This window comes from Photinus pyralis, unplaced genomic scaffold (genome assembly GCF_008802855.1).
Source record: "Photinus pyralis isolate 1611_PpyrPB1 unplaced genomic scaffold, Ppyr1.3 Ppyr1.4_LG4, whole genome shotgun sequence".
Taxonomy (NCBI): Eukaryota; Metazoa; Arthropoda; class Insecta; order Coleoptera; family Lampyridae; genus Photinus; species Photinus pyralis.
This window is the reverse complement of record NW_022170511.1, coordinates 34509268-34570215: the sequence shown is the minus strand read 5'-3', so window position 1 is coordinate 34570215 and position 60948 is coordinate 34509268. Positions and strand designations below refer to the sequence as shown.

General features: G+C 36.2%; 9 protein-coding genes across 15 annotated transcripts in view; 6 read left to right on the top strand and 3 right to left on the bottom strand.

Annotated features, from left to right (window-relative positions):
* The first annotated feature begins 5413 nt into the window (after positions 1-5413).
* On the top strand, positions 5414-7954 carry LOC116168356. 3 transcript variants are annotated; one of them, XM_031484143.1, is made up of 5 exons: positions 5414-5606; positions 5657-5748; positions 5809-5934; positions 6039-6131; positions 7663-7954. In XM_031484143.1, the coding sequence occupies exons 2-5, from the start codon at positions 5740-5742 to the stop codon at positions 7879-7881; spliced, it is 447 nt and encodes a 148-aa protein (XP_031340003.1). In that variant the 5' UTR covers positions 5414-5606; positions 5657-5739; the 3' UTR covers positions 7882-7954. The 3 variants fall into 3 exon arrangements, with proteins under 3 accessions (XP_031340003.1, XP_031340002.1, XP_031340004.1); XM_031484144.1 differs by adding an exon at positions 7516-7592 and having other exon boundaries at positions 5416-5748; positions 7663-7800; XM_031484142.1 differs by having other exon boundaries at positions 5414-5748.
* Positions 7897-11310, bottom strand: LOC116168355. 2 transcript variants are annotated; one of them, XM_031484140.1, is made up of 6 exons: positions 11192-11310; positions 10791-10900; positions 10667-10742; positions 8245-8596; positions 8134-8197; positions 7897-8082 (listed from the first exon to the last, which is right to left on the bottom strand). In XM_031484140.1, the coding sequence occupies exons 2-6, from the start codon at positions 10845-10847 to the stop codon at positions 7981-7983; spliced, it is 651 nt and encodes a 216-aa protein (XP_031340000.1). In that variant the 5' UTR covers positions 10848-10900; positions 11192-11310; the 3' UTR covers positions 7897-7980. The 2 variants fall into 2 exon arrangements, with proteins under 2 accessions (XP_031340000.1, XP_031339999.1); XM_031484139.1 differs by having other exon boundaries at positions 11153-11236.
* Positions 11311-12376: 1066 nt separating this feature from the next.
* On the top strand, positions 12377-22464 carry LOC116169101. The gene is made up of 8 exons (XM_031485129.1): positions 12377-12435; positions 19102-19216; positions 19260-20104; positions 20152-20234; positions 20278-20433; positions 20478-20844; positions 21054-21302; positions 22297-22464. Exons 6-8 carry the CDS (start codon positions 20764-20766, stop codon positions 22381-22383), a joined length of 417 nt encoding a protein of 138 aa, XP_031340989.1. The 5' UTR covers positions 12377-12435; positions 19102-19216; positions 19260-20104; positions 20152-20234; positions 20278-20433; positions 20478-20763; the 3' UTR covers positions 22384-22464.
* A 3892-nt stretch (positions 22465-26356) lies between these two features.
* LOC116167952 (polyprenol reductase) lies at positions 26357-27951 on the top strand. Its single transcript, XM_031483577.1, has 4 exons — positions 26357-26902; positions 26947-27144; positions 27196-27491; positions 27563-27951. Exons 1-4 carry the CDS (start codon positions 26572-26574, stop codon positions 27653-27655), a joined length of 918 nt encoding a protein of 305 aa, XP_031339437.1. The 5' UTR covers positions 26357-26571; the 3' UTR covers positions 27656-27951.
* Positions 27632-28781, bottom strand: LOC116167951 (glycerol-3-phosphate phosphatase). Its single transcript, XM_031483576.1, has 2 exons — positions 28249-28781; positions 27632-28199 (listed from the first exon to the last, which is right to left on the bottom strand). Exons 1-2 carry the CDS (start codon positions 28642-28644, stop codon positions 27672-27674), a joined length of 924 nt encoding a protein of 307 aa, XP_031339436.1. The 5' UTR covers positions 28645-28781; the 3' UTR covers positions 27632-27671.
* A 279-nt stretch (positions 28782-29060) lies between these two features.
* Positions 29061-35286, top strand: LOC116167950 (gamma-tubulin complex component 2-like). Of its 2 annotated transcripts, XM_031483574.1 has the most exons (12): positions 29061-29267; positions 29316-29492; positions 29539-30166; positions 30214-30342; positions 30387-30563; positions 30611-30785; positions 33340-33741; positions 33787-34136; positions 34185-34328; positions 34545-34616; positions 34770-34951; positions 35135-35286. In XM_031483574.1, exons 1-12 carry the CDS (start codon positions 29215-29217, stop codon positions 35211-35213), a joined length of 2568 nt encoding a protein of 855 aa, XP_031339434.1. In that variant the 5' UTR covers positions 29061-29214; the 3' UTR covers positions 35214-35286. The 2 variants fall into 2 exon arrangements, with proteins under 2 accessions (XP_031339434.1, XP_031339435.1); XM_031483575.1 differs by lacking the exon at positions 34545-34616.
* Positions 35287-37162: 1876 nt separating this feature from the next.
* Positions 37163-43665, bottom strand: LOC116168308 (transient receptor potential cation channel protein painless). The gene is made up of 2 exons (XM_031484054.1): positions 43541-43665; positions 37163-40599 (listed from the first exon to the last, which is right to left on the bottom strand). The coding sequence occupies exon 2, from the start codon at positions 40594-40596 to the stop codon at positions 37822-37824; it is 2775 nt and encodes a 924-aa protein (XP_031339914.1). The 5' UTR covers positions 40597-40599; positions 43541-43665; the 3' UTR covers positions 37163-37821.
* Positions 43666-46161: 2496 nt separating this feature from the next.
* LOC116168594 (nucleoporin NUP2) lies at positions 46162-52177 on the top strand. Of its 2 annotated transcripts, XR_004144793.1 has the most exons (21): positions 46162-46463; positions 46509-46637; positions 46689-46865; positions 46919-47017; positions 47069-47161; positions 47270-47362; positions 47414-47521; positions 47570-47662; positions 49741-49833; positions 49920-50015; positions 50071-50163; positions 50213-50305; positions 50356-50448; positions 50501-50608; positions 50659-50751; positions 50798-50905; positions 50957-51049; positions 51180-51272; positions 51369-51613; positions 51659-51848; positions 51897-52177. XR_004144793.1 is itself a non-coding variant. In XM_031484516.1 (20 exons), the coding sequence occupies exons 1-20, from the start codon at positions 46355-46357 to the stop codon at positions 51963-51965; spliced, it is 2178 nt and encodes a 725-aa protein (XP_031340376.1). In that variant the 5' UTR covers positions 46162-46354; the 3' UTR covers positions 51966-52177. The 2 variants fall into 2 exon arrangements, 1 of the variants encoding a protein (XP_031340376.1); XM_031484516.1 differs by lacking the exon at positions 51659-51848.
* Positions 52178-59309: 7132 nt separating this feature from the next.
* Positions 59310-60948, top strand: part of LOC116168942 — a 16981-nt gene continuing 15342 nt past the window's right edge. The window contains exon 1 of one of the 2 annotated variants that reach the window (XM_031484954.1): positions 59310-59447. In XM_031484954.1, coding sequence (XP_031340814.1) covers positions 59428-59447 — 20 coding nt within the window. In that variant the 5' untranslated portion in view covers positions 59310-59427. Of the gene's footprint in view, positions 59448-59790; positions 60227-60948 lie in introns of those variants that run through there. The other variant, XM_031484956.1, reaches the window with a different exon arrangement.

The window sequence follows — 60948 nt, the reverse complement described above, 5'->3', positions numbered from 1 at the left end:
TTGAGAAGCCTGATCGAAAAAGTACGAATTGATTTGGATTCTACGCACCGAAATTAATAAGAAAAAGTGTTTTCCCGAGAAATTTTGGTGTAGTCGATTTTTGGTAAAAAAGGAAGGTTACACTGCCTTTTTTTGAGCCCCGAAAAAAATGGTCTCAGATCGACCCGGAAAATTTTTCTTATAGAATGTGACCTGTAGAATCCATAATTTCAAACAGTTCCAAGATTGGGCTACTAGTTCAAAAGTTACAGCCCTTTGAATTTTTTTTCGAAATTTCCTGGGGCCACAAATTTCAGCAAGTTTCAAATAAAACTGACAAGGTGTACAAAACTTTTCGCATCAACCTTTACTCTTATTTGTTCCTCTAGCTCTTACAACTTGATGAATTACAAAGGGAATGGCATTCGAGCGGCAGTTGAAAACTTAATAATTCAGAATGCTGGACCAAATTAGTATTATCTCAATCCTAGTAACGTCACCCTTCCATTGAAAACAGCACGTCGCGTCGTCCCACTTTTTTCGTCAGTAGGTAAGTAATACCGCACTTGCACCATGTCGTTCACCTACCCTTTTGCAGAGTTAAAAGTCGTCTGGATGCGCAATGGACCGCTATGCCCATGAGCTAAAGGTAACCGATGCATTGGTCAGAGTTACCAATAATTTCCCAAGACCTCACTGCTGGCCAGCATTCAAGTTGCCGTTGTAAGTTATTTCGTCAGGAACACTTATAGATAATCTCAAGAACTTTCATTTTTGACAAAACCAAGAAGGTCCTTATTACGAAGATCCGTTTTGCCCACACTGACAAAAGCACCGAAAATGGAAAAGATTTGCAGGCGAAAGAAGTTTCAATCACAGTTACAAGCATAACACTTTTAACCAAATTTGGTTGTCGGTTGCAAATACAATCAAAGAGTACCTACCACACCAGAATCACACAAGGATTTTTTTTGTGCCAAAGCAGTTAAAACCTGCACTGTAAAAAAGAAAAAAAGGCATATCTTTTTGGACAACAAAATTAGGTCTTGTGTGATAAATAGAGTATGGAAAGTTTCTTAAAATTCTTAGTACACGTTTAGTTTTCACTTTTTCAATACGATAACGATAAGAACGACAAAGGTGAGCGTATGACCTGCACAACGCATGTTACAAAATCAAGTTTTGAATCAGTGATTCATTTAAGTTTATTCGTTTACTTAGTTGATTACTGACCGGTGTAGTGATAAGTGCTCTATTTGCAATATTTTAGGTATGTATTTATACTTTACAACCTATTTTTTCTAATTTGTGTTTTGTTTCAGAAGTGTGAACACGAATAGTTTTTCCAGGAAGGTTCATTTTATGGTGAGTACTTTTAAGTACATTCTTTTGCATCTTAAAATTGGCGGTGATAAAGCTAGTCTATGACATACATGTATTTATTGTAAAATTAGGTAAAGCGATTTTGCAATGTTTCAAATGCAACAAAACTGCATCATTGCATAAAGTTTCTAAAACTCTACAAACTCAATTAGCAAGGACTTTAAAACACACAACCTACCTAATATTCTTGTAGTCCAGTTGACTAATGAAAACCCCATATTTTCATATGGTCTGGACTGAAATTTAATTCACCCCATTAGTCCAGGCAATATATAATTTTAGGATGCAAAATTCATGGTAGTTCTGGACATAGGCTTGTTTTATGTTTTCTGTGTCTATGAATCCGAATTCTCAACTTCCCACAAAAAATTCCCCCCGCAACCCCCCAAATTTTGAAAAAAAGAAAAATATCGTTTTTTTAAAAATACCGTTATTTTGTGTATTTCAGAGATAAACTTCGGAAAGTAGGCAACATTTGCGACAAAAAGATCATATGATATTTTGACGTGGGGCGAATGAGTAGGGCGTTCGCGCCTTGGTGCCGCACGCACGTCAGGACGATAACGCACACTGTCTCATCCTTAATACAGAAAATTGAAATGGCATCAATTCATCCATCGGTGATTATTGTCGGCGAAAATATAGATTTATTAGTTCTAGTAACTGTACTTGCTCAATCCGCCAATATTTACTTCATGAAGCCCCACAAAGGCAAAGTTTCAAAACAGATCTACTCGCCCTTTGGTCTTGAAGAAAACACAGTCGCTACAAATATACTATTTTTACACGCTTTCAGCGACTGTGACTCTACATATGTGATTTTTGGCCACGGTCCAGCTTTTCTAGAGTCCGAAAATACAAAAGATTTGTCAGATTAGTCGTTTCTAAACTTCCTTTTTGGTCTTCCGTCAACGATGGACCAATCAATCTACTTTAAAAACGGGACTGAAACAAATTAAATCTTTTTCGCGAATTAACCTAATTTTCAGCAGCGACATAGATAAACCTGGGCCATGAGCTGCGGTTAAATGGTAAAGAGTAATTTAAAATTTTTTTTTAATAATTTAATTTATGTTTAGTAATAAAAGTTTATATTTTTAAAATATATGTGGATGTGTTCTTAATTCTGAACTTGTCTGAAAATAGGTGGGGAAAGTTGGAGGTTGAGGGTTTTTCAGATGCTGAAAAAAAAGAGAGATTAAAGGAGGGAGGTGGGTAAAACGAAAGGTAAAGCGGGTGGAGGGTGAGCGAACACGAACGCCGTGGGTTGTTAAGCGAAGTGGGCCTGAATCGCCAATGAGCATACTTCAACGCACGCCAGCGCCCCCTACGAGCGTAGTACGTAAACTGTTTTAGGTCGTTTTTAGTTGCATACTATATTACATTTCAAATTTGTAGGTATTTATTTCGTGAAACAACAAAAAAAAACGATTTCTATTTTCTTAACATATTTTTTTCTTATTCTCAAGATTTTGGGAGGGTTGCGGAGGGAATTTTTGGTGGGAAATTAAAAATTTGGATTCAGCATCCCAAAAAACATAAAGTACCTAAGCCTCTTTCCAGAACTACCATTAATTTTGCAAGCTAAGGTCCTCATATGTTCTTTATTGCCTGGACTAGTATTACATAACTCCCTTTCTTTCGTACATTATTTCTTTGAAAAGAGTGAAAATGGACGTTGCTTTCGTTAAATAGGTACATTTTTTGGATGTGGAAGAAAGGTTAATGATAAAGTAAGTTATTGTAATACATTTTCATTAAAAACTTTCTCGGTAATTACTCAAAATGGGGAAGCCCCGACAGAGCATAGTATTGTTTTGCTCCCAAATCATCTCAAATCGCCTTTTAGGTAGATTTCTTCTACCTATTGTAACGGCACCAGATATATAGAGTGCTACATATAAGTATGTAAAAATTTAGGTGGTAGAGGTGATCAAAACAAACACTTTTTCCAAATAAACCGAAGGTCCAACGTGTTTCGTTTGGGAGCCACCTCCAAAAGTGGTGCAATTTGCATATTTTCTTCTTTAATTTTTTTCTTAACAACCATAAGAGACTGGTGGCACGTATTTGAATAGGTTTTCGGGTATGCCCTTTCCGATTTTGCAAAAATTTTTCAAAATTCCTGTAATGAAAGGCAGGACACCTAAATGGAGGTACGAAAAAAAATGTTGATTTCAACAAAAATTGGTACCTGGGGGTTTTTCAACATGAAAATTAATTTAAAGTTGTTCAGAATTTAAAATGCTATGATAGGTCCGTATTTATTTTCAAAATAGTAGATACTAATAGTAGAAGAAAACGAAGATATAAATTAGTAACAATTTGAAGAAATTAACAATAGCCATGATTTTATAACAAACTAACTATCAGTTTTGACTTTTCGTAAAATCGCATAATAATAAATAATAAATCAATAAATAAATAAAAGCTCTCTTTAAAATTTGTCTGAGTTGCATATTTATTCCCAATATAATAGCGTCGATATGTTAACGTTACAATTTGTCCTCGTCCAATTTACCAAAAAAACTATTCGTTTTACATCAATATGGATTCACCACGTTTCCCCAACTTATGATAAAATATGTGCTTAGTACTCGAACTGTATGGGACCAGAATTGGAATTTTATAACCGCAACGATTAGTACTATGATAAATAGTAAAATGAATATAACATTCGTTGAATAATTAGTACTTAATTATATCTTATGTGGACTTTCACGTTGCTGTATCTATAGTAGAAATCGCGATATATGCACTTCTTTATAAACATGTTGATTTCTAATTAACCATGAAAATTCTATCTCATATGTATCACGATTATAACGTAGGTGAAAATTTCTTTGTACATATTTAATTAGTTATTCTTTAATTTTAAGTTAATTTCGTATGCCGTAAATATTAAATAAGGGGCGATCAAAAAAGGATTGACGTCGAGTCGCCTTTGGATGCTCATGTTAAATATGATTTGCCATGTAAACAAAAATTCCAAAGGTGACTCCACAGCAACTCTTTTTTGATCGCATAACTCCACACACATTTTTGATGTAGTACATCGATTCTTAGCGATTTGGAATTCTCATTCTCTTTATATTCGATAATCAGTAATTCAATCGATTAACAGAGGAAAATGTAATTGAAAGGTTATATATGATGGGTTCACCTTTGAGTGATCTTACTCAAACGATGGCGTTTTCTTGTTATGTTTCTACTTAACTATGAACGAAACCGTGCAAAGCTTTAAAAAAAAATTTTGTATGTAACTACCATAAAAAAATACATTTAGTTCAGCGTTTCTCTAGCTGTTTCATTGCATCAAAAAACAGTGGGCCTTGTAGATCTTGAAATTGTCTTGCAGCACCGCAGTTTTTATCCGTCATGAATTTGGTCGTTTTGCTTTAAGGTCATGCGTTTACGTCCAATTGTGCTTTCACACGATTACCTAATCCTGGTTCCTCTTGACACGTATCTGACGTATCCAGTAAGGAAAATGCCCTCACAGTCCCAAAATATGGTCGCCCAGAAAAGGCCTGGTTTTTGCCTTTTTCTGACCACTGCATTGATTTCTGTGTTATGGGAGGATCCCAATAAAACACCCTCACTTCGTTGCCTGACAATGACAATCCACAAAAAATACCACTCGTGATCCGCATTGCGTCCAAATATTCTCGAACTGCCTTGGAGTAAACAGTCGACCATCGACCAGGACCAGGTACCTATTTTTTTACGCCCAAATCTTCGTGCATAATCTTAACTGGTTTTGTGAGGGTGTTTAGTGTTTAGTAAGAATTACGAAAATGCCTTGGCGAAAGGTTCTTTTTTACAGTTTTCGTTTTTTTTATCTTCATCAAGCCGCATCGTTAAATACCTGTTTTGGTGTAACACTCATGCATTATGGATCAAACTGTCTGGGTTTTTTCAAGCTCACGTTTGTGAATGCGCATACAATTATCAAAAATCAATAACGCAAACAATGAATACATCAAAAACAAAACCGGATTCTTCGAAAACTCGACGTCAAACACTAGCATTGTTTACAAAACTTAAATTGCATAAACGTGCTAATTTGCGTGCGATAAATCCAAATTGGCGACGATTATGTAACGTTCCTTAATCTCCCACACTTTGCAAAAATTCTAAAAACCCACACCGAGAGCGCGAAATAGTTCAAAGAAGGAGATGTGAAAGTGCTCGTAGGAGAAAGCCTTATCATAACAGACTTACTTGGTGTTTGGCCTTACTGGGTCAGTAACATGAATTACATCAGTTCCAACCTTTGTTGCTGTTTATATAGTTAGGTACCGGGACGTCTTCCGATCATTAGCTTAGCGATTCGTATAAGATCAAACGGTTTTATTTGAGTGCATTGTGACCATCATGAGTAAGGTACGTTACGTTTGATTTATTACTCGTCCTATTAATAACATTTCGGTTCTTTTGTTTAAGGTGATAGTGTACGTATTAGATAAATTCGTCTGGATTTTATTGGTTGCTGTTATAACAACCCAAGCCCTTCAAATCGCCGGTGTCGTCGAGGGACCGAAGACGTTGGGTGAAATTACATATGAAAAGGTATCGGAGAAAGTAAAACTTGCACTTTCTTTCGTTCCGCTAATATTTTGTATAATTGGAGGTGAAAGTGGTAGTAATTGCTCTCTTTTTGATTTTATGTGCAGGATAACGAATTGGAATTCAAAGTGACCGCCGGAAATCCAAGGGGAAAACGGCAGTCAGATGAGAGATTCGCGCTCTTTGACAATATATTTAACGTAAGTCCTTTCGATTGTTCTATATAGAGGTGGAGTTTTGTTTGCTTTTTTATGCGAAGATTTGAATTATATGATCAGGTTAAATACGTTTCAGTATGGGTGACCCATTTCAAAAATTATCGATAACTCTGTTTGAGTACAACATAAACATTCGAAAGGGTGTAATCCATTTTTATAGAGAAAATGTGAACGATATATCCGTAGCAAAATATATCAAATTAAATAATAATGATGCTTTTTATTGATGAGGAATAATTGGTTCCTATACCATAAGCAATAGGTTCAGGGTTAGGTAAGCTATTAGGTTCTTCTCCCTGCACCCCTAGACATGTAAAATATATTGCCAAGCAATTAGTAAAATTCGTTTTTGGTTGCAAACAAGCACACGTCTAATTAGCAATTGCTTACCAACAAAAAAAGAAAGAACCTCTAGTTAATAATTTTTTATTTTCCATTTAAAGGCACTTCGGGCAGACCGTCAAGTCTCAAATCGCTCTCATTCTCTAAACCAGAGTCAACGACGAAAACATTTTTCGTTATTTTTGTATTGCAAAGTTGCATTTGAGGACTTTTTTTATTTATGATGACAATTAACTGATATACAACTAACTAAAAGATTTATTGCTACTTTAACATGCGCGGCTTTTAAGATTATTTGACAATGTATAGTTTTTTTATTATTTTATTGACAAATACTCATAAAACGCACTTTGTCTCTTTCCGAAAATGTATCGTGATAATAGGGAAAAAATTTCATCTCACGGTGCGTGAGTTTTATTCACCTCAGGAACCAAAGGTTCCTTTTTTTGGTTTTTCGTTTACATTTGAAAATTAGTTCAGTGCTTGATTAATGATGCATGGGGTCAGGTCTTTAATAACTCCCTTAAAATCCAAAAACCTCCATAAATGTCTTCTAATTACCTTTGACCACATACTGTTCCACAATAAATCACAAAAAGACCCATGGCCCTAACAATTTGATATAGAAATACTATAGGCGAATATATTCTGATCTACGGTATAAAATAATAGAAATAATGACCCTTTAATTCCTCTTTAGAAAGTAACATTTTTGTGCCAAAAATATTTTGCAACAATTTTTACGTAAGAATTTGATCACAAAAATGTTACGGCCGTTTTTTATTGTATATTCAATCAATAGTAAGAAAATTGAATTCTTTGCTTTTTACTAGCTTTACTCTATTTAAAAAAAACTGGTCACAGATACCCGAAAACCGTTCCGAGGCTTATGACGCACTGTATACTCAAATAAAAAATAAAATATGATATTGGTTGGATTGGAAAGAGTGCATTGATCATAAAATTCAAATCTTTACAAACGAACAGTCTCTAAAAAATAACTGAACACTTTAATTTTAAATAGAGACGTTTCGAACGGGAATATATCATCATCAAACGCTTACGACCTAAAGTACTAACAGCCAAAATATGAACGGATAGGTCAGTACTGATTTTTTAACATTTACCAATTTTTGCAAGTTGTTTGTTATACTGACAATTTTTATTGTAGATACCGATCGCAACATTAAACTCTGTAAACGAGTTGTTACAAGCTACGAGAAGGTTAAGATTAAGTAATCGCAACGCGGCCGCCGCTGCCGCATCGAGTTACAATTCGGGTAATGCAAATGCGAGCAGAGTTCCCAGGAAAACTAAAAAAAGAAATTACTATGATGGGCCGCGTGTACAAGAAGATGGATCGAGCGCCCGTGTGCTCTTAAACATTTAATGAAGAGTAAATGAGTCACGTTTCTCTTCTTTTCGTATAATTTAACAATAAAATATTTTCATTTTTATAAAAAGGTCTTTTAGTGGTAACAAATATGTTCTAGTAGACGGCAATTCCTTTCGAGGCTCCAACGTGGAATCCAGCACCACCGCTTAAACCGTTGAGAAATCCGTTGACGGCGCCCAAAGTTTGAATAGGGATCTGTGGGTGGAAAATGTTAAGTACATTTTATCATTAGTGTTGAGATACTACATTAAAAATTCCATCAAAAAGTCCTCCGCCGTGGGCGTGGGCACTAAAACCTGCACCACCATTACTGAAACAAATACCTTGATTTCTGCACAAAATTTTGCTAAAACTCACTGGACGTATCCCACTTCTTTTGTAACCTTAACCGCAGGGACCACAACGTGCTCACGGCTGACTTCCTTTTCGATAATCTTCGGCTCTATTGGAACTTTGACCGTTTTCTCCACGTACGACGGTACCCTGATCGTTTTTTCGACGTATGTCGGCACTCTGATCGTTTTCTCGGCGTACTGAGGAACGTAAGTGCGTTCGATTACGGTTTTTTGCGCTTTAAATTCGGGCTCTGGTGGCACTTCGACGTCGATAACCTTTTCAGAGATAACCTTGTGCTTTTCCACGGCGATGCCGCCGCCTCCACCTCCGAGAGTCGCCGAACCTTCAACACTTATTCCACCTGAAGCTCCAACTAAAAAATATTTTTATGTTAAATATTTTCTACAGGTGTCAAAGACTTAATTATCTTAGATCGATGGGACTAATAACTAATTGAATGAATATTCTCAACGAAAAATTGCAGTGTTTCTATAATTATTAAGACTTAATAATTGAGCACTACGGCGTAAGGAGAGAGTGCAACAAACTATTGAAGTGCTATTTGGAGCAAAGGAGGCAGTTTGTTCATTTCGATGGTAAAAACTCTTCCCTCAAGGGAGTGTTCTTGACCCATTATTGTTCATATGAATAATATGGATCAAGTGGTTTACACTTTTAGGTGGGGATCCTCCCTTTCTCAGAATTGTCAGAATAATCTTCACCGCTTTGAAATTGAAATATTTTTTAAGAAAATTAATTTACAGGGTGAACATTTTGTCTGAAGCACTGGATATATCTCCCAAACAACATTGTTTTCAAAGAAACTTTTTATGTGTATGTGTAAAGTTGATTTCTCCGAAACATTTACTTATAAATATTTAATGATTTTTGATACAATAAATTCCTGACGTATCTAACAAAAGAATAAGGTGTTTTAAAACTAGTTTAATTATGCAATTAACTAACACAAGGATTCTGATTCTCCTGAATTTAATTATGTAACATAATATGTTTGTTATGTTGCTATATACAAAAAAAAGTACTCTTTAAGAATATATAACGAAAACGGTAATTTCCATTAAAAAAAATGCCCACTTTGACCATGCAGAAGTACGCCACTGACCAAACATTTAAAGTATGCGTAGTAGCAAACTTTGTACAATTTTGGATATCATAAAAAGTTCCTAGAAAAAATCTTGTTTTGAATTATCTAGTGTTCCAGACAAAATGCTCCCCTCCATATTTGTAAACTTAAAGAATGTATTTTTATGTAGAGTGCATTTCACCGAATTGACCGATCGCCATTAGTAAATTTAGGTTCGAGCGAGAAGAAAACAGAATAATAAGGCGCGTTTACGCATTGATTTCGAAAATGTATGCCCATATACAGTGCTATTCATTAAGAAGTAGACATTGGGATTTATGCGTATTGTTTTTCCCTGTGTCCACTTTTAAATGACAAAATCTCTTCTGAAGGGTGCCTAATTTTATGCAACCAAAATAACTTCTTCAAACAAATAAAGATCTGTCTGTCACATTAATTAATCTGAATATTGTTGCTTTGGTTCCGTATTTTTATTTTCGTTCGTGTGCGATGAAAGAGAAGTTGGTATTGTCAATTAGTATAGTGACTGTAACGGTTTAAGGAGCGTAAAAGATTTATTTTCTGTTAAGTCAAAACAGCAATATTCAAACTAATTAATATGACAGCCAGATGTTTATTTGTTTTAAAAAGTTATGTTAGATGCATAAAATTAGGCGCTCTTCAGAAGATATTTTGTCTTTTAAAAGTAGACATAGGGAAAAACAACACACGTAAATCCCTATGTCTACTTCTTAATGACCCTGTATAGCCCGTCGTTCGAACGATAAAAGTAGCAACAATAAGTGTAAATAACTGGATGATAATAATAATTTGCATAAATTCTAATGACAGTATTGAATAAATGATTAGTTACTTTATGCACGGTAATTATATTTTATTTGTTATTACTTTTTGCTTCTGCACCGGCACTACTATACAAACTATATATCCCCATGGAAGAAATTTATTACTTATTAGTTATTATGAATGTTTAGTCTAGAAATTTTTAATTTTTCATTTGTTTAAATAAAATTACTTTATATTTAGAAAAAAAATTTATGATAAAGTAAAAAAAAATCAAGAAAATCTCAATGAAACTTGGATTCATATGATTTATTGCAGTATTTAGAACAACTTATTGGATGGCAAAATAGCTGTTGCAAAGGGTTGTTGTAAATTAAAACCTTGTTTAGCTACTGAAGGTCCTTAACGAAAGAAACCGCACATTGGGCAAAAAAACACAGTAAAAAATGTTTTTTGGACGTCGAAGGTCGAGAAATCAATTTTCAGGATCACGACTCATTAGTTAGGTCATTAACTATTTAATTAGATGATTGATATTAGGTAGGCGGTACTTACGATTTGTGTGTGATGCTGCTTCGCCGTCACTTGCTACGTAGAAGTTCTTGTGGATGCGATGATGGCCGTGGGGAGCCTAAAAATTGTATATAATTTCGCCCTATTAGTAAGGGTTTCATCTTACACAAATTATGTAACTCGCGCAGAAGAAAAGATTCAGAATGGAAAGTAAGCGGGACATCTCGACGTCTTTCTTTCGCTACCAAATTGACACGTTTAGCTATGAGTCCAAAACTAATAACAAGAAGATAAAAACTTGTTAGCAATGAATCAAGTAACACTCTGACGTAACTTTTGTCTTAGAGCTTAATAAATTAATCGCATTTATTCCATGTGCGTATTTAGTGGTTGTAGGAATTATAAATTTGCATTGCAAATGTTGAAAGGTACATCCTTCTTGTACAATATGAGGCGCCTGTGGTATAGGTGCAATAAAAGTGAATGGCTATTAAAATATAATGAACGAAGAAAAAGAAAATTACTTACAAAAACACTTTGCACCACACTTGACTAATTAATGCTTACCAATTTTCCACGGGCGTTATATATAAGCTTGCCAAACCAACCTTAAGAAAAATGGCTGGGTAAATCCTCAAGGTAACTTGTATCTGTAAGTAGTCGGTCATCAATTAAAGAATACCTATCATTAAACAACAAATTAACGAGTTTTTCGCCCGCATATTAAGGGGGAACCTAATCAAAACTGGTCCAAATTCCAAAACAGGAAGTGCGCATTGACGCAAATCAAAGCAGCGGTTAATCGAGAGAGAAAAATCGATTTATGTGTTTTGCTTCATGAAAAAAGCTCAAGGTAAAGTTCATGGTTAAGAGTTTGCACGTACTATTTGGTCCCTGCCTTAGAGCGTTTAAGAGAAATTCACTGAATCACCATGGTGTAGTACCTTTCCTTTGGAAATACCACACAATCCCATTCATTAAACGAATTTTTTCTAATTACCCCAGGCGAAAGTTGGGTTTACTGTTGAGTCACTTGTCACGGGGAGTTTTTACAAAATCCTCCTTTAGTTTCACAAAACCTCTTTGCTCCATTCGCTAAGAGATTGCCACCGAACTTAAGACTTATATGTTTGCCCAGTAAAAAGTAATTTCATCGAAATTCCACACGACTGCTGCGGTTAATGAAGGGTAAAGTTGCAAAAATTGTAATACGATCCAAATCGTGTGGTGCACCACTAGAACCATGATATTTCATATAATTTATTTATTTCAAAAATAATAAGCGTTAGGTATATACCTATTTTGAGTGTGGTTTATTTGACGTGAAACACATCAATTGGAAAGCAAACAAGGGAAATTGAAAAATAGCCCGCAACATCATTTTCCAATTACAACTTTTGGTATAGTACAGGCATTATGCATATGGAGACAAATTTTGTGGCTTTAAAAGCTACTACCGCGTATTGCATTCATTTTTCCTTGCTTTTGGCGCAATGATTTTTTTGTGACACTTTGCAAGGGATACTAAGGTTTGAGGCATATTAATGTCCCTTCACAGGAAAAAGTAATTGATACAGACATTTTAATTCTTTCAAAAACAAAATTGTAATATAGATACTCAAAAACCGTTACCGAGCATTCGTCTTTAGAAGGTATGACTAAGTACCTAATAACCTTGCGATTATCGTATTACAGTTGACCTCAACCGTTATCTATTGTAATATTAATATATTTCCAATTCAGTCTCTTACTAACAAGCGTAGGGTGCACATGTACAACTTCGTTCTTGTGCTCTGAGAGAGCGTCGACAGGTGAGATTTTTAATTATCCCTAAATAACTGGTAGTTCTATACTTAATGTAACCCTATATCCCTAATTTAATATCGCGCCCCTAGTTTTTAATTTTTTGAATTGAATATGACATACCACTACATTTTATATGGTATGATGGGACAAATGGAAGCTTTTTAGTGCATTTCCACAAAAAAAAATGCGCTATTGTGGCCACTTTGTCCGTCCGTCCGTCCGTCCGCTCGTTTTGCGACGCTACTACTATAGTTCTTTATCTTAAGAGCTATTGTTCTACTTTTTTCGCTATTTGGTTCGTTATGGTGTCGAGACTTGTACCAAGGAAGGAATTTTTTCTGTACCGCTTACAAAAAAAGTTATTGTAAAAAAAAAACAAAAAACCGTTTTTTATATGTTCCATAATTTTACACTTTTGCCGTTTATTAACGATCCTAGAGATCGTTTATAATTTTGCATTGCTATCTGTCGTCTGCCTGTTGGTCTGTCCGTCTGTTCCTTTGTCTGTCTGTCAATCTATCTGTCCGTGTGAACGATAACTTTGTTTAGAAATGTTCGATCGCTTTTACATCTCCGTTAGTTATGAACTGAATTGCATGAAATTCAATATGGGCATAGCTTTAGCCATATAATACGCATTGCCAAAAGTTGAATCGAATCGATTCAAAATTCACAGTGCCCTTTTCGCATCTCGACCATTTATAAACCGAATTGCAAACTTTTTACTTATAAAAGTATTTGAATGAAATTTGATACATAGGCACTTGGAATAAAGGAAAATCAAACGCCAATTTCAAAATTTGGTTTTGCGCATGCGCAGTGGCAACTTTTTTATTTATAGAAGAATTTAAACGAAATTTGATACATAGGCACTTGGGATAAAGGAAAATCAAACGCCAATTTCAAAATTTGGTTTTGCGCATGCGCAATGCCAACTGTTTTATTTATGGAAGAATTTAAATGAAATTTGATACATAAGCACATGGAATAAAGGAAAATCAAACGCCAGTTTCAAAATTTGGTTTTGCGCATGCGCAGTGGCAACATTTTTATTTATGGAAGAATTTAAATGAAATGTGATACATAGGCACTTGGAATAAAGGAAAATCTAGCGCCAGTTTCAAAATTTTATTTTGCGCATGCGCAGTGCCAACTTTTTTTTTTATCTATGGAAGCATTTAAGTGAAATTTGATACTTAGGCGCTTGGAACAAAGGAAAATCTAACATTAGTTTTAAAATTTAGGTTTGCGCATGCGCAGTTCCAACTTCCTTATTTAGAAAAGCATTGAAATGAAATTCTTCTCATAAACTGAAATTGAAGTAGCACGTCAACAATGGATTGCCCATGTGCAACGCTATCTTTCATATTTGTGGCCGGATTTTTACGATTTTAATAGAAGTTGCATCTTACAAATGGGAAATGAATGCAAGTGGAAATGCGCTTTATGTAAATCGTTTACGATTACTTTTTAACTTGTTAGTTTTGTGGCTAGAAAGATAAAATCTATATGACCGTGATGATACTCGTGGGGCCGACAAGAAATCCAAATTCCAACTTTTTAGGGACAAATTTTTTGCATTGTTTTCGTCAATATTTCCTATTTTCATCGTCACATTATCCAAATTCAAATAAAATATAATAAAATAATAATATAATATTGTCCAAAAATTTGGATTGTTTCTCTAAAGAACCAACTTGAAATCTTGAGGAAAACAATTCAAAGGATTTAGAAACTTTGTCCATAAAATGTTGGAATTGGTTAGTCTGATTCTTCAATATAAATTTGACACATGTTGCTTTGTATTTGGTAACTGTTTGAGTTTTTAATATCCAAGAACATTGATAAAATATTAAAAAGCAATCCTCAAGGAGAAAATTCAAATATGCCTGAACCTACACCAGTAACGAGAATGAACGGGCAGGGTGGCAGGTATTTTTATAGGGTGTCGTACCATATGCGTATAAGTGCCAAAAGTGTACAAACATTAATTAGTGCTATTGTGATACAAGGTGGGGTGGGTTAAATAGTTAAATACCAGGTATTGAACGCAGTAAAATTAAGCTTCAAACGTCATTAAACCTTTGTTAACCAAAAAGTGTCATTACCGAAAGAAAATTGCAAATTCAGTTCAAAATTTCAAAAAGTTCGATAAGAATATTTTGCCCACTTCAATTTTAAATTAAATTTTGCAAATTTACATGCATCGAACGCGAAGGTCGGTATAGGTTTAGGTACGAACTGATGGTAATTGATAGTAAACAAAGCCGGATTTACATCTCGCGGGGCCACCAAGCACGAGGTAGGGATGGGGCTCCTATCTTCTACAGGGCAGTTCACAAAAGCTTTAGTAAACGTTATGTCCAGAGTCCAAAATAACATAGGTATACATACAATAGATCATACTACATACTAACATACGTATACTAACCCATTTTAGCATTTTAACTGACGTAAATCCGGGCCTGATAATACAGTACCTATCCGCCACCCTTTGTAAATATGTTTGGTAATTTGCAAGCTCGTTATGAAGCCCGTTTATTCCGCAATGACGTACATGTTGAAAGTTTAAATTATGTAAATCACTTTGAAGTACCAGAACCGGACATTAGGCCGCCCCCGAAAGGGCGCGAGACAAAAGGGCGCGTGGACATAAGGGCGCGTGGACATAAGGGCGCGGGACATTAGTATTAAACTTGCGTTTTATTTAAATAGAACACTGCATATTTTATTAGGGATTTGTAAAGTACCTGAAAAGTACTAATTTTTTTATGTAACATATTATGCCCTTAACTTTAACGATTTCGCTGTTGTAACCTTTTTGCTCAAAATTTGACCGTTTTTCGAATTTTTTTTGAGAGAAACTAGATCGCGCCGGGGCCTAAGTTTTGAATTGAGGCAATGATAATTGTAGTTTATAATTGCCTTCATTTCTCCGATTTCCCACAATAAAAATTACAAATAGGCACATGAATAGACGAATTTGACAATCTACAAAAAATGTGTTTACAACTTTGCTCTGCAAGGAAGAAAATATTTCGATATAAAGAAATTAGCATTGAAATCTCTATGGTGCGTTTCGTTTCTACACCCTGTATAGCCAAGGTTGTGTTAACGAAACCTAAAAATATTACACCTATACTCAGGTTAATTATACTTCAATATAATTAAATATATTACAGGTAATATCATCACATAGAAAAAGTTATAAAGTTCAACATATGTTAATTACGGAACGTTTATTATTATCATTTGACGGTCATAATTATTAACAACAACGAATACAATATATTTTATTAGAGGAACTTTAGTGAGGCCTGATAATGGAATATTAGTTTACTCCGAAATCAATGGCCATAGAAAAAAATTGATAAAATTGATTGAATTGAAAAAAATACGCTATTATATTCGTTATGGCTTGCCGGCCGGCTGTCCGGCTAAGATCTCAGCAATTACAATAGCTAGAGAGTTCAAATTTTCACTAACAGCTTTCTGCTATAGTGTAGATGTGCAGGCTCTAGTCGATTTTGAGTTCGATTACTTGTGAGATCGATAATTTAAGAAAATAATTTCGATATGATTTTCGGAGGTGCTATAATTTTACCGTTAGATAGCGCTACCAGTTTAAAACTTAATTATTTACTTTGTGATTTGTTTTACAAAATGAAGACGTACCCTCAATTGAAATTAAATAAAATTAATTATTTAACGCAGCCAAAATTACTCGTGAGATCGATAATTTTAAACTTCGCTAATAAAATACTGACCTGCATGACCAAAAATGCGCTTTAATCATGCATATGCTGATTTACAACTTGTTTTTTCTTGAGTTCAAAAAACATATGCACATTTACCTTTTTTTGGTAAGCTATTGGGTACATACGGTAAGCAACACACAACGCAACCTCAATAACGGCTACTTTGGTCGGCATTGCGATCGCAAAATGAGAAAGCAGAATTATATTTCTGTTTATAATCAATATTTACCGGGAGCGTTTATATTTTGAAAAATTTGAAACAATTTTGCATATTTTCTTAATGTGTGTCAAAAGTTTTCTGTAGGTAATTTCATTTCTCAAATTGATAGACAAAAATAATTGAGAATAATCATATATGGGCCCGCGGGCCTCAGGTAGTTTACATGGTGTAATAAAATGCAAATTATTATTCCATTGCTCATTATCGTGCAATTAGGTGTGATTATTTTTAGTATAAGAAATACAAAAGAGGTGGAAGTGGGTAATTAAAACCAAACCCTGCCAATAACATTTCAAATAATATGTAAATTTTTGTGTTTCTATTTTGACCCAAATAGTCCAGTCAAATTAGCTACAAAAGTAGCCTGAACTGGATGTTGTCACTTCACTAAACGAAGCCAAGTATATATTGGCATATTGGTTTGCTATCAAATACGAATTTTGAAATAGATCGGATGAATTTCATTTATTAATAACAAGTTAATTTTCGAGATTACTTTTTTATATTTTTCCATAAAAAAACTAACGTTTGAAAATGAATATTCCGGACCAACTGTGTCTTGTAGAAATTTCGATTCTAAGCAAATTCACTTCTATTCATTTTAGCAATATAGTTAACCAGGTATTCGAAGTAAATGCGCAAAAAAAACATTTTCCCATTTTTGTTTTGTTTTTTGTTTATAACAATATGTTACGGGAGTTTCCGACCCCGGGGACTATGATTTTCGAATTCAGAGGATTTTTTTTTACGTAGGATACACTTTGTTTCCTTGAGTGAAGTGACAACATCCAACCGAAACCGTAATGGTATAGGGTAGTTTTAGATACCTATTCGAATTCCATTGGAATTACAAAAATTGATAAAAACGTTTGCGTTGAATGGAGGTCTGTTATCACTCCCGACCCGGTCATTCCTGGGAGACCAATTACAGCAAATTAATATTTCAATTTAGCTACCGTTTGAACAGCATTACGCACAAGTAAAACTGGTCTCTACTGACCATCCACTCTATGCCTCAGTAGGTACACCATCTACTCCATTAGAACAATTTATTATTCAATGATTAAGAACTAGCATCACAAAAAATAATTATGGGTTTACTTGGATCATAATGAGTGAGGACTTGATTATGGCTGAACCATACATTGTTTGACTCGAACACTTTTCTACACTCATCTTTAAAGTCAAAATTAACATTTTTCTCTAAAAGTCTGTATAGCGGATAGGAATAAATTTTCCATAATAGTTGAGCAGATCCAAATAAGCTCTTAATTGGTTTACATTTTGCGGTACAGGAGCTTTTGCGATAGCTTGCAGTTTTTCATCTGTTGGATGTATACCAATACTATCAATCCTGTGTCCAAGATAAGTTGCAGAAGAAAAACATTTACATTTTTCCAAATTTACTTTATAATGTTATAGTTAATTACTTACTTTTTCGAAGACTAATTTAACAAAAACTTTACTTCGTTCAACTGATGTTTCCACTACCAGGTTGTCATCCAAATATCAATGAAATCCAGTATCCATTATGTATTGAAATGCTGGTGCTGATGAAATTTCATATGTTAATCTTCTAAATTTAAAAAACCCTATATGAGTGTTGATTGTTAAAAACTGGATGCACTTTCAGTTGCTAATACGCTCCTGATAAATCTAACAAAGTAAAATCCTTTCCTTCTGTCAAACTAGCAAAACTAATTTAAGTATTATCAGGTTTCTGCAATTGGTACCTACACGTTTACATCGCATTGAATATTAATTTTTTATTCAATGATAACAGTGAGGCGATAATCTGAACAAATTCTAACATCCCAATTTTTTTTCGGTACCACCACTATCGGAGACGTCCATTCTGGTTTCTAAACTCCCACTGACAGCATTTGTTCAATTTTTCGCGTGAGCTTTTTTAAAAACCGGTACTACGTTTTCCTTTAAAAGAAATTTATCGTCAAACCTCTTTATAGAGCTACCCAAATTTGAATCAAATACCACGTCTACACTGGGTTCAATTACAAACGTGTATTAATAATATAAAGACTAATTTTATAACGTACAATGAATAATGACAATGTAATATTTTTTATGTCTTACTAACCTATCATAGCACATTTTATATCTGTGATACGCGGGCATAAAGTACCACTTTATGCCCTAGGGCATTAAGTATCACCATAGTAACTCATTTATACTTAATGACAAAACAAACAAATATTTGCAGGTCATTGAAAATTAGAAACGTCAATTATTAATTGTCAATACCTACTAAATCCCAAGATTGGCCTTATTTCGTATAGTTTCTGGAACTTCTTGCTCATTCACGATGAATTGAATTATTTAAGTTTTGACGTTTGGATGGTTTCAATCACATTAACAAATTCGAACCACCCATACTCGATCAACCATAATGAATTATTTTGTTAACGAATTTTGACGAAGAAAACTATTTGTAAAACATAAAATTGTGTATGTACCACGGGCATAAACTGATGTTTATACTCTCGGGCGACTAAAAAGCTCTCTCGAGCTTTTTAACTCGTCGCCCTCGAGAATATAAACATCACTATTATGCCCTAAATACATAAATAACTATATTATAACGCATACTATTTATTCGTTACCATATAAACAACAACTATCGTGTGCCATCTTTGCAAATATTACACAAACATGTATGCAACAATTTTTTTTAGGCATTACCATCGTTTACAATGGAATTACTAAACTAGCTGTGTTGGAGTTGATAATCGTGGAGAAGTTCCAAATGGAAATCCGAGATGTATGATGAACTCACACGCATGAAGTGGAGTGAGTAATATTATTTAGAGTAAACTGCTTATATACTCAGTAGGTGTAGGTGTTTTCTGTAAAGAGTTACTCACCGTAGACATTGAATAAACTTAATTTTTTATTCAATGTCATAGAGGAATCTTCAAATACTTACGTTCCTGGAATTTGTTTAGCATGGAGTGGCATGAAGGAAACCTAAAAATGAAATTGGGTATTGTTTTTCATCCAACCTGCGATAAGGGAGAGGTAGTCAGAGTCAGAATTTAGGTAACTTTTCAAGCAAGCGCAGGGACCGTATCCTCATTGGGATTATAGTGATCGTGAAGTAACTCCCGTTCGACTGAACGTATAGAGTCAAAATTTTTATATTTTTGAATTAATTGTGCTACACTCTTTTTTGATGATTTGCAAAAGGATTTAAATCAGCATTTGGTTTTGTCCAAACTTACAGAACATCGCTTGTGCCCAAAATTTCTTTGCAAACTGATTGTAACATAACATCTTACGCCCTTATCAACTCTTGATGGGATAATCCAGTTCCAATTGTATTTTATTATTTGTATATATCCACATCTTTGTCTCCGGAACGAGAAAATGTATTACAAAATCTTCTACGTATATATTCCGCTTCCCAAAATTTAGTAAAAACCCAACTTTCCTTTTCCCTTATCTATACATGTATACAGCCGGTTACCCCAACGTTACCTCTGAAGTTCTCGCAATTTGTGCATAATTACAATAAAATGTAAATATCAAGCATGTAGCTATTACAGTAATACGTGGTGAGTAGGAATATAAAACAGAAAGTTTAAACGTGGGGGATAGACCCGCAGATCCGCAATTAAAGATCGACGAACTCTTATGCATTGTGTGTGCATAAATCCTTTCTCTCACATTTTATAAACGGTAAGTAAAACAAACAATTCAATTGCACTGATGCATTTCGTTTTCAGGCAAGAAGATGCGTACGTTTATGGTAATTTTGATTTCGTTACTCTCCCTCACTTTAGCCGTGGGCAAACCGCAAAAGGACCAGGTAATAGCCTTACACTTTTCAAAATTACAACGTATTCTTTTAGCCCAAAGAGCCAGAAATAAGCAACAGCGTCAATCCAGAAGCGAAAGAGGATGAAATCGTGATAGAAATAAAAAGTACGGCGGCTCCAGAAATTCACGAGAACCATTTCCATCGACCCGGTGCGGCCGTTGTACGAATAATCGACGACATCTTTCAGGTTTGCTTCCACAGAAACGTACCGAAATTCACGTTTTTTTGCAGATACCAATAGGGGTCTTACAGTCGGTTTCGAGGTTATTAAAAAATCCGTTCGTTTCGCAGAAGAAAACCCCCGAAACCATTTCGTCATACTAATTATCTAAGAGCTTGTTAGGATCGTAAATTAATTAGGAGCAGGTCAATGGGTGGTTGCGTAATTGTTTTATACTTGGAAGTGGACAATCAATGTCAAAGATAGAAATTGCATATTTTTAGAGAAAGTTGGTTCATTTATCGACATGTTCTTGTAGCGGCAGTAATTGAACAAAAAAAAATTAGCTGCGTAAAAATGAATTGTGTAATAGTGATTGTGACATCCATGTTTTTTAATGTAATACATATGCTACCAACGGAGTTTGTCGCTCATAAGGTAAAATTAGTTTTTTAAATAAAGTACCTGAAAATGCAAGGTTTAAACTATCAAGGCTCCTTTTACCTAAGTTGTATCCTAACATGTCCAGTACCTGCAAGGTTTACAACCCATAATTCCTAACAACGTATAAAGACGTAAGAATTAATTACTTTTTTCGTTGTACCTAATGACACTGGAACAGCAACTTCTAACATTTCCTTTTTCAGGTTTTCAAAAGAGGTCTTCTTCCGGAACGATTGCCTGGCAGAGAGGAAGCTTTCTTCGAGATTGAAAAACCGTCACTGTACAATTCTGCGCAAGTTATCGCGAGTAACATTATAAAACCGACGCCGATAGTCGATACCATTTCAGAAGCAGATAAATACGGAAACACTGGAGAACAGTTTAAGCCGGTTGGAAATCTGATTACAGGAAGCTTCCAGAAGATTTCGCGTGTGATAAATGCGGTAGTTGATGTGAGTTTTTATCAATCAATAGTACCTGTACATGAAAGTATTTTACTTTTATTTCTGAGTACGTATCACCATAGTGTAAGAATAGAAACACTATGGTATCATGTATTCTATTCATGTTTCAAGTAGATATCCATGGTGCTTACTTGGTGCATTTGAGCGGTTTTTCTTTTTAGTCAGCTCAGGAATCTGTTGATAACAATAAGAAATGCCTAGAAAAGTAATTTTCATCTGTGTCATAAGAATTTGATCTCAAACCTTAGTTGTTTGAGCCTTTTTCAGGCAACTATAGTATATTATATACCGCGGGACTGAAGTAGTACTTTTAATCCCGAAGGTAAAGTTTATGGCCCGACCGAAGGGAGGGCCATAATTTACCTGAGGGATTAAAAACACTACTTCAGTCGCAAGGTATATACGATATTTTTCGTACTTCCGAAACTGAAACACTTAATATGTATGGAGTTAGAGAACGCGTTCTTTCAAAAAATCGCTACTTAACAAGTTAGGTACCATAGGAACGTTGCGTTGGTACGACAATTCCTATGCCGTGGTAACAAAAATAATTTGGAAACTGTCATTGCTAGTGTCATAATTTTGGTGGTGAGTGACAAAAGTGTATTTGATATTCATAAAAAGCAGCCAAACTAGGTAAAGAATTGATACCACCGAAATCCAAAAAACTATATGAGCAGCAGTACGATACGTTTAAGAAGTAGTGCCGCATACAAAATGTGGAACAACCTACTGAAATTGCCTTGTTAGTAATTTCATCCTTCCGGGATTTTCGTCAAAATTTAATCCCGGCGGGACAAAAAGTGACACTTCAGTACTTGTCATAATGGAGTGAAGTGGTCACTTTAGTCTCGGAAGTACGAAAAATTTTTTAAGGATGCAACTTGGACATCCTGTATAATCTTGATCATAATCTACGGTTTTTGAAATTGGCGAATATCTACTTAGAACACCACCTTAACGATTTTAAACTTTGTTCCAGACTCCAACTACTAAAACGGTGCAATTAGGGCGATCGCTAAATGAGTACCTCAGCACAATAGGAGCAAAAGTGGTGGGCTTAATATAAAAACCCCATGCAGACGACGTAAGGTACCAAAGTTTTACGTTAGAATGTTTACTTCGTTTCAAATAAAGAGCTAGATTATTACCTTTTTTAAATTTGAAAGCCTTGTCGATTTATAAACCGCCTAATTGGTATAGAGTATATACCCTGGTATATACCGAATTGCGAAAAAAACAGGGTCGTCCTGTCGGCATATTCGTAGCGGCCTTAAATGAAAATATATAAAAATAATTATTTATATACTTAATAAACTAAAATGCGTCCAAAAAGTTTAAAAACTCTGTTTTGAGATACAGAAAACCTATACAATTGTATGCTACTTGGAAATTTCTTTACCAAAATATATTCTTTTTCTTATGATTATCCAAATATCTTATTTGTTACCTTTTTCGTTAGTGTAGCGATTTATAGATAAGGGCTTGACACGGGAGGTCTGGTGTACGAGAATGTGGCGTATACTTATAGGGGTGATGTCAATTTTTAAAATTCTTGATTGTTGGTGTACTGTTCTATCAAGAGTTTGGCACATTTTCTTATTATTCGTTGGTCTCGCTTGAAGCGACCTTTTACATGGATACATATTCCTGTTATTTAAGTAACTTGCTTTATTATTTTATTTAATTATTTGTATTTATTATCCCTCTCTTGTTCTGGGCCCTCAACAGGCTTGCGCCCAATTACAGAGTGACCTGCATAATGCTTTTTAGAGGTGCCTCTGCAGAAGGTCTTAAGTAGTTCTATACTACTCCGGTATTTACCTTACGAATTAGGAAAACTGCAGGAAAGCCTAATTCGGAATAGCTGGCAGAATACTCGAAAAAGAAAGTGGACACAGCTTAATTCATGAAACCAACAACAACGCCTATTAATGGTATAAAGTCTAAACTGTAAAACAATCGTAAAAGCTCGAAAGACGGGTTTCAAAATTACGATTCTTTCTGCTTTAGCGTTTGTTACGACAAAATGAATTTCCATAATTCTCAAACAGTAAATTATAATGATGTTGCCTCCAAAGCAAAATGTTTTAAATGTTTCTGCAACGCTGTCCTCAAACTGTCTGCAAGGACCATCAGCAGTGTGCCACATGATAGCCTAGTTAAGTTCCCTTACGTTCAATAACAAAACGTGATATTAACAACTTGCAAATAAATAGGGTAAATAAATAAACAAATGAAAAATATTAAAAATAAAAACTTGTCCACGTCTGACTTTGGGACGTAATTTTTAGCTTCCTAGGCACTTTTTCCGATCACCGTTTTTTGGACATGTCAAAATTTCATCAAATGTCGACGTAGACCATTTTGAGCAACGTTTAAAGGATAAACAATTTTTCCGTCTATGTATGTAGTACGTATAGTACGTACGTTGACAATTTTCCGAGGTACCTAAGCGGATTTTGTTCAAATTTTGGAAATATGTATATTAGATATACGAAAAAATATTAAAGTAAAAAAACTAAAATATTTTTTTTTGGTAAAACGGTTATTTTGATTTCGTTAACATTTTGGCGTTGTATATTAGGGTAACGGATGTAAGACCGGCAAAAACATTTTTTTTAGTATCTGGTGTGAGCTAGGAAGCTGTTCTGAAAAAAATTTTGCCACCTGGTTTTACAGCCAATTGCTCAATCCTTCTGCGGCAATCATTTTGTTTCTGTACTTTGTAGGGATGGTGCAGGTACTAATCTGGGTTGAGGAGTGCAAAAGTGTAACTCCAAAGAGATCAAAATGATTTTTTTGGGAATAGGGCTTTTTCTGCTCGACTCAATTTAGAAAGTTGTAGCTTGTAGCATTAATCTTTTTTCGGTAACATATCCTTTTACGTCTACGATATCACTCAGTGGGACAAGTTATGTCAACCTTCTCGATTTGATGTTCTCCTGACTTTCAGGGTTTTGCTTTCTTGTTCTACATACAGGGTGTTAATTAATGACATGCAGATATTTCAGGGGGCGATAGTACTCGTCAAAATAAGAAAAAAGTGCATATGCATTGTCTAAAGGGCCCCGTTTTCGTTATACAGGGTGGCAAAGGTTCAATTTTTTATGTTCTGTGATAATTGTTTCAAATTTGCTACATCAATTTTAATTTTATAAAATCTGTACAATAGAGTATCAAAATAGTTAGTCGCAGTATACAGGGTGTTACCTCTTCTTTACCCACCCTGTACAACGAAAACGACGCCCTTTGTACCATGCATATATTTGCATTTGTTTTTCATTTTGACGAGTACTATCATCCCCTAAATTATCTGTATGGTATTAATTAACAATCTGTATACATAAAAAGCCAAAACAAGATTTTCACAACATCGAGTATGACGGGTTGCTGACATACCAGGGTGCATATTCGTAACTCTCTCAACAAAGGATATTTTATGCCTTTTTACGATCATACGAGTATATTCAAATGTTTAAGCTCTTAACTCTACGTACGGCATTTCATTAAATTTAAAATGATTAAAATAAGTAAAAAGAGGAGTTTGCTCGAGCGTTTGATCATACAAACATATGAATTAAGTATTCATTTTTTCCGCGCGTAAACACAAATCACCTGTTTGAACATGAAACTAAAGAATACAGCAGTCAATTATAATTTATAAACGCTGTAGTTTATATACCCACTAACCCACTTATCCCGTAGTTAGATGTTTTTACTAACGCGGAGCTATTATATTATAGGATTAGCAAAGTGTAGGAAATGGAGTTAGGGTGCCGAAGGGAAAGAGCATTCGCCTCGCCTTACTCGTATACATTTCAACATAATAAATGCTTAGGATTATGCGAAGAAGCGAAGATACATATGTCTGATAAAAACCCAATGACAAAAAACCTTATGCAGTTGCATATTGACTTGTGAAAAAATGTTATTCTGTATAAAAAGTGGTGTTTACCAATGATACTTTGAAAACCTATCATTTTTTATAGTAACATACAGAAATAAACCGATACAACGAAATATCGAAGGATCCTCAGTATTACAATCACTTTTAACGACAATTTATTTTAATCTTACAAAATACGTTTTATAGTTAACAAAAATGCATCAAATTCATGTCTTGGTCATTGAGATAATGCTTTTAATCTTGTTCCCAACGATATCAGTGCAAGAAAAACGATTTTGACATGTTTTGATCAAAATCCATGTGGTTGCCAAAAATAGATCAAAATTCATGTTTTGGTCAATGAGATAATGCTCTTGGTCTTTTTCCCAACGATCTTGGTGCATAAATAACGATTTTGACGTATTTTGATCAAAATCCATGTGGACTCCGAAAGATCATTTAACATCTTTGAATCTCACATATGCGGTTATCAAATGTGCACGACGTGATGCACTCTTTCAGCATCAAGATAATGCGTTAGAAAGCTTTTAAAATGACCTAGGGAATGAAATATGTTAATTTCTATTATATTGAGCCCGCAGTTTTTCCTGTTCCCGATTCACTGGAAGCCCTATAACTTTTGTTCCTGTTGAACCAGCGTACTGAAAATCAATAGCGTCCGTCCTTAAAATCCAAAGTACCCATACACCAAATTTCAACACAGTCGGTCACTTTTAAAAAGAGTTAGAGCGCACACGGACGGACGGACGGACGGACGGACGGACGACAACACAAAACTATAAAGGATCTGAGGATCCTTAATAACTAGAAATCGTAATTGCGTTTGTTCTATTTGTATATTCAATTACTTTATACATACACTGTATATAAATGGGTTCTACAGATCCTTTGGATGTATTATTTAGACACAGCCGGGAGAGGTTTCAGAACCACTAACGATAAAAACAAACAAACTTATGCTGTAGGTTATGTCGCAAATGAACAAACTTTTTCAAAATTCAAAAATGATCTCTTTTAGCTAGTTAGTTCTCTCATTTCTCATTCAATTCAAAAATACCTTTTGAATTTTTTCAGTTTCGTTTATAAATATTATCTCCCATCACAAGGCATGTGAAATAAGTATAATGCAAAATAAATGGTTTATTCATTGTGTGTTTATTTAGGTAATACTACATGATAATACGAAGGACACGACCTTTGAAATACCAAGTTCAATAGGAAAGTATATCAAATAATAAAAAAATGAGATAGATGGGAGAAAGTGATTGTAGGTCATCAGCACAGAATATTCATATTTTTACCTACTTTCACATCAGAAAACTTCTCATTGCTCAGTCTAAGTGAAAGATGTTGGACCTAAACTATGTTAGAATTGTGTTCTCGTTGTTGACGACATGTATGATACTATTGGGAAGTTTGGTAAATACATTTGAAAAGTATATACCGGTGATATTTAGTCAAGCCTTACGGTATGGCAAATTCTCTCACAAAGGTCGACCTCTCTTTATAGTTATTGAGGTACCCAAAGCTTGGTTTAGGCATTTCTATGTGTATTCCTTCGTGTTAACAACTGCGACTTTAGTGTTTTTATCTGCCGTTTTTGTATTCAAAGTGGAAGTTCCTGTTTTCGTTTACGATGTATTGGATCTTGTTGGGGGCTCTTTTCGACTGGCAAGCAGTAAGTTACGTAGTTGATGTACTGATGCGAGTAAAATATTTTAGTAAGCAATACTTCTGCCTTCGTGGGAATGAGCTTGCTGACATTGCAGTGTTGCCGAAGGTTTTATGATACACTGTTTGTATCTGTGTTTTCAAAAAGTGGACGGATGAACATTGCGCAGTACTTGGCCGGTTATTTTCATTATTCAGGATGCATCCTTGCAATTTTGTTGGAGACATCGAAATTTGTACGCAACACTTGTAGGTAAAGTTCTTAACCTGGGGCATATTTACTAGCTTATTCACTTATAGCTTTAGGTGCTGATTTGCACTGGGAAGATTTAGGTTTAAAAGATGCTTTCGCCGTGGTACTGTTCTTATGGGCATGGAAGCATCAGTACAATGTGACTGTGATATTAGCGAATTTAAGGAAAAATAAGAAAGGGAACGTAGTCACCGAAGCACATGGGCTTCCACATGGTGACTGGTTTGACTATGTCTCCTCGCCACATATACTAGCTGAATTATTAATGTATATTGCTTTAACGGTTATTTTATGGGGGAATGTCACCTGGCTTTATATTTTTTCGTGGGTTTTAACCAATCAGGTGAGTTAATTTCACCCATGTGAAAGTTATCCACAGATTAGAAATTTACACTACAAAATGTTTTTTTGCAGGTGGAGACTGCATTATTAACACATTGGTGGTACAAAGACAATTTCTCGAACATTCCAAAAAATCGAAAAGCAATTATTCCGTACATTTACTAATTAAATTACAACTAAATCAGTTTAAATATTGTAGTAGATCGCCTAGTTTGTCCAGATAAACATCGGGAACCAATTCATTTTCCTCCACATTTTCTGATTCCTTCCACTGGAGTACCTCATTCAATGTCGTTACACCAGTAAGCACCAGCATCGTTTGGAAACCGCACCGTGTTCCCAATAATATGTCTGTATTACACCTATCACCGATCATGAGTGTACGTTTGGGATTAATGCCGTATTCCTTAATCAAGGCATTGCAGATGTATGTATACGGTTTACCAAGGACAAATGGTTCACGACCCGCACATGTCTGTACAGCTCTTACAGCCACACCTGTTCCGGGTACCACAAAATCTGTGTTGCTGGGAAATTGTTCGTCAGTATTTGTGGCTATAAATAGGCAGTTGGGATCCTTAAGGTAACTGCCTGCTTTGCACAGCTTCGGGAAAGATATGTGCTCGTCAAAGCCCACGATGACCGCACCGACGTCGGGATCGAGCTTAGTCGTTTGCAACAATTCTGGAATGGATGTTTGTACATCAGGCTGAAAATTAAAGCTCTTTATACCTTTCGACGTGATTTTTAAAACTCACCCCAACTCCCGTATGCTTAATTCCCACCAAATCCAACTCCTGCGAAATTCCAGTAGATCCGACAATGTAGGCCTTCTTATTGAAGCCGATATTCTTCAAGTAGTCTGCAACTAAATATGATGCGGATATTACTTCGTCTTTGACACAGTCAAAGCCTAATTTTGAAGTTTTCTTGAGAAATTCATCACGTAACTTTGTCGAGTTATTCGTGATGTAAAAAATTCGTTTGCCCTGTTCTCTCAACTTGTTCATAACTAAGTTGGCCTTGTCGATGACGTTGTTGTCGAGCCACAGCACCCCATCGCAGTCTGTTAAAACTGTGTCAAACGAATTGAGGAATTGCTCTATTTCGTTTGTACTCAGTTTGGATAGTTTTGTCACTGTTCTTGTATACATTTTGGTTTTGATGTAAATAATAAGCAGCAAAGAACGTAAGGAACTAAATTATTGTACAGAAAATTAAATAAAGTGACTAGTGAGGTTAGGGAAAGGGTCAAGTGAAAGGCACTTAAAGGTGATAGCATCAGCTTAATCGGGTCAAGATTAGGGTCATATCTAACGCGGAATTTCCCTCGTTGATGGTTTTGAAAATTAGGGATTCCCCATGGTCTAAGGATTCCCGTTTATAATTTCAAAATAAAGAAACCAGGTCCGGCGTCAGCTCAGGGGAATCCTCCTCCGTTCCGGATGATCTGTTTTAGGTACCTAAAATGGTCATTTGCATTTTCTACTTGGTATTTAAATACTGGAATGACCGCGTACACTATTGCAGGGGCGCTGGGATGAAAAGAAAATCCACATTACAATTTCCAGTTTTGCTTTCAGAACATTTTCTTTAAGTTGGCAATAGATGTAAATTGGTAGATTTCTAGTAGTTTTCAACATTCAGCAGTTGGTGGACCTTTACCTTCGTAAGTGGTTGCACTGATGTCAACAAATCGTTAATTAAAAATAAATTTGAATTCAATGGCAGAATTTAAGCTAATCCATTTGGTTAAGGAATTATTAAACGTAACGGGGTAATTTGTTTATTTCTGTACTTTGTAGATCTAATTGGCGAATTGTAGAGTAAACGATGATGCACATAGCTTTGTGGAGTTGGTGCAAAGGATGCCCCTTAGGACAGAAAGCAATACTTACGGATGTTCTTCTACTATATTTCAAAATGCTGTCCAAAATTTAGCTCAGGTTGTTCCGAACTCGCAGCTCTTTCTTGAAAAACTTGAATACCTCAAAGAACGGAAGTATGTTTAGGTCTACATTGTAAGTTTACTAAATTTCACATTGTAGTGTCGATTCTCTAGGCGAATATGTCCAGCTACTCAACTACATTTCGCAGGATTCGCGTGTGAAAGATTTGTTACAAATGAAGAAAGCTAGAAGTCAGTTCGAAAGTCTGACTACAGAGACGATGTCTACTAAAGGTGCCATTGAACAGGTCAAAACACGTGTTAAACGTGCCAGTAAGCTTTTCAAAGGACGTGACCTGGATAAAAGTTGGTCAGAACGCAATCTTCAACTATCAAAAACCTCATCGATAACATCGTGGGTTCAGAGAAGACCGAGTATGTCTTGGGATTTCTCTTCTATCACGTTAACAACCAGTCGAATGCAGTTGGAAAACATCCCCGATATCTCCCAGGAGAACATCCTCATCGAAGACTTGCTAAATATTTTAATTGGCCTACCCGGCTGTTACATAGATCCGCTTAAACTACAAGACCAATATGCCACCCGCGAGTTTAGCCTATGTGATGCCATTGATCCAAGCCTAAAAGATTTACTAAAACAAATACTTCCACTCGCTTCACATTATTCAACCGTGCAACGATTTACAGAGGAGAAGATGCGTTTCGAATTCGGACAAGTTTGTAATGCACTTGCAGAGAGTATGAATTCGTTAATTATCGACTACACGGTGCTGCTTTCTTTAATTTTCAATGCGATACTTACTTTTGTTTATAGCTATTTGTAACACAAATGGAAACCGAATTTCGCTCGGGAAATTTAAATCTCCACAAACTGTGGTTTTATATCCAGAAAAATCTGCACAACATGAGTTTTATGAGTAACATTGCGACTTCGATCAGTAAAGTAAGTGCAGGCGTTAATTGATGGGTTAATTACGTACTTTGTAGTCAGATGCGAAAGGGGGAAAGGTGCTAAGTTTGCTGCATGATCATATTACGGGTTACATTGGCGATACTCAAGCGCAACAGTTGTGTTTGCATCTGATGCAGGCGGCCTGCGTACCATACATGAATATGCTAGGAATGTGGATTTATAAGGGTATTATTTTAGATCCCATTAATGAAGTAAGTACTTAGTAATTTTCGTGCGTTTTTTATCGAGAGATTCGCAGTTTTTGATTGAAGATAATGAAATGGTTCAGAAAGAAGAAATGCCTGTTGATTACTCCGCTGATTATTGGGATAAAAAGTATACTATTCGAAGAGAACGGATTCCCACATTCTTGGAGCCAGTTTCGGACATTATTCTGCGAGCAGGAAAATATTTGAATGTGATTCGGCAGTGCGGTTGGTATTTTTTGGTCACTATTGACAATACTGGAATGTAGGGCTAAGCCTCAAGCAACAAAAAATGGCTTTTCACTCCCATTGGAAAAGCTTTAAGCTTTTTAGACATACTTTGCTTGTACCAAATGGCCGAATACAAATAGCAGAGCGCAAGAAATTATTTTCTTTCATACCATTAAGGACTGCATGAGCTCTAAAAACCAGACTTTCTTTCATAAAATGATAATCGCGGATACTGCATGTGAGAGAGAAAGGAAGAGAGCAAGCTGTCTCTTCGGTTATCTTCAAAAGCAGCGCGCCATCTACTACCTTCTTATAATAAATGCAATATATTCTAATTTTTTTCATTACGCACGGGTGTAGGTAATGGGTACTATGTCATGCCTCTAAATTATACATTGACCTCAGTTTCAGGGAGGTCATAGGAAAACTGCTATACAGCATTGAATAATGATTTAAGGGTGGGTTTATACAATCATTCTCATTAGGATATCATTAAGAAATAGCCAATAGAAGCAAATGTATGGTATGATTGGTTAGCGACGCACAATAAACTTTTGTTTCTATTGGCTATTCTTAATCTAATGGTATAAAGTCACCATAAGAATATGATATCGGAATATCAGGGCCGTATTAAAAAAATTTAAGTTGATGGTTCCACAAAGACGAAATGTCACATCGGATTAAACAATTAACAATTTTATTTTAAATAGCATTGAAAGTTGCGGTGGAGAAGTGTCATTTTTTTTTATCTCGATCAGTGTTTCTCAAACTTTTTTGTCTGGTAGCACACTCAAATTATTAAACAAAATTCGCGGCGCCCATATTATTATTTTGTTGCTTTTTTGTACAGTTAAAGTTAAAGAAATGAAGAATGAGAAGTCTTTGAAAAAGTATCTTTTTTTAATAAGTAAGTTTATTTCTAAACAACATAAAAACATTTAAAAGTTATTACAAAATATGAAAGAAGCTGGAAATAAAATGTGAACTTGCGCCTGTTGGTGTTTGCATTTTCCTTGATATTATTATACCATGTACCCTCATTTCATTCTCAAGAATCTTTAATCGTTCTCTTCTTATCGCTCGATATGCACTTCAGAGTGGTAGATATTGAAGGTGGGAGCTACAAGAGTGGGAAATTGAGAAGTAGTGCAATTCCATGATTTGAAATGATATAAAAAACCATTATTTTTTTCATAATTGTTTTTAATTTCAGTAATTTTAATTTAATTGTGTATTTCACAGCACCCTTATGGAGTACTGCGGCACCCACTTTGAGAACCACTGATCTAGATCATATATTAACGCCAGAAAAAAATAGTTCGTACACATCAGCGTATAGACAAAATCGTTACCCCTTATACAACAAAATGAAAGGCACTTCAACCCAAGCTATATTTGGAATATTCCTATATAAATAATTTATTCTTAAAAACCCACCCACGCGCAAATTAACAGCTGGAATGGGGGCTTGACTGGGGATTTCTGCACTGCCTTCGAACTCAAAATAAAGTTTTGCAGTGAACTTCATTAGTCCGCCTAAATCGGTTGCATAGCATGAAACGGAAAAGAAATTAGTTTGATCCAAAAGATCAATTATGATTCACAAAAATAAATCAATAACAATTCTATGAAGTTCAGTTGAAATTCTCTGTAGTTGGCAGGGGGTGCGGTAGTTTCGTTGGAACAGTAGGTTTATCTCGAGCGCCACCAGATTACTTTTATGCTTCTGGTCAAGGTAAAGAAATTTCTTTTACGTTTCCAACTACTAGAAAAGAAATACACGGGTCCGGAAGCTACAGTTTCTCGTAACAAAGCGTCAGTTTCAGTGCCTCTATGTACCAGGTGTTCATTAATTCTGGTAGAAATCATATACGAAAACGGGTGCTTCTGTACAGGGTCTCCCATTAATAATGGTCACAGGCCATATCCATGGAACCGTTAATTGCACAGGTCAAGAGAAATCGCTGGAAATTATTTTCAGGTTTCTAGCTTTGCCGCTAGAGAGCGCACAATTCATGGTTAAGTAGAAAAATGACTTTCCCTAAAATATACCCAACCAACATGCATAAAAAATACATGCATCGCAATCTTGTATCAATTTTGCGTCATTTTGATGCAGCTCATATAAAGTTCATTCACCGTTCTGCTTGCTTAAAAGGCACAACTGAAGCAATGGGTGCAATTTAAATTGGGCAACCCTTTTTCTGGAACAACCACAGCATTATATGGTTGACAAATGCCTAAAATTTGTACACTGCCTTTTGACATGCTAGTAATATACTTCTTCATGTCTTACATTTCCTAGTAACACATCATAAATGCCATGTAACGTCCCATGTCATCTCGTTTAACATTAATTTATTTAATTAATTCATATTTTGAATTGGTAAAATTATATCTCACAAAGAGTATATCTTCCTTACCAGAGACTTGTTATATCAAGTCTCTGTTCCTTACAAAATTTTGTTTCAAAATTTCATATTTCATTGGTTGAAAACGTGATACTTGCAGTAGTTACAATTTAGAATGCTTCTAAATATGAATTTTTCAGGTAAAGCAGTCAACCATAAAGTTGAATCAATAGAATATAAAATTGAACAAAAGCATTACATTGACGCAATTGATAAAGCGTACAAATTCGCAAGTATCAATCTACTCGACTTAGTGCTAAAGGAGAAAGACTTATTGGGTCGTTTAAAATCGGTGAAGCACTACTTTCTGTTAGACCAAGGAGATTTTATCGTTACGTTTTTAACGTTATGCGAAAAGGAATTGAACAAGGACGTCGCCGATGTTATCCAAGGACGTTTAGACTCTCTCTTAGATTTAGCATTAAGGCTGTCGAGTTCCAATAACGATCCATATAAAGACGATTTGTGTACGGAGTTGTTACCTTATGATTTACAACATCAAATGGTGAAGATCAAAACTGTCCTGTCGATTGAGGAGAGGAGTAAGTTGGACGCTAAAGCGAGTTAAGTCCAAGTCGGTTTTTTAGATCTCTTCCTGACCGCGCAAAAGAAGACTAATTTGACTGTGATTGAATCTTTCGCCTTCAGCTACGAAGTAAAGTGGCCTTTGTCGCTGATTTTAAATCGTAGATCACTAGCTTGTTACCAAATGATATTCAGGCACTTGTTTTACTGTAAGCACGTCGAACGAATGATTTGCCAAGTTTGGCGATCGAATAAAGTGGCCAAGTCCTTTCCGTTTCTATCCGCCAAGCAATACAGACTCGCCTTCGCTTTGCGACAGCGAATGCTGCATTGCATTCAAAATCTGGAATATCACATGATGGTCGAGGTGATCGAGCCACATTGGAGCGCATTTATGCAAAAAATAGCCAAGGTGAAAAAGTGTTGCGACATTGCAATCGTTATCTCGTCTTAATTTTAGGTCAGCAACGTCGACGAGGTACTCACGTGCCATTGCGACTTCTTGGACGCATGCCTGAAGGACTGCATGTTAACAATTACAAGTCTGCTGAACACAATCACAAATATACTCGCAATTTGTGTGAAATTCTGTAAATTTATGCAGGTAAGTGAGCGTTTTATTTTTTTATCAACTTTAACAGTGGAGATAAATAGAGGAATTATGTTGATTGGATTTCTTGCAGTAATTTCTGCCCCCTTAAACGCAGCGTACACACACTTCCACTAAATGTAAATTAATGACAGTAACCTCTACTTATTTCTAATGTTAACTTAAAATATTACCAGCTTAAAATGATAAAAAAAAGTTGTATTATAATAGCGCACACAGCAGCACTTTGTGGAGGCCGAACTAGATATTCTACCAAGTTCGTTCGTCGATTCTTTTTGTCAGGTACTTTAAAAAAAAAGTCCCCTGAGTAACTCCTGCAAGCTACGCATGTATTTTATAATTTGCGAACTCTTTCTTTTAATACGCTTTTTTTTTCTCCGGATCGTAACGTCTCGCGCATTTATTTTCTCCATTTAATTGCTAATTAACTTGTAGGGCGAGGGCAGCTTAAACATCACCGACGGCCAACAGCAAACCGAAAAGGTGGAGAGCTTTCGTGAAAGCATCGCCTCTCTCGATCTCGAATTTTCCGAAGCGCTCAAAGAGCTATTAGAGCAGATAAACGGTTTGAATAAGGAGACTAGCGATCACGAACGGTTGTATAACTTGCTGTATCGGTAAGTTTCATAATTGGCCCTATTCCCATCTTCCTTTTAGTATTTTAAGTTTGAGTTCCTCCACGAGCGATATGTTCATATACCATTACCCTATACTGACCTCCTTACTTGAATGAGTCCCCTCCTTCCCGCCCTTGTAAGTAAAATTTCGATCGTAATCTAAATAATGTAATTGTGTTTTAGATTGGACTTCAACTCGTATTATTCCGGACAATTCGAGAAGTTAGGTCTCAAGAATGTAAGAATGAATATATCTGGTTAGTTAAGATAATTAATAGTCGTATTTATTTATATCGCTTTATTTTTGATAATATAGATTTTTTATGATTCAAAGAAGTTTTCCTGCTGAATATTCCCTACACAGTATGCCACATTTCTTTTCTCCTTTTTGACGTATGATTGTTTTTCCAAGTGATTTACTTTTGTACCTTCTCCCGCACATTACCTATTGAATTTTATTGTTTTATGGTACCATGTTACTATCCTAATAGCATAATAATAATATTTTTGGCGCATAAAAAATAATCTGGAGAACTCATTAATATTTTGGTTTACTGGTAAGTTGAAATGTAACTTCTAAACAATAAGCGGCGTATGGAACTGAACTATTGATAGTTTTAGTTACAATTTCACCACTTTATATGATTTAAATGTATGTGCCCCGTGACTTATTAGCCACGAATCAGACGCAGTTTTTCGTTAACGCGTAATGAGGAATTTGCTCGCTCCACAAATCTGCTTCTGAAGTTTTTCTGCAACTCGACACTTAAAGAATGTAAAATTTTCTCATACCATTTATCCTTTATTGTGTATATACTGAGCCCAAGATAAGGAGGTCTCATGGGCATCTCCAAAACCATTTAAGTTAGGAAAAAGTTGCGCAATTGACAAGTTAATTATTATCATGCTTTAAAGAAAACTAGAAAATTCGGATTATGTACTTCGGCAGATATGCCAGAAAAACAGAAATTTAGCCGATTTGGTTTTTATTTATTTCTGAAACAAATACAAAAAAATTAAAAAAACTCTTTCTCATTGCCACTTTTTGAGATCTACAAGACATCGTTGAGAAAGTTTCAATACAACGTTTCGTTTTGGAGAAATCATTATCATCATATGGCCTGAAAAAAAAGCACATAGAAACAAAAGTTGGGCATTCTGGGGATTCAACAGGATGGTGCACCCGTGCAAAACGCCCTAAGGGTGCGAGAAGTGAACAAAGTTCCTGGAAAATGGTAAATGTCTCTGATAGGTAATCTCACCAGATTAGGACGTTGTGCGTGGGTGCACCATCCTGTTGAAACAAACGGCTTCCACCTTTTACTTTTTTTGTGGGCCGTACATCGTTGTATTCGTCATAAAAATGCTACTCAATACAGTATGTACTTTTTTTATGAACCATATAAAAAAATAAAGACCCGTATAAATCGTATGTGTGTATCAGCGTGTTTGGCGTACATATCTTACTCGGTCCGGGCAGCGAGCGGGACAATAAATACGCGCGTGTGTAGTGATTTTCACGGATTTGTTTCTCAGAAAAGGAAAAGTTTTGGCAAATAACCATTAATGCCACCTTATTATTATGGGATGATTTGAAAATGCATAGAAAATGTCTTTGAACTCGATTTTTAAATGAAAATATGGAAAATTAAGAAATCAAAATGGAAATACAACTAATTCTATTTCAATTCAGTTTCAACTGTCATTAAAATATTTTGTTTAGATTACTTTGATTAACTTTACAAGCAAAATCGCGGAACACCTTAAAACTGATGGTGAAACTGTTAGTTTCTTCTTCTTTTTTATCATCAGATAAAACTATGAATCAGCGAATTATCACAAGTTATATAACATATTAATAATAAAATATTCTTCATATGAAGGGACTCACATTTTCACATAACTGTCCCATAAGAGTCAAGTTTATTTTCAAATATGGAACCTCATATTCTTTATTGAATATTGTTATTCTACATCGGAAGATAATAAACTCTTATGGAAAACTTTTCTTCCTACACTTTATTAATTTGGCGGAGCTTTTATTCATTGGGTACAGACAAAGTAATAAATTTACTCCGATACTTTAATATTCAAAATTTCGGAAACTTTGTTACACTTACACACGTCTCCATAGTAAAGTTGACTTCTTTTTAATCAATTTCTACCAATATTAGAAACAGTAGTCGGCAAAAGAATAAAAATAATCATATAAATAGTTAACAACAATTTTATTAATTCATTTTACATAATAATACACATTCTGTATGGTATTGGTAACACAATTAATCACAATGTTATTATTACTCAATTTTAAAAAATAATTATATAATAAAATGTCCAACAATGTAGGTTTAAATGCACTATGCCAATAGTCGCTTGAAGTGTGGACACAGATTAGTTCTACCTACTCTGGCAAACATGGAAAATAACTTAGAAATTCTAGCTTTCTTGCGCCATTTTACAAAATATTCCTCTAATTGTAGGTATATACTTACGTAATAGATTGATTCAGTCTTATATACTAATATGCGTTTTTATGTTTCTGCCTACATGCATGCGAGCCACACTATGTAAGGTATACCCAAGCTTTACAGTATTGATGAAGAAAAGTAGAGGTACCTACTGTCAAGTTATTATAAATGAAATCATTTCTCTTAAAAACTATCACAGTTTGTATGGGTTCATTTTGAAAATGGAGATCGAAATGGTATGAGAACGCCTTAGAGAAATGCAGTATTAGAAGAATTAACCGAAAAAAAATTAGAGCTATGCATGGCTTGTGATAAATCGTTAAAAGTGATTGAGCTGGATTGTGTCCTTGAGTCCCGTTTCTTTCTCTCAAAAGACACGCAGGCAGCACAAAATAAACGTTATTGGTGCACCCCAATTTGACCTATCAGGTAATCAAGTTTGCGTAGAATTAGTTGTCGATCTCTCTTTAATTCTTGAATACACTTCTGCTGTTCACTTATAATATCGTTCTGCATTTGAATTGTTGAATTTCTCAACTTTTCAGACTCGACTTCTTCCTTTCTATCTTTTATGACATGCTTGATTCGTTTAGCGGTCTGTCTATCAAGATAAATGCTTGTGCAGTGTGTGAAGCACGTTTCACTCTCTGAATCGGAATATACGTCAGTGGGAAGTGCAATCTTTGCATACTGGTTAGGATACACCATCAACTTGTAATCGTTTAGAAAGTACGGAAACAAACACACCCGTCTCTTCAACGTCCTGGGAACGAAAAACTTGCTGGTCACGCCCAGCGAGCAGCAGCAACAGTATTTCTTACAGCAGTTCATAATACCAGCTGGAGCAACATTACCCAGAAGCATACTTTCGATATATGCAATATGTTGAATACGTGCTACATGACCAACTAACTCCGCATTACTTTTGATTAGCTGCGTATCATTCACGGCCAACCCATTCAGTAAATTAAACAATATAATCGCGATCATAAAAACAAAGAGCATAAAGATAACGTGACTGGTAACGGGGTAGACATTAAAGTTGATCGAACCGGCGTCAAACTCTCCGGTTAACATTACAATGGTTTTAAACAGGGAGAGTCCCGGGCTGACGAAAAAGTCCACCTCTTCGTCGCCGCCATCCTTTTTTTCCTCCTGCGGTCCGTCTTTCAGCAAAATGTAGAAGCTAAGCGAAAACGCGATGATCAAAATGGAGTACCACAGGAGAAACTTGAAGAAGTTCGCAGATACGGTGCGAAGCATGACAATGTTGGTGCTCATTTTCGGATGCTGCCCGATCAGGAGGACCATTTCAAAGGCGGCCAGGAGTACAGTAATCGCGGCGACTTGCTTGCGTACGTCCTGCTGGGGCGATCGTTCGAATAGTATGACGGCGGTGAGCGTCAGCAGTAGCAGTTCGAGCCAGTTTTCGAGCTGGCGGAAGTACATTTTTGGCGAGACTGATATTTGGAATAGCTCGCGAAGTAGAAGGAGTACGAATGTGACGCCTAAAAATGTGGATAGGATGTAAGCGAGGACGTTGTGTTGATCGTCGCTTTGGTTTCCGTATACAAGAAGAATGTAGAGGATGAGCGAGAGACAGAATGAGATGTAGAAGGTGAGATTTGTGTAGAAGAACCAGCGGATTCGGTGCCATTTCATATAGAGGAAACTGGTAATGGTAGGGTGCATAAGGAGGTGTTTTAATTCGGGGGATTTGCTTATGTAGGAAATCACCTTGGTTTCAGAGCTTAGCTGGGCGATCGCCGGAGTTATCAGCTTGCACGCGGTTTCAGTATCGTAGTTGCCCTTATCAGCAACGTGCAAGGGTGGTGGCATTAACGTTTTATAATTAAATGTTGCAGTGAAATTTTCTTTGTCTATGTTAGAATCGAGATTAATTTCCATACACTCATTCAAATGCGTTTCCAAAGTGTTACAGTCGATGTCTTCAATTGGAAGGGAACCGTATTTATTAGTGCAGGCCATTGAGGCTCCACTCCTCAGAAGCTCCAGTGTTCTGCTTGCACCGCCATATCGAGCTGCATAGTGTAAAGCCGTGTTGTCTGTTTTATCACCCTCATTAACATCAATACTCTTCGCTTTGCTCTTTAGAAGTAGCTCATAGCACAAATTGTGGTTAATTTCATCTGTAATTGCTTCATTATCTACATGCTTAAGTAAGTCCATGAGAGTGCTCTTTGGGATTATTGTGTTTGCGCGATTCATCAGCACGTTAAATACCTTATGATAGCCGTTAAGCGCTGCTATTTGGATTGGTGGTGATGGTGATTGTTTTGCTGTCTTGTTGGGGTCAGCTCCATGATCGAGTAAGAATGTTACAGCAAGTAGTAAACCTTTTTTGGTGGCCAACTGAAGAAGAGTTTGCGTTCCATCCTCCGCATTAACAGCGTGCGGTGCGTATTCGTTGCTGACAAAGGCATCTTCGTCACCTTGCTTCAGTAATTGGAAAAGGTGATCGTGCACAGTTCCAGTTTCGTTGTTATTGGGAGTAGTAAAAGCGTCACTCATTTTCATCTCCTTCATATAATCTCTTGCCGATTTTCCTCTGAGTTTGTGACTGTCAATGTCAACACTTTGTCCGCTTTCGTAGAGTATAACACGCGCAACATCCGTGTACCCCTTTTTCACTGCCCAAAAAATTGGCGACAGGTTTTTGGCGTCTGGAGTATTCACATTTATTCCACCGAGTACCAACATCCGCACGCATTCGACTAGGCCGTTGTGCGCATTTGCAAAATCCCCTTCTTTTACTACTAAATTCAGAGCAGAATTGTTGTTGGAAGTTAACGAATTGATATCGCCCGGTTTCAAATGGCGCAATATTACCTCTAGTGCTTTTGGATTGCCTCCCAAAGTCGCAAAATGAACTGCCTGCATATGATTGTGTACCTCGTCAGTGTGGTGTAGTGGCGCTCCGAGTTTGACCAGCATTTCGATAGTTTCGGGTCTAATCTGGTTAGCCAATTCATAGCATGCAATGTAAAGGATCGGTTTGTCGTAGGGGTGGCCGATAACTACGTTAACAGAATTAGGATTTTCAATGACAAAGCTCTGGATTTTCGCGCTGTTATTCGCTTTAACATATTCTAAGAGTTGCACCTCTGGCGGTGTACAAATGCTATCTGTTCTTTGCAGTTCGTAGTTGCCCATTTTCTGTAAAATACAAGAATTTATCATTGAGGAAGCGAGAATAGATTTCAAAAAAGCAAATTTGGAATTTTTTTGAGGAACCTGAATATTTTTACTTATATTATTGGCCCATATATCTTAAAAACCACTGTTTTTTTTGTTATTTCAATAACAATTAACCAGTTGGATTTTTAATAGAGAAATATCAGAAGAAATTTATTTATTTTAATAATGAAAATTCCAATTGTTGTCAATGTTGTTTCCACGCAACAAACATGTCTTGCCTTTCGTGGCGACGCTTCTGAATCGCGCCGCGTGAAGGGCTGACCATAATTTCTCGGAACCGGATGTTTCAAGAACAGCCAGCGTAGAATGAAAACGAGTTTTGGTACATTGAATTCTGAAAAACTTGAATTAATAGTTTGGGGGTTTAGTCAAAATTTGTATGGTGCTCTTGTGAAACTGGCTGTCATTTCTCGAAACTGTAGTACAATGGAAATGAGTTTTGATAGAATGGGGTGGGTACCTACATTGAATTTAGCGCCAGGTACTACATTAGTTTATTTTTCTAGCCAACCATTTTTCGCGCGCAACTTTACGGGGGCGGGGATCTGTGTGTTAAACGGAGAAATTGGCAACTAAACTTTGATTTCCAACATACAAATATCCTCATTAAAATCCAAAATAATATGTTATTTTGAACAGAGATCTGAACCGGACTGAAAACCGTACAGGAACCGTTTGTTTTTTCAGAATCGAAATCACAACCGAAACCGTAATTCTTAAGAGAACCGGAAGCCATATAGCGGATGATAAATTTTCATGCCTACTTTCTGTCAGAAAATTGTAGTTTCCATGACAGAAGCAGATCAGACTATGTTTCCTGTCGCTTGTCACTTTGCTGGCCGCACTGTCACTTTACCAGCCGCACCGTCACTTTACCGGCCGCATTTATGACATTTCTAACTATAATGACTCATGTCATCACTGACAGATTGACATTAATCAAAAGTTCTATATGAAAATTGAAATGTTATATTAAAATACGATATCGGGTAAAATTTAATACAAAACTCGTCAGTAAAATGACATTACCTGACTCGGAATTTATTCATTTATTCAATATTTCCTCGCCAGTAATGTTATTTTCCTAACTTATCTAAATAACTATTACATTTTCAATTCCAATGCATACTAATGCTGTACCTACCTCCAGAACTTTTGACACAAAATAAAACAGACACAGCAACAAACTCTTTCCAATAATTTAATAAAAATGTTGCGTTGCTATTTGAACAAAGAAGTTCAATGTATCTAAAATTTGTACAAAATACGTGAAGTCGTTACTTCAGAAAATCCTCGTGTACTACACATACATACAGACAGGAAAAATTTATTCTTTAAAAGTTGCTTAAAATGATCTAAAACGTTGACAATTGATGAAATTTTAACATGTCCAAAAAATCGTGATCGCAATAGCGCGAGCTAGGAAACTAATTAGTTTAAGTAATGACACAGATGTAGAATGGAGACCAATAGTACTTTCCAGTACATGGTTCAAGAAGCGCGAAAAAATTCTTCCCGGGTCTTTGCAGCCATTTATACCTTAGTAATCATAGTTTAAAAATCAAAACCTAATCAGGAGAGGGACGAGTAGGTACATAAAGATAATGAAACACATTAACGTTGCCGATTTCCACCTCTCCCCAATTTAAATTGCCGATATATATAACTGGCAGTCGATTGAAGACCATACTTTCTAATATTTGAACAAAACAGTCCATATGTATAACCTACACACAAAATTATACAAAAAAATTTTGACGTGAGGTGGGTGGGTGGTGGGGGGGGGGAGTTGACAGCGTACCGTCGGTCCTCAATTTGTGCCTGTATTCAACAATAAAACAATTTGTAGTTAATCATTGCTTTGTAGAGTGGACTGAAGGACATGGATCTCAAATGAAATTGATCAGAGTATCAGAATAACGGTAAGGGCACATTGCCACAACATAAATATCGTTGACTTGATAAGATCTGATGGATTCATTACTTTGGTTGCACTCTTATTAAAGCATGAGATTATCCAGAAAGATAAAACGATTATAAAAAAATTGTTGATAAAATATTTAAAAAAATCACCACGTTAGTGTAACACCCTCGGAGATGGCGCTTAGATGTCGCCGAACCCTAAAGTTGTTAAATACTTATACATGGCCTCGGGAGGTAGGTTAGTATACCCCGAGGTATACCCTCCTCGTCATTCTACAAGCGTTCTTCCACTGGCCCGCATAAGTGCAATAAACCTTTTGGCTCGCTTTTTGGTTTATGGACCAGTGGTTTATGTTGGGCTGGAAAACTGTTCTTTTTAGCTTCGCCATGAATTGGTACGGGGGTTGCAATAAAATTATTATCTTATGTGTGACCTGGAAGAAAAAGTTCACAGGCACTTAGCCATCCACATGTTGACAAGAATGAATTGTAGTTATATACTAGCTTCCAGGGGCTAGCGTGCAGGTGCGAGGCTCTCTGGGTCAAGTCGGTGTAGAAGCAAAGAGTAGGTACCCATAGTTGTTACTCTTTGGTAGAAGCTCAAATGAAAATTATCTTGTAACATTCCATCCTAGTGATACGCAACTCGCAATACAAGTGGACATTAGTGCTGTGGAATGAAGTGGGAGTATGTTATGTTTATATGATTCATCTTTACAGGTGGTGACCTTTATTAATAAACAATTGGTGAAATAAATACTAACAGACTGGTGCTAATTATGTAGTTTAAAAAGCCTATATAAGGTCCCAGAAGATATAACAAAAAAATAATGACAAAAAATAATTACAATAAAGGAGATGATTAATTTAGGAAATTACAGGACACTTGTTGCTCTATTACCTACTAATTGCACTGCAGTAATTAATTACCTGCTAACCTCTCTGGTGATAAACTTATCAACCGAAATGTACTTACTTTGAGTTATTATCACGTATCAGCTACTAGTAGTAATTCCTTATTTACTTTAAAAATAACACAATTTACAACACCCATTCACACTAAATTAAGTCAAAGTCAGTAGTTCTTTGCGCATACTCGGCTGGACTCATGTAGAAGACAAATCCTTGAATTGCAAATTTTTTTCGCATGAAAGATCTGGACTGCATAAGGGGTTAGGGGCGTTAGTTATATCACTTGTATCCTTATTAGTGTTAGAGTGTTGGGCTTATAATTAATACATCCCACTTTATTTTTATATATTCAATAATTATAATTGGCAAAGGAGTTATATAACAAGCATTGTTCGATCGGCGAGTAATATTGAATTCCTGCTGACTGCGAAGACAAAATCCGCCTTTTAGAGAACATGGAAAATTGGAAACAAGATTCTTTGACTAAAGTTATGTATCTCAGACTGTGTCATTTAAATTTTTTAAAGGTACTGCCCGTTTCATCCATCCTCTCAAACTGCCGAGGGGATAGGAGCTAAAATCTAAATAAAGACCGGCCCTAAATCTTTACATTACACGAATGAATTGGGCAGCTCAGCTAGACTGGTCAACTCTATGCATACATTAATAATTTACCTCTGCTCCTTGATTTAAACTTTATTGAGCGCCATAATAAGAGAGGTCTAATCTCAAAAGTCCGCATGTGGGGTTGTACTAAAAACGAATTAACCTAGGAAAATCATCCTAAAGAAATAGTAGGTATTTTAAAAAAGTTCATTACCTCTGCTACCATGACAACTTTCCCCGTAGTTCCCCTTTTCCTCTCCAAAATCCCTTAATAAATCTTTAGAAATCTTCTCGGGACTCTTTGAAACCGTCTACAGAAGAAATTTTCGAATTTTCGAAGGGGAACTACGGGGAAAGTTGTCATGGTAGCAGAGGTAATGAACTTTTTTTAAATTTATTCGTATCAATGAAGAGAGAGCAACCCTCTCTCTAGAATAACTCCCATCCCCATCTTCATCATTTAGTAACGAGAGCTGACTTTGAAAACATTCTGAAGTACCATTTGAATTTTTTAACAAGTTCTATGAAAGCGCATATTCATTCTAACGGCGTTAAAATTACGCATAATGGGGTGTATCGACTAGGTAAGGAGCTCCTCTAACCTCTTCCGAGTTCCGTACGTTGTTGTAAACAATAGAGAAAACACACCGGATTTACTTGCTCAATTTGTACGAAAGTACCGTTTTCGGTCACTCCTTTGAAAATGTCACAGAAAACTCCATTCTTCTACCTTTCTATTCTTAATTGGCAACATTCTCTTTTTCTTCTCATAAAAGAAAGCGATTTAATTTGGGAAACAGCCTGGTCCTGGTGATGGGAGAGGCATCTAAAATGGTTATTGGTTTGAATCGTTCATTTACAAATTACGAAACATGAAGCTATCCCATTATAGAATGGTTTGCGTAGCCTATAATCAAAATGCAACTAAGTTATGCACGGATGTGTTTCCCTTTCTCAAAAAGAAGTTACAAACTCATATTTTTCCATTTTGTTAAGGATAAAAATTTGCAACACAACGCTTTACTTTTACCGCTCGTACCTCTATAACTTCAAGATCCATTTAAAACTTCATCGTTATTCCCTCAAATGGAATAACAGGAAAGAATTAAGCGTTGCTTCCTGTTTGCCTTCTTGAATGCTGGATAAATATTGTCAGATAACCAGCTCTCGTTCTATGATTTCCAGTAAAACTAACTAACTAATTAACCAAATTTGGTTGGGTTTGAACTGAAAAATGTTATTTTGGCCCATCGCGTTCTGACAATACTCGCACACGCAACATTTGAACGATAGATGCAACTCCAAATAAGCAAAGGAAGCAAACCATAGAATTATCACCATATAAAGCAAAAGAATGCCGGAAATTTTTTATTTATTTAGTGGCTTATGGAGATGAGATTATGGCACCTTTGCCTTTCCTCCTAGAAAGTAGAACAAGAAGAGCGCAACTTTCCTTTTGCATATGAGTAGGTAGAATGAGAATAGATATGGTTTTAATTAGGTGAAGGCTAAACGAGGGTGGTAATACAGTTATTAGCTTAATAAGGACGTTTGCAAATACCGAAAGGTGTTCCTTGTTGCTGAGACGGGGACAGATAATAATTGAAAGCAACTGTAACTGTTTGATCAATAATTGGAATGGGCCAATTAAGCAATTTACTTCTAATTTAATTATAGCGTTTTTAAATTATATAATGATCGCTCGGATGCATTATTGGATATTAATGATGTCATCTACACTTACGTTAGATGAAAGAAAAAAAAGGGTGACTCATTCGGGGTCAACTGGTGTGGAGGTGCCCGTTGCCCAATATGGATATGTACAATTTAAAAAGCGACTAAACTTTAAATGTACATTTAAAACGGCGCCTTTGACCTTCAAGCCGTGTCAGATTTATGTAAAACCGAATTGATCTAAATTTGGGAGGGCCATGTATTACAAAATTAGGTAAATTGAAATTGTTAATTTCGCGTGTTGGTGTTATGTAAGTCAAGTATGTAGCCCAACAGGTAGTCCCCCTCCTTGTTGGATCTCAAAATGATGGGGGGATTTTGCAATGCTCTCCAATACTGTAGACTTCTGAATTTAGTATTAACAAACCGACTGACTTGCCAGTTCCTTAAATTGCGATTTCATTTGAGTTTCCAACGATCGATCTTGAGTGATCGGAGGCATCTACCAAGCGGTATCTGGTACGAAGGGATTGCGTTACACAAATCGTTCATTCTCAGATTAGCATTAAACGTGTTGGTTTTTTGTGCGAAAAGGAAAATGGGAGGTTTTCAACAACGACCATGGACACCGACGAAGAGACGTGGTGCTATTGCAGCTGAATACAACAGCCCAGGCCCTGCGTGTGTGACACTTCCGTCTTATTTGGGTAAATCCACCCCACCTTACGCATATTGCTATTGATTTATTGTAGGTAAAAAACCTTCAGAATCAAAGACGGGCCGGGCGCCCGCTTTCAGCTTTGGAAGCCGTCACAATGGCAAGCTGGATAGTGCTGGACCCGGTCCTGGACAGTACAACATAACCGGTTTGAGCGCAAAAGGTAATAGTTAAATTTAGCGACGCCCAAATTTCAACTCGAAACAATGTGTAGGTAAGGACAGTCCTCCTGCTGCCAGCCTACATAGTCGCCCAAAAGAGACGAAGAATGATAACTTCCCCGCACCCGGCGATTACAATCCCGACAAATCCTCGAGTGTGATCCACGATACCGCTCCAAAGTACACCTTCGGGCTTAAAACCAATGTGACCAAGATTGTCGATACACCTGGTGAGTTACTTGGCGCACAGTATGCACTTAAAGCACCCCTTCAAATTGTACAGCACCGAACGTTTACCGCACGGAAAAAGTGATAACTCACGACTCACCTAAATACACATTTGGTCTTAAGACTGCAATCGAAAAACCTCTCGATACACCCGGTTTGTCTTTAATCCCCAATTATAGCACTATACTTAACAGATCGTTTTAAGCACCCAATGTTTACAATCCTAACGCAGTCAACCACATGCCAAGCTACAGCTTTGGAACGAGACCAAACTTGGAAAAGCCATCAGAGACTCCCGGTAAGCCACGACCTGAGTCAGACGCTCACATTTACAATCAATTCAAATTATTTCACCGCTATTCACAGTTACAGTTAGTCATCTGCACATTTTCTGTTTAATTTTAAGCACCTAACGTTTACACGCTCAACGCATCCGGCCAAGCGCCTAAATTCTCATTTGGTGCAAAACTAGGCTTGGAGAAGCCTTTGGACACTCCCGGTTCGTATGATTTCTCGCCCAAAGCTTAGCACAACATTTACTAATTTACAGCACCGAATGCGTACAACATTCCGGAGTCTGAAAAAAATTTACACGAAAGTTCGCCTAGGTACTCCTTCGGATGCAAAGGTCAAGCCCAAAAGCCCAGCGACACGCCTGGTGTGTGTTAAAGTTAATATTATCTAATCTAAAATTATCAAATTTAAGCACCCAATGTCTACAATCCCAATTCGATCGACCATATGCCTAGTTATACTTTTGGGGCAAAGCTGGGCTGGGAGAAACCGCTGGAAACTCCTGGTTAGTTGTCATTTTAATCGGTATTTTAGTTTGATTAATCGCGCTTATGCTTTTATGTTAGTGCTGTTAAAATACGTTCTTCGAAAAAGTGACTTCGGGATACTGTAGTGTTTAACACGTTTTGCAATGATTTATCTGAAGTAATTACTTTTTGCTAAACCATAATCAGAGAAACTCGACCTTAATGTTTTTTACCACTTAAGCCTCTTCATCCATGTGTGTTTCTTTCACACCACAGTCGAATATTCTTGCCGCTCTCTTGTGCCTTTTTGAAGGTTTCTTTACTACATCTTCATGCCTCTTGCATTCAAGCCTTTTTTTTCTCTTTCGTACATTGACGCCTCATTGTTTTGAAACCTTTTTCCTATTTCGTGGCGCCCTTTCTTCGCATCTTATTCCTTCACGTTTCTTATCGTCATTCTCCTCCCATGCTTCTTCAGAACTTATCCTTTATTGCCTACTTCTCCACTCTCTCACGCTTCCGCCTCCTACCTTTTGCATATATTCGCACCTCCTCGCTTTCTTAATATCTTCCTTGCACCTGTCCCGTACATACTTCAGGTCTTTACGCTTACCATACGAGACTACGTCATGCTTCCCTCAATTCTCCTTCCGTCACTGCTTCTTTTTTACGCCTAATGTATACCCCTCCCATTTATTCTTCTCTCATTTAATTCCTTCACCTTCCTTTACGTCCTTGGCGCATCTCTTTAATTTTCTTTGAAGACTTCGTTTTCGCTGCTCCTTCTTTACATTTCTTTCATATCACCAGGTACTTCATTTTCCTTCAAAATCTATTCACACCTTTCTCCTTCACACTTCTTGCACATTTCCTACATACACGTTTTCGTCCTTTTCACAACTTTTCTTCTTACCCCTTTCCCACGTATCTTCCTTTAAAACTTGATTCATCTTCATCCCCCACCAGACCTAGGCAATACTAACACTTCCCACGAAACAAATACAAATACAACACATACGTATTTAAAAACTTCAATTACTTCCCAGCTCTGGCCCCGACTTTGTCATTCAGACCACTTTCCTGCACATCTGTCCTCTTCAGGCTTCCTTCACGTCTCCAATCATTGGTCTTTTTTTCGTTTTACTTCGCCTTCAAACGCTACTTTTAACTTACACTTTCATTTCATTTCTTTGGACTCCTATCTATTCACAGGGGAGCCCGGCTAGGCAGCACTTAGGCACACCAAACGCCTATTGTGCCTACCCGCTCTCTTTCGTAACTGAGTTCAGGGCCCGTTCCTCACCATAAAGGATAGGGCCTTGTTTAGCCTAAGTTGTTTCACCCTCCCCAGTCTCCAAGGAGTTGATGCCTCTGGCAGTGATAGACCACATGCCTGGCAGTTTCATCTGCCTCGCCACAGAACCTGCACGCGGGCTCCTCCACAAGGCCAATGTTATGCAGGTGATAGTTGACCATTCAGTGCCCCGTAAAAGGACACCGGGGATCTTCCTAATGCGCCTAATTTCATGCAACCGAAATAACATGAGCACGCATTTTGCATTGTCATTCTGGTAGATTTTAATAAAAAACGACGGCTTTTAGATTATGATGAAGAGATAAGAAATTCGGCCGCTATTTCCCTTAAGTTTCTTATGGGATTTCTCTTCCATAAAAATTAAAACATTCAGTTTTAATTGAAAATATCAACTTCTTCTTCAGTTGAATACATTGCACACGAAAATAAAAATACGGAAACCAAAGCAATAATATTCTAATTAATGAATATGACAGCGAAATCTTCATTTGATTTAAGAAGTTATTTTGGTTGCATACAATTAAGCGTCCTTCAGAACAGTTTTTGTCATTTAAAACTGGACATAGGAAATCCCTATGTCTACTTCTAAATGAATATCACTGTACCCATGCCCGTTCCGATTTCTGTTAGAGATCCGTTTGTAAACGAATCCGTCAGGTTTGAGGAACCCACCGCTCCCTGTCCGGGAGAATGACTTTATAACTCCTTGGTCTACAATATTCCTCGGAGATTTTCGATGACGAGCCTATATTGACAGCACAGAGCACTTAATAATCTTAATTGCGCCGTTTTTAATTTAAGCACCTAACGTTTACAATCCTAATTCCATTCACCATACTCCAAGTTTCACATTTGGATTAAAATCCAGCTATGAGAAGCTCTCCGAAACACCCGGTATGTATTTATCAATTAAGCGAGTTGTAACCGCAACACCTAGCTTCTGTAGTACTTACATTAATAGTTTAATTGTCAATTCCCAGCACCGAATGCTTACGATGTTCCGGACGGCGATAAAGATTCGCCAAAGTACACGTTTGGCTTGAAAACTCAGTCTCAAAAGCCTAGCGAAACACCTGGTTTGTGTGAAATACGTAGTGATCCCCTACTAACTTACTTTTTTTTTAAATTTAGCGCCTAATGTATATAGTCTTAACTTAAATGACCATACTCCAAGTTATACGTTTGGAACAAAGCTAAGCATGGAGAAACACTTAGAAACTCCCGGTTCGTATTGTAGCGGCATAATACCGAGTAATTAGTTACTAATTCACAGCACCAAATGCCTATAACGTTTCCAAACCGGAAAGTTCGCCCCGGTATACCTTTGGTAGTAACACCCAGATTCAGAAATCTAGCGACACGCCTGGTTTGTGTAGAATGTGTAGTAATTAGTGTGATTGAATTTTAATTTTTAAGCACCTAACATCTATAATCCTAATTTGATCGATAACACGTTCAGCTATACGTTTGGGGCGCGATTAAACTTGGAGAAGATATTTGAAACTCCTGGTTAGTATCTTAGGAATAAAAATTAATGTATTAGATTTTTACTAATTCACAGCCCCTAATGCTTATAATACTTCCGAATGTGAAAAGAATGTGCATGAGAGCTCGCCAAGGTATACGTTTGGTTGTAACACCCCAATCCAAAAACCGAGTGACACACCTGGTCTGTAACATTTATAATTGTCGCCCAATTTAATTCTGTTTTAATTTAAGCACCTAACGTTTATAATCCTAACTCGATCGATCACATGCCCAGTTATTCATTTGGAGCGAAACTTGGCATGGAGACACCGTCAGAAACTCCCGGTTAGTACTTTGTGTGTAACTAGATTAATTATTTAATAATTCACAGCACCGAACGCTTACAATATTCACGAGTTCGAAAAGAATTTGCATGAAAGCTCGCCTAGGTACACATTTGGCTCTAAAGCCCAACCTCAAAAGCCCAGCGACACCCCTGGTTTGTATACCTAGCACTTTGAATGGATAATTACACCATATTTAATTTAAGCACCTAACGTTTATAATCCCACTTTACTCGACGACACGCCTAGCTATACAATTGGGGCTAAATTGAGTCTGGAGAAACCATCGGACACACCTGGTTAGTTCAAGAGATTTTGAAAATAATTTCAGTTTTGTTTGCTAAAATGCTGTGGTTCATCCATTTTGCTCAAAGACGTTTATGGTTTTAGCACTATTACTACTACAATATTAATATATTATCTCCATAGCACCAAATGTCTACAGCATCCATGACTTGGAAAATTCACCACGGTATTCATTTGGGCAGAAAATTGAAATGGATAAGCCACTAGAAACTCCTGGTTTGTTGACTACTTACACTTTTAAGTAACAGGTGGCAGTACTTACCGACCAATCACCCATCGCACTTTCGCCTCCTTACCAATTGCTATTTTCAGCTCCAAATGTTTACAAAATTGGCGGTGTGATTGGCGACAAGAAATCATCACCATCCTACACTATATCAGGGCGCCACAAACAGCCGATGGACGAGCGTGTTAAGAATCCAGGCCCCGGATCTTACAACAACGTTAATCCAGAAGCGTACAAGGACCATTCGCCTTGCTACAGCATGGCAGCTCGCACTCAGCTACCATCGGATGCCACCAAAATACCAGGACCCGGCGTTTACTTCCCCGAAAAGGTACCTCCACCACTAACCAGCAAACCAGCTAACACCTTCCCTTAGGTAACAATACATTTAAGAGACGCCCCTCGTCACTCCTTCGGTATAAAGCACTCACTCTACTTGGGATCCGAATCCCTCTGCTTGCGAAAAGACAAAACCGCTCTTCTATTCTAACCTATTAACATCAGTAGGAAGCGGTCGCAGATAAAGGAAGAAACTGGGCACTTCTTTCTGTCTAACCACTAACATGGTAGCAAATTGATCTTCAATGGTTAAACGTGACTCGAATTAATTTCAGGTTACCATCGACTATCCACCTGCACACTCCTTTGGCATCAAACATTCGCCATACTCCGAACACTATTAAGCGATTATGCCGGAAGAATCCAGTTATTTGTGCGCTTTGCATGTCAGATGAGTTTTTCACCGAACTAATTTTTGTCGTCATGATACTCACAAGTTTACATTTTTATACGTTTGTTAATTGTTGCTTGAGATTAATCTTTTGTGGTGTATGATTCTCTCACCGACATTTTTTGTTTAACAATCTAATCGATATTAAATATATTTTGGAAAAAAGAGAGTTGTTACTTATAATGTGTAGAACATTTACTTTCGTTGCATTATGTTCCTTTTCAGATATGATGCGACTCGTATGAATGTTACTGCTAACTAATGTGGGGATTTTTTAAAATATATCATTCATATAAACATTCTACCATTAGAGCTGGCCTCTCCACTACCCCAAATTGTATGAGAATCTCTTAGCATTAATCTGTTTACGGTTTACCTAATACAATGTCGTATGTGTATCCTGCCGATGAAGTTATTCATCAAACGGCTATTCTTGGTATATTTTTATTTTTTGCAAAAATAATGAACTTACGTAAACTTATGTGAGAGAAGGGCGACCAAAATTTTATGATTTCCCATAACCATATCTCTTAGGACTTATTGGGGTTTTCCTAGTCCCTCTAGCTCCTGCAGTCTATCTACCATCTCTAGTTTTCCTACTACCATATACAGTAACATAATCTTGGTAGTTTACTTTACTTACTTTACTTTACTTTACTAGTTCTACTAGTCTGTTTACCTATTGTAGTTTCTTTGGCATCTGGTCTTTTCAGTCTCTTTAATACATTTAATCTCACTAGCCTCTTTAGTTTTCTAGTTTCTACCATAATTTGATGCACAAATGAAGATGAGGGAAAAACGAATGTTCTTTCAGACCTTATAGCCATAAAAAATTCAAGGCCTGTAGGTACCATTGTTTAAGTATTTAAACAATGCCTGTACCTAATATTGTTTAGTATTTGTAATTGAAATAACACCATAAAAATTACGAAGGGGCTTCTTTCACTTATTCTAGCCTAAACAATACCAAGGAACCATATGCGGCATTATTTTACTTAAAAAATGGGATATGCTTTTGTATACAAAAGTCTGGGTAATAGAGATATAAACAATCATTTTAAATTTCGTTATGGAAAAACAAGAATAATAATGCAATAGAGAATGGACTACTAGGTGTTTGAAACTCGCCAATTTCAAGTTCGGGGTAAGAGAAGGCGAGGTAATTGATGTGGTATTACAGTTGGAAAGCTTTTTTAATGTGTTATCTGCAAATAAAAGGTGCCATTGTAGCATCAAAATAGGGTTAAAATCCAGTCAATAAAACGAAATGGTTGAAATTAAATTAATTTAAATTACTATCATCATTAGTTTAAAGTTTGCATTTAATTCTTTTTTTTTAGAAAAACAAACATTTCTTGAGCGAATCCTTTATCTGACCAGCTTAAAATGCATAAAAGTTGAGCAGAATTTAACAGAAAAAAAAGTTCGGTCAAAAAATATGACTCGATAAACTTAAAAATTATATAAAACTAAAACAAAAAGCACCACTTCTGTTTAACAAAAACGCTTTTTTTTTAAATATTTCTTTTCTTTGAAACAGGAAGGAATTAAATGTTTACTTCAATTTTACATTTTAAAGTGCTGGCGTTTGTAGCAGCATACATGGAGAAGTTCATCTCCACGTTAAAAATAGCTATAATTGGAGAATACCAAAATTCAAAAATTCAAACATAGCAAATGTGTTCAATTTTTGGTGGTTTTTTGCAGCAACCATAAAAGACAGCGCTTTTGGAGAGATTTTACAGTTTTCTATCGCATGACTAAAATAACTTTTATTAAGTCCCACGTATAGTAATTTACCCCATTTTAATTTTGTAGTTGTTAAGCGAGACGTTTATGCTTTCTTCCGATCGATCGCTTCCATCGATGATCGTTGTCTAATCGATTCACCATTCACGGTGCCCTTTTTGCATTTGGACCATTTCTAGACCGAATTGCATGAAATTCGTACTATATTAAATGCAATGTCACCGCTTTGCTTAATTTCATTAGAGTTTTAATTCAATTTTTGTTCACAAATTTTTCTGAACACGGCATTTTTCACATTTCCACGCAAAGGTGGTTGCAGATGGTAGCAGAGTGTGGCGATTATGTATCGTCAGGGCCTAACTCGTGCATGTTCTCGTCTTAGCATATTGAAATAATGTCTTTATCCAAGAACAAGTTCTGCCAGAGTGCAGCCCTCCGCGAGCAACTACCAATATTCATCGATTGAATCTAATGGGAGCTAAAGAGGTCTGTAAACTGTAATGAGAGAGGTCGGCTTCCATCAGGCTTTTATTTCTACTTTATAATTCATTTGATTAGGGTATTTTCAAAATTTTTGTGAGAGAAGGGAAATTGCAGAAAATAAAATTTCTTGGGAAAATGCAACTGAGAAATAATTGTTTTCTGAAACACTTTTAGGAACAACACCTTTCGTCTCTAAAAAGGGTAAAGAAAATGTGATTTTCTTTTCTTGTTAAGAAAGTAAAAAACAATTGCTGCGTTAATCTTAATAATGACATCTAGATTGCTGTGTGTTAAACTTCATTATTCCGTACGATAATTTTTTAGCGTAACACAACGAAGTTGAGGTAAAGCTTATGTGCTCGTGTTCCCGTCCGTCCGTCCGTTCCATCGAGATCTCGGCCCCTGGGCCACCTAGAGACTTCGGGTTTTCGCTAATTGATAGCTGTTATGGTCTATATTTGCCCAATTCGATCAGTTTCATTTAACTCCATATTTTGCGCAGACTGCGCAATGCCAACTTTCATATCTATGGAGGTATTTCTTTGAAATTTTAACCACAGATGCTTCTAGTAAAGGTAAACATTTCGCACATAGTAAAAATTGTGTGGGCATGCGCAGTGACTGCGCAATGCTAACTTTCGTATTTATGGAGATTTCTTTGAAATTTTAACCACAGAGGCTTCTAGTAAAGGCAAACATTTCGCACATAGTAAAAATTATGTGGGCATGCGCAGTGACTGCGCAATGGCTATATTCTTATTTATGGAGATATTGCTTTGAAATTTTAACCATAGGCTATTCTAGTAAAGGCATAGATTTCGCACATAGTAAAAATTATGTGTGGGCATGCGCAGTGATGTGTGGGCATACTGCGCAATGCCAAATTTCTTATTTATGGAGATATTTCTTTGAAATTTTAACCACAGGCGCTTCTAGTAAAGGTAAACATTTCGCACATAGTAAAAATTGTGTGGGCATGCGCAGTGACTGCACAGACTGCTCATAGCCAACTTTCTTATGTATGGTAATATTTCTTTGAAACTTTATTTTACTTATTTAACTCCTCTCTTTCTCTGGACGTGGACGTACTTCAATATGCAGATTCGACATTTTGTGTGCTTTCGATGACGATGCATCGTTTCAGTACTTTGTGTTACGCGGCAATACCCACGAGTGGGTTTTGGAACATTTTTTCATTGTAGATTCAGAAAAAATTATGTGTAAAACTTGAGAAGAAAGTGTTTTTCAACTCTCGATCAAGGAAATTTCCATGGCTTAACATGATTTTGCTAATTTGATTTATTGCCGAATCTTTGATAAAATAATGAGAAATACACCTGAAAATAAACTATTTCGAATATCGTTAGACAAGGAAAAAAATCTTCTTTCGATTGGTGTTTTTATAAACCCTCTAAGTTAACATGGGGAGTAATATACTACATAAAACCTTTTTCCCATGTTAATTCCCTATGTTCGGTTTGGGGATATTCACCCGGTATACAAAGAATTGATAGCTCGTGCTAAAGAATGTTCATGAAATCACAGAAGACTGTAAACGTTTTGGGGTTTTGGGGGACTGTTTTATGGAAGTTATCGAGTTCTTTGTATCCGACAAGATAGGGCCTAAGGGCTCGACGAAAAATGTGTGGTAATTTTTGGATTCTACGCACCGTATTTACTATAAAATATAATTTCCACGTATTATAAAAACTTTCACTTTTTCCGTGAAATGCCTTATATTGAGAAAATGCAAATATTCGAAATTGACAAAAACTTCTTTAATAAATCGGCTGCGTAGAATCCAAAAGTTAAATTGTCTGCGTGGTGCCCTTTGGGACCAAAAAATGCCAACATCACCGCAACAAAAAATCCCACAACTTTATTTGTTGAGATATCGATTTTCAGTTTTTTTTTCTGACATTTGGCCCACCTGGCAAATACAAGTTCCGAAACAGCCCGATACCAAAATTGAGGAACAGCAAGTCGCAGGTGGATGATATTCTTACACAGTTACACGCTCATATTCAATCTTGGGGGGTCAAAAACTTAAAAACGGTGTTTTTTAAAGAAAGTTTATAGAATTAAAGTTGTAGCAAATTTTTTTCTAGGGCGCTCCGTTTTCTACTTATGGCTGAAAACAGAATTGGAAAATTCGAAACCGTTCGTGAGTTATCATGTACACAGACGGACGGACTGAAAGTCCAAAATCATGAAGGAGTTTTGTCGCCCGTTAAATTTTTAATGGTAGTGCCAGAATAGGAAACAATATTTTGTTTATAAAATTGTAGTATAGGTAATCAAACATTACTCCTTAGTATTTGCAGGTATGATTAATAGCATTACGAAACGGTCCAGTCCGGTTGACCCTCAATTGTGTTATCTATTGTAGGTAATATTACAATTTCACGTTAGTTGTTAGAATGATACGCAAGTGTGTGCATCTAGACGTGCCCTCGATTGTCTAGAGAGAGCTTGAGTACAGGTGAGATTTTTAATTAGGTATATTCATAAATTAGGTACTAATTAGATGTAACTCCAAGTTGAATAGGTACTTATTACCTATTAAACTGTTCAAATCTTTGGTTTAGTATCGTAATTTTCTCGAAACGCTGCAAATATTTAAGGGTAGTTAAAAGGGAAATTTTGAAAACAACTGGATACCTACATATCCTTATTTATGTTAATCCAAAATTTAAGGCCGCATTTGTAGTAAAAATGTATTAAGATTAGACAAAATTTTAGAATAATGCTTTTTGGCGAGATATCGGCTTTAATGCTTTGAAAATTCAAACCAAGATTCAAACGGTCACCAACATACAAAAATAATTTAGGAGGAAATTATTTCCAATTTTGCCCTAGGTAAATTTCATCCGGGCCTATTTTTTAAATATCGATATCTCAATTTGAAGTTCTGACTAATGACAATGACAAATGATTTCCACAGTGTAATTCTTTTCAAATAATTAAAATCAAGCAATGCGATAGTAAAGATGACGTAAAAAGTTTCTTAATTTAAGATCAGTTTGATCTCCTTGGTTTAATTACAGAGTATATTTTGGTTTGATGCACAAATTGCAATAATTTCAGCAATAAAATTATCCACTAAATGTTAGCGTTTGTAATCCATGAGTACCTATACAGTATAAGGCCAAGAAGTACTTGCTACACAAGTACCCGAAAATTACAGTACTTTAGAAAGACTAAAAGATGCGAAAGGAAACAATTTTGATTGTGAAATGTTTACTAAGAAACAATTTCCGAACTAAACATCATGCTATAATTATATACTAAAAGCGCCTTCGTTGTCTCTTGGAATGAGATTTTTAATAATTCCTGTCTCTAATAGGCAGTAGGCACTTCAATTATAATAGGTAAAGTCCAATATTATTATTGCACCCCCAATTTATTTTTAATTTGTCAGTTTTCTATCGAATATGTTGTTGCTTGCAATTTAAAAATATTTAAACAACACTAAAGGGAGAAAATTCTCTTTTTGATTAATTGTTCTTAAGAGAGGTTAATACTAGGGTTAATGGGAGGTTAACACTAGGGTTAACATTTTAAATGGTGAGCGTTGCAGTGATACTTGGGGAGAGACGATTCCTGGGGGTATTTCGAGTAGACCTGGAAACGAATATCTGTGAGGGGAAGTAGGTACTTATTTAGGATAAACGATAAACCGATACAACGAAATATCGAAGGATCCTCCATATCTTAGTAAATCAACGAGATATTAAAAAAAATCAAAATCCGTTTCGGTAATTCGGAGGGGGAATCACAATGAGATAGTTGGCGACGCACCCCCTCCAACCCCCTGCGCCCCGGCCACCCCAACTTTTAAATCTTAAATAGTGACCCCCCATGTGTGATACGTCGTTGGAAAGCTCTGAAAAAATGGTTTCCAACCATACCAAATAGCATTACATTTAGGTTAGTAATTATCGTGCAAATCAAAAAATAAACTAATATGATACATTTGAAATCTGTCGTATTTAAAACGCAACCGGCGAACATAGACGAACTAAGACAGAGAATAATTCAAGAATGTCGAAATATTGCAAAACCAACATTTGAAAAGGTTCGACAAGAGTTTAGAATAGATTATAACTGGCGATCAAAAATGAGTTGCTGTCGAGTCGGCTTTGGAAGTTCAAGTTAAATACGATTTTCCATGTAAACAAAAATTTCAAAGAGCGACTAATTTATATATAGTCACTGAAAATGATTCAATCTTGGTGCATAAATAACGGAGCATCGGAAGTTAACAGTTTTCACATTTTCATGCACAAAGGTGACACGTATTTCTGATTATTCCTTTGTGGTGTATGGTAATACCATTTTAATTAAAATTTACCATAAACGAGATGAATAAAACTACGGCGAAGTATGGACCAACTTTTGAGTATAATCATTGGATAAAGACATTCGTATTCAATGCGTATAATTGTGTGGCGTTGACCATTCTTTCAATACGTACATCAAATTATGAAACAAATATTTTGTGGGGCCTTTACGTCAAATTACATCTCCATTACCAACAAAATTTCACTTTATGGTTATACAGTTTTCAACTGATATCACGATTTCGGCAATTCCTTGAACGAGTCCTCCGATTATGCCCAGCCAACGCTGTTCCATTAGGGGCTGTGAAGGTTTACGTTTTATGATCGTTGTCGAGGGTTTAAAGTCGGATAAATGGGGGAATTGCAATTCGTTTTTTTTTCTAAAGCATCAGGAAGGTTTGCATATTTTTGCATGTTTACGACTTAATAGTTATTACTAACTTCACATTAAATATGCAAATCTATTGGTGGAATCAGCGATTGGTATGGTTCTGTAAGTACATACATCGGTTTATACAAGAGATGCGTTTCTACGATTCGCCATCATTTTTTGATTAATAAATGATTATTATTTTGCGAGAAAACTAAGTTTATTATATATTAACCACCATTTCCCCAGCTGAACCGCCCTCATTACACTATTAAAGTTTGATGACACTTATTATGGAATAGGTGGTAATTGTACACTTTCCGCAAATATTTACATTCATTTTAGCGATTAACAACTTCTTTTTTTCAGTTTTATGGTATGTCGATGCTCTGGTCTTCGTTTAATCTCGATCCTTTCCGCCTCTTTTTCTTCCCTTCATAAAGAAGAGGGTGAAGGAAATCAGGATTGAAATGCCACATTGTAATTGCCTGTAAGTAATCGTATTTGCATCACAAAAATACATCAGCCGATTTATTCAGGGTGCGAAAATAGATTTTCCCACTTTGCATACGGAAACGGTTACCCACACATTTAGACGTACATACGTAATACGTCCACAAACGCTGAAACCGCCAACGGCCCATTAAGGCGTCCGAAATTATTCTGAGTATTTGCACAGTCTGAGAAAAGTACAAATTAAAAATGAATAGGTAAAAAGAAAGGTGTTTTAAGACGTCATTTAGGTATAAAGAAATTTTCGGGATAAAATGTAATTACATCACGTGCGTCTTGACGCCGGCGCCGTTCAATGATAAACGCAGGCGCTCTACGTACAGGCGTCGTTAGTAGTGGTCCATACCCACTTAGAGGTACTCGAGATGTTCTTCATTAATTATAAGAAAAAGCAAAGAAATAAAAAACGTTAATAAGCACATCGCAGACAAACCAACCGCAACGCACAAATAAACATAATGAATTTTAATACGACTATACGTAAAAATTTTAGGTTAGAAAAAATCATGTAACATGCAAAATAATTACAAAATTCCGTTATCGACGTGTAGATTTCGCAAATAATCGTTTTTTTCGGAGCGCGAACTAGGACCGTGCAGACAGTTCGCTCATGATTGCGTACGGGTTTAATATTCATCCATTCAGACATTTTTTTTGAGAGATGTGTACACATTTTGTAAATGTACCAAATTCATAACGACGTGATGTTCGTTAATTGTCGAAGAATGTTTCCAGTTACCTTTAAGGAAATGCCGGGTAAGTAGTCTAAAAATATTCACCCCGTAAAGACTTTCCACGATTAATAATTTATGTTGAAATTGGATTCTATGAATAGATTTGCGAACTGAGAAAACTTCCGAACGTACATAATGTGACTTTTTTCTCCCTTAGCTCAAATTTATAGAGAAATAATAAAGAAAGTGGAGGACTCGGTATAAATTTTGGTGCGACCTGTAGCGCCGGTCGAATGGAATATTTGGCCGTTCTGGGTAAAAACGAACACGCGAAAAATTGCGATTGAAGCGATTTCCATCAAGGTCATATGCGAAAGTGTTGATAAACACTGCCCCAAAGTTAAACAGTTAATTCCGAGTGTCTATTTTTGGAAAAGCTCGCGTAGAATTCCAGGTCAAATACTAGCTGCACCCTTACGAATTTACGTTGCCCATGACTGAACTGAATAATTGCGAAATTATACTGATAGGTATTTTAATAGGGGGTTTAAGTGTTGTAATAAGGGGTTCGTTAGCGAAATCGAAAGTGCGAATTTGAATATTTGCCTTTGCAATGCTAGGCTTTCACAATAAAGTCGGAGTATGGGAGGAAATCAATCTGATTTCTGCCTTATGACAGTGAATGGCGCCGGATTAACGTTTTCAGTGGATGCATTATAAAAGAAATGTTAAAATTTGTATCATTTAATAACTATCTTCAGATCTACTTTGTTTTTAATTTAATTCGCTCTTTCAAATTATAAA

Excerpts from the sequence above, each read along its gene's own strand:
- LOC116169101 (XM_031485129.1), top strand. The coding sequence starts at position 20,764 with ATGAATTGTGTAATAGTGATTGTGACATCCATGTTTTTTAATGTAATA. Across the intron at positions 20,845-21,053 it reads CGGAGTTTGTCGCTCATAAG|GTTTTCAAAAGAGGTCTTCT; the intron begins GTAAAATTAGTT and ends TTCCTTTTTCAG. Across the intron at positions 21,303-22,296 it reads TGATAAATGCGGTAGTTGAT|ACTCCAACTACTAAAACGGT; the intron begins GTGAGTTTTTAT and ends ACTTTGTTCCAG.
- LOC116167950 (XM_031483574.1), top strand. The coding sequence starts at position 29,215 with ATGGCAGAATTTAAGCTAATCCATTTGGTTAAGGAATTATTAAACGTA. Across the intron at positions 30,343-30,386 it reads TTGCGACTTCGATCAGTAAA|TCAGATGCGAAAGGGGGAAA; the intron begins GTAAGTGCAGGC and ends CGTACTTTGTAG. Across the intron at positions 34,329-34,544 it reads AATTCTGTAAATTTATGCAG|CGCACACAGCAGCACTTTGT; the intron begins GTAAGTGAGCGT and ends GTATTATAATAG.
- LOC116168594 (XM_031484516.1), top strand. The coding sequence starts at position 46,355 with ATGGGAGGTTTTCAACAACGACCATGGACACCGACGAAGAGACGTGGT. Across the intron at positions 50,016-50,070 it reads AAAGCCTAGCGAAACACCTG|CGCCTAATGTATATAGTCTT; the intron begins GTTTGTGTGAAA and ends TTTTAAATTTAG. Across the intron at positions 51,273-51,368 it reads TAAGCCACTAGAAACTCCTG|CTCCAAATGTTTACAAAATT; the intron begins GTTTGTTGACTA and ends TGCTATTTTCAG.
- LOC116168356 (XM_031484143.1), top strand. Across the intron at positions 5,935-6,038 it reads GTGAAATTACATATGAAAAG|GATAACGAATTGGAATTCAA; the intron begins GTATCGGAGAAA and ends TTTTATGTGCAG. Across the intron at positions 6,132-7,662 it reads TCTTTGACAATATATTTAAC|ATACCGATCGCAACATTAAA; the intron begins GTAAGTCCTTTC and ends TTTTTATTGTAG.
- LOC116167951 (XM_031483576.1), bottom strand. The coding sequence starts at position 28,644 with ATGTATACAAGAACAGTGACAAAACTATCCAAACTGAGTACAAACGAA. Across the intron at positions 28,200-28,248 it reads TTAAGCATACGGGAGTTGGG|CCTGATGTACAAACATCCAT; the intron begins GTGAGTTTTAAA and ends TTTAATTTTCAG.
- LOC116168355 (XM_031484140.1), bottom strand. The coding sequence starts at position 10,847 with ATGTCCCGCTTACTTTCCATTCTGAATCTTTTCTTCTGCGCGAGTTAC. Across the intron at positions 8,597-10,666 it reads AGCAGCATCACACACAAATC|TTGGAGCTTCAGGTGGAATA; the intron begins GTAAGTACCGCC and ends AATATTTTTTAG. Across the intron at positions 8,083-8,133 it reads TTTTTGATGGAATTTTTAAT|ATCCCTATTCAAACTTTGGG; the intron begins GTAGTATCTCAA and ends TTCCACCCACAG.
- LOC116167952 (XM_031483577.1), top strand. The coding sequence starts at position 26,572 with ATGTTGGACCTAAACTATGTTAGAATTGTGTTCTCGTTGTTGACGACA. Across the intron at positions 27,145-27,195 it reads GAAATTTGTACGCAACACTT|CTTTAGGTGCTGATTTGCAC; the intron begins GTAGGTAAAGTT and ends ATTCACTTATAG. Across the intron at positions 27,492-27,562 it reads CGTGGGTTTTAACCAATCAG|GTGGAGACTGCATTATTAAC; the intron begins GTGAGTTAATTT and ends GTTTTTTTGCAG.
- LOC116168308 (XM_031484054.1), bottom strand. The coding sequence starts at position 40,596 with ATGGGCAACTACGAACTGCAAAGAACAGATAGCATTTGTACACCGCCA.